We start from the raw sequence: 72,089 nt of genomic DNA on the forward strand, positions 1-72,089 counted from the left end.
AGCTCAGACCTAGTCCTAGCCCTAGTCCCATCCCCAGCCCTAGTCCCATCCCCAGCCCTAGTCCCATCCCCAGCCCTAGTCCCATCCCCAGCTCAGACCTAGTCCCAGCCCTAGTCCCATCCCCAGCCCTAGTCCCATCCCCAGCTCAGTCCTAGTCCCATCCCCATCCCTAGTCCCATCCCTAGTCCCATCCCCAGCTCAGCCCCTATTAATGTCATTAGTCTGAGTCATACGTAGGAATGTATTGATTAGATGCAGAGATGGGATGCAGGGATCCATTGAAGAGATTTACCAGGTGGAACAAAGTCATGTAATCAATCACCATTCTCCCAGGAGGCTACTGACCTGGGCAACCTGCTCTGCACGACATTCATAAGGTTTGAGTCCCAAATGGGACCATATTCCCTATATAATGCACTACGTTTGACCAGGGCCACATGGGCCATTAGGGACTCATAGAGGGAGTTATTGAGGGTAGGGATGAGAATAGACTACATTGTAGACTGTTTTGGTATCACCCACTGCACAGGGCCTTTCTCAAGGCTTTGGTCTTTTTAACTGTTAAACCGTGGCAGCTGCTGATAGCCCTTTCCAATGCCTTGTTTTATGTGTTATTTTTATCTTAACTCTGAGACAGTCACATTGGTCTTAAGACAATCCCTTCAGTCCCGGGGTGATTCTATTGTTAGAACTGTAGCACATTGGTCTTAAGACAATCCCTTCAGTCCCGGGGTGATTCTATTGTTAGAACTGTAGCACATTGGTTCCTTGTAAAGTATTGTAAGTCCTGAAAGTTTAGAATGTTTTTGTTACATGGGTTTCCATCATTGTAAGCGGTTGATTGTCATGTCTGTAATAGAGTATTCTACTTTATTCTCCATCCAGCCTTCCCTCCCTCCCATCCAGCCTTCCCTCCCTCCCATCCAGCCTTCCCTCTCTCCCATCCAGCCTTCCCTCCCTCCCATCCAGCCTTCCCTCCCTCCCATCCAGCCTTCCCTCTCTCCCATCCAGCCTTCCCTCTCTCCCATCCAGCCTTCCCTCCCTCCCTCCCATCCAGCCTTCCCTCCCTCCCATCCAGCTTTCCCTCCCTCCCATCCAGCCTTCCCTCTCTCCCATCCAGCCTTCCCTCTCTCCCATCCAGCCTCCCTCCCTCCCATCCAGCCTTCCCTCCCTCCCATCCAGCCTTCCCTCCCTCCCATCCAGCCTTCCCTCCCTCCCATCCAGCCTTCCCTCGCTCCCATCCAGCCTTCACTCTCTCCCATCCAGCCTTCCCTCCCATCCAGCCTTCCCTCCCTCCCATCCAGCCTTCCCTCCCTCCCATCCAGCCTTCCCTCGCTCCCATCCAGCCTTCCCTCTCTCCCATCCAGCCCTTCCCTCCCTCCCATCCAGCCTTCCCTCCCTCCCATCCAGCCTTCCCTCCCTCCCATCCAGCCTTCCCTCCCTCCCATCCAGCCTTCCCTCCCATCCAGCCTTCCCTCCCTCCCATCCAGCCTTCCCTCCCATCCAGCCTCCCTCCCTAGCCCCTCCCCCCCAGCCTTCCCTCCCTCCCATCCAGCCTTCCCTCCCATCCAGCCTTCCCTCCCTCCCATCCAGCCTTCCCTCCCTCCCACCCAGCCTTCCATCCCTCCCATCCAGCCTTCCCTCCCTCCCATCCAGCCTTCCCTCCCTCCCATCCAGCCTTCCCTCCCATCCAGCCTTCCCTCCCTCCCTCCCTCCCATCCAGCCTTCCCTCCCTCCCATCCAGCCTTCCCTCCCTCCCATCCAGCCTTCCCTCCCTCCCTCCCATCCAGCCTTCCCTCCCTCCCACCCATCCAGCCTTCCCTCCCTCCCTCCCATCCAGCCTTCCCTCCCTCCCATCCAGCCTTCCTCCCTCCCTCCCATACAGCCTTCCCTCCCTCCCATCCAGCCTTCCCTCCCTCCCATCCAGCCTTCCCTCCCTCCCAGCCTTAGTCAGTCCCATCCCCAGCCTTAGTCAGTCCCTGTCCCATCCCTAGCCTTAGTCAGTCCCTGTCCCATCACTAGCCTTAGTCAGTCCCTGTCCCATCCCTAGCCTTAGTCAGTCCCTGTCCCATCCCCAGCGTTAGTCAGTCCCATCCCCATCCTTAGTCAGTCCCATCCCCATCCCTAGCCTTAGTCAGTCCCTGTCCCATCCCCAGCCTTAGTCAGTCCCATCCCCAGCCTTAGTCAGTCCCATCCCCATCCTTAGTCAGTCCCTGTCCCTTCCCTAGCCTTAGTCAGTCCCTGTCCCATCCCCAGCCTTAGTCAGTCCCTGTCCCATCCCCAGCCTTAGTCAGTCCCTGTCCCATCACCAGCCTTAGTCAGTCCCATCCCCAGCCTTAGTCAGTCCCTGTCCCATCCCCAGCCTTAGTCAGTCCCTGTCCCATCCCCAGCCTTAGTCAGTCCCTGTCCCATCCCCAGCCTTAGTCAGTCCCAGTCCCATCCCCAGCCTTAGTCAGTCCCTGTCTCATCCCCAGCCTTAGTCAGTCCCTGTCTCATCCCCAGCCTTAGTCAGTCCCTGTCCCATCCCTTGCCAAGTACCTCAACTCCACCATGACTTCATCCACAGAGTTGAATGCAGAAACGGAACTCCTTCGAGTCACTATGCGTCAATACTTCAACAATTGAAATACCCTTACTTTGTACAGTGCCTTCATAAAGTCCCAGTCCCATTGTCCTGCTGATCTATATCACTAGATCTATACCACTAGTTTCCGTACAATACTGTATATCAGACTTGTTCTATGCCAATAAATCAGATATCTATATCATACAGTACCTACATCCACTTTTAATTACTTGCTGCTGCCTGGAACTAGCAAAGGGCCTTTATCAATGCTGAGCCTGGGTAATGGAGAAATTAAGTGGTTCTAGGTATGCCACACATGGAGACGTCCTAGGAAGATTCTAGGGGGTTTCTAGAAGTACCAAACGAAGACAAAGATGCTGAATCCAGGCTGAGATGCAATGGTTAGGTCCTGGAGAAGGAGAAGCTCTAAGAAGCAGAAGTTATCAGATGGAGAGGTGCTAGGAGTACCAGATGAAAATGAAGAGAGAAGCTGGATCCAGGCTATAGCCCTCTCTAGACAGGAGAGGAACCCAGCGGTACCCTGGAGAGATGGGAATACAAGCACATGCAACTAATAGATACGATGTCTCAATACAAAGGATGCTGCCTATCTGCCTCGAAAGGAAGCATCCTTGTGGATTGGAACACAGTCCATGTCACTGTTCAGGCCTGATTATGTCAATCACTAATGACTGTGTGTTCTCTCTCTTTACCCCTCTCCCTCGCTAACCCTCTTCCTCCCCATCCATCTCTTCATTCCCCTCCCTCGCTAACCCTCTTCCTCCCTCACTAACCCTCTTCTTCTCTCGCTAACGGTCTTCCTCCCCCTCCCTCGCTAACCCTCTTCCTCCCTCTAACCCTCCCCCTCCCTCGCTAACACTCTTCCTCCCCATCCATCTCTTCTTCCCCTCCCTCGCTAACCCTCCCCTTCCCTCTCTAATCCTCCCCCTCCCTCTCTAACCCCCTCCCTCACTAACCCTCTTCCCTCGCTAACTCTCTTCCTCCCTCGCTAACCCTCTTCCTCCCTCTAACCCTCTTCCTCCATCTAACCCTCCCCTCCCTAACCCCTCCCCCTCCCTCTAACCCTCTTCCTCCCCATCCATCTCTTCTTCCCCCTCCCTCGCTAACCCTCCCCTTCCTCCCTCTAACCCTCCCCTCCCTCGCTAACCCTCTTCCTCCCCATCCATCTCTTCTTCCCCCTCCCTCGCTAACCCTCCCCTTCCCTCTCTAACCCTCCCCTCCCTCGCTAACCCTCTTCCTCCCAATCGATCTCTTCCTCCCCCTCTTTCTCTTCCCCTCTTCCTCCCTCTCTTCCTGTATTCCTCCCCCTCCCTCTCTCTCCTCATCCTCCCCCTCTTTCTCTTCCCCTCTTCCTCCCTCTCTCTTCCTCTCCCTCCTCTTCCTCCACCTCTCACCTTTCTTCATGCTGATGAAGGGGATGGTGTACTGTCCTATAAACTCAGAGGTGAGCCCTGTCTGGTCTCTTACAGTGAAGCGGATGAGGCTGAGGTCAGGGACAGAGATGGTGAAGTTCATGGCCGAGTCCCAACGAGGGCTCAGAGCTGTGGGAGGGAGCCAGAACAGTTACTATTTCCACCCTCAAACCCCCCATCCACTTAAAGCCCCTATGAATAGGTGAACTCTCTATCTCTCCCTCTTGTCTCCACCTAGCAGTCCATGTCTGGGTGATGTGTCCTAAATAAGCTGAATCACTGTTCGTTTACATCGAGGAAGTGCTCGGGCTTTAGAATACGCTAGGTCCAAATGAAGGGTGATACGTGGCCAGGGGATGTAAACGCCTCCATAGAATAATGACTATCAAAACAACCTAGGGTACGATATGGCACCCTATTCCCTATATATAGTGAACTACTTTAGACCAGAGCCCTATAGAACCCTATTCCCTATATATAGTGAACTACTTTAGACCAGAGCCCTATAAAACCCTATTCCCTATATAGTGAACTACTTTAGACCAGGGCCCTATAGAACCCTATTCCCTATATATAGTGAACTACTTTAGACCAGAGCCCTATAGAACCATATTCCCCATATAGTGCACTACTTTAGACCAGGGCCCTATAGAACCCTATTCCCTATATAGTGCACTACTTTAGAGCAGAGGCCTATAGAACCCTATTCCCTATATAGTGCACTACTTTAGACCAGAGCCCTATAGAACCATATTCTCTATATATAGTGCACTACTTTAGACCAGAGCCCTATAGAACCCTATTCCCTATATAGTGTACTACTTTAGACCAGAGCCCTATAGAACCATATTCCCTATATATAGTGCACTACTTTAGACCAGAGCCCTATAGAACCATATTCCCTATATATAGTGAACTACTTTAGACCAGAGCCCTATAGAACCCTATTCCCTATATAGTGCACTACTTTAGACCAGAGCCCTATAAAACCCTATTCCCTATATAGTGAACTACTTTAAACCAGAGCCCTATAGAACCCTACTCCCTATATAGTGCACTACTTTAGACCAGAGCCCTATAGAACCCTATTCCCTATATAGTGCACTACTTTAGATCAGAGCCCTATAGAACCCTATTCCCTATATAGTGCACTACTTTAGACCAGAGCCCTATAAAACCCTATTCCCTATATAGTGAACTACTTTAAACCAGAGCCCTATAGAACCCTACTCCCTATATAGTGCACTACTTTAAACCAGAGCCCTATAGAACCCTACTCCCTATATAGTGCACTACTTTAGACCAGAGCCCTATGTGGGCCCAAATCAGGGCCCTGTGAACCGAGTAAGGTGCGACTATATCTGATGCTATCAAGAAACAATTAGACTCTTGAGTTGCGTCTTTAACACTCCGTTCATGAGTTCATTATCGCTGAGGGCAGATGAAAGCAGACAGAGGAGATTGAATGAGACAGAAACACATGTTATTGTTCACCCAGACTTCAAATGATGGAAATGCTTCACAAGCTGTTAATGAAATGGTCCACATTGACCTGTGTATAAGTGATATTCTTGAATATGTAAACTTTTTATATTAGTCTCCAGTAGCAAAAATCTAAGTCACAAATGACATTACTGCACTGTATTTATAGTGTATATGTCTAGTGTCCTCGCTTGGCTCTCTTTTCTTTCCCCTCTCTAGTGAGAGCAGCCTGTCCTCTCCTCTAGTGAGAGCTGCCTGTCCTCTCTCCTCTCTAGTGAGTGCAGCCTGTCCTCTCTCCTCTCTAGTGAGTGCAGCCTGTCCTCTCCTCTCTAGTGGACCCTGTCCTCTCCTCTCTAGTGGACCCTGTCCTCTCCTCTCTAGTGGACCCTGTCCTCACCTCTCTAGTGGACCATGTCCTCTGTCTGATATACAGAATTGTGTCTCTCTGTCCTTTGTGTTCTTTCTGAGGGCTCGTGTCTCTCTGTCCTCTGTGTTCTTTCTGAGGGCTCGTGTCTCTCTGTCCTCTGTGTTCTTTCTGAGGTCTTGTGTCTCTCTGTCTGTGTTCTTTCTGAGGTCTCGTGTCTCTCTGTCCTCTGTGTTCTTTCTGAGGGCTCGTGTCTCTCTGTCCTCTGTGTTCTTTCTGAGGTGCTCGTGTCTCTCTGTCCTCTGTGTTCTTTCTGAGGGCTCGTGTCTCTCTGTCCTCTGTGTTCTTTCTGAGGTCTCGTGTCTCTCTGTCCTCTGTGTTCTTTCTGAGGTCTCGTGTCTCTCTGTCCTCTGTGTTCTTTCTGAGGTGCTCGTGTCTCTCTGTCCTCTGTGTTCTTTCTGAGGTCTAGTGTAGCCTACTGTAGTTAAAGGATGAGCCCTCTACTTCTCTAAAGGCAAACCAGACAGTGTGCATCCCAAATCATAGCCTATAGCCTAAAGTGCACTACCTGGACCCTGGTCAAAAGCAGTGGACTACATAGGGAAAGAGTGCACTTTGGGACCCACACTGTGCCTTTTGAAGAGGCTAGCTCATCAGCACATTTCGCCCTCGGAAGCCCAAGAGCTGTCGGCCCGGGAATTGGATTCACGGGGAGAAGAATTAAAGTTTTATAAAGTGGTTTCCTAGGGCAGGAGACTGGTCTCTATGAGTATGGGTTCTGACTGTAGATTCAAACAGTACTTTGAGATCACAGCTAGTCTGCTCCTCTGTACACTGTATCACTCTGAGACTTTGTAGGTTGAGCCCGTTATTTCTTCCAGACATTGACTGTCTATTTCCAGGCATTGACTGTCTATTTCCAGGCATTGACTGTCTATTTCCAGACATTGGCTGTCTATTCCCATACATTGACTGTCTTTCCCAGACATTGACTGTCTCCCAGACATTGACTGTCTTTCCCAGACATCGACTGTCTATTCCCATACATTGACTGTCTTTCCCAGACATTGACTGTCTCCCAGACATTGACTGTCTATTGACTGTCTTTCCCAGACATTGACTGTCTTTCCCAGACATCGAGTGTCTATTCCCAGACATTGACTGTCTATTTCCAGGCATTGACTGTCTATTTCCAGACATTGACTGTCTTTCCCAGACATTGACTGTCTTTCCTGACATTGACTGTCTATTGACTGTCTATTTCCAGGCATTGACTGTCTATTTCCAGACATTGACTGTCTTTCCCAGACATTGACTGTCTATTCCCAGACATTGACTGTCTTTCCAAGACATTGACTGTCTCCCAGACATTGACTGTCTATTGACTGTCTTTCCCAGACATTGACTGTCTTTCCCAGACATCGACTGTCTATTCCCAGACATTGACTGTCTATTTCCAGACATTGACTGTCTATTGACTGTCTTTCCCAGACATTGACTGTCTTTCCCAGACATCGACTGTCTATTCCCAGACATTGACTGTCTTTCCCAGACATTGACTGTCTTTCCCAGACATCGACTGTCTATTTCCAGACATTGACTGTCTATTTCCAGACATTGACTGTCTTTCCCTGACATTGACTGTCTATTCCTGACATTGACTGTCTTTCCCAGACATTGACTGTCTATTTCCAGACATTGACTGTTTATTTCCAGACATTGACTGTCTTTCCCAGACATTGACTGTCTTTCCCAGACATTGACTGTCTTTTCCTGACATTGACTGTCTATTCCTGACATTGACTGTCTTTTCCTGACATTGACTGTCATAGGTTCCTTCACATACTCTAGTTTTGTTTGCTTCACCGTCGTGTTTGTTCATGCCTTTGTAACAGGACTCACGCACACTCCAATCTAACCACGTCTGAGACGCGGTGCCTCTCATGTGTACCCGTCTCTATCTATGCTTCAGAACACACAGTTGCTCGGTTACCATTAAGTAGATTCAATCCGGACCGCGGGAGATCCGTTGTCACAGCGCAATGGACATTTTAAAGGTAATTTCCGATTGATCTGACTTATGTTTTCCGTAAATGCGGTTTCTACGAACAAGGAAACATTGCCTTTAAAAGGGGCGACTGCCCCACTATTGAATCAGTGGGACAGTCGCTTGGAGAACTCACAGTTGTGTCTGACAGTGTCTGTGTGTCTCCTGCAGGAGTCTGAGTGGACACTGTGGATCTCCACGCGTACGAAGGGGTCCAGGGCCTTGCCGCTCCGCGGAACAGGCAGGTTGGAGCCACTGATAACCTTCACACAAGGGACAGGGACAGAGACATGAGCTGTTAGTGTTTTTCCCTCTGAACACCTTACATTAATTCTGTCTCTGTGAACCCAGAGATGGTTGAACCCAGCATGCCATGGCATAAGACATACATACAGACAGACACAGGTGGTAGACACAGACAGACAGACAGGTGGTAGACAGACAGACAGACAGGTGGTAGACAGACAGACAGACACAGGTGGTAGACACAGACAGACAGGTGGTAAACAGACAGACAGAGAGGTGGTAGACAGACAGACAGACAGGTGGTAGACAGGTGGTAGACAGACATTGGAATTTCAGTTTCCTTACTGAATTCCAAATTTAAAAAATTCTCATTGCTTTTCAATGAGGATGTAAATGTTCCAATCCGATGTGTTCTTCTGCCTCGGGGCCTGGTCCCAGGGATTCATCAGCACTAGGAGTGGGCATGGGGGAGAGAACCGAGTGAGCGAGGGAAGGAGGGAGGAAGGGAGGAGGGAAGTAGAAGTGTAATTACACCAGTCTGGCAGGCTTATCTGTAGTCCACTCTCCTCTTCTCTCGTCCCTATGCCCAACCCTGATCAAAGACAAACCTGCATGCAGTTATCTGGGTATGCCTGCCTGGCACCGATGGATCCGCCTCACTCAGGAAACGGGAAGTCAATGACCCCCCCAACTGCCTCATAGTGGTGCTATAGGTATTGTGAGGTTTGATCATCAGTCCAGTGATTACCAGGCTAGTGTTACATGTGTCTGACTGTACACATCAGTTAAATCACTGTGTGATGGACTGATCCATGACTCATTGATTTAGGGTAAGGGGGAACTATGCATGACTATGGGGTTTCTGGGGGGTTATGGTAATTACACACAATCCCAAAACTCACTCAGATTGGGTCAGTGAAGTCCATTCTTCTGCTCAAGGAAACCGATTGTTAGGAAATATATTGGTAAAACAGTATACCAAATAGATTGGTAAAACCGTATGCCAAATAGATTGGAAAAACAGTATACCAAATAGATTGGTAAAACCGTATGCCAAATAGATTGGTAAAACAGTATACCAAATAGATTGGTAAAACCGTATGCCAAATAGATTGGAAAAACAGTATGTGAAATAGATTGGTAAAACAGTATACCAAATAGATTGGTAAAACCGTATGCCAAATAGATTGGTAAAACCGTATGCCAAATAGATTGGAAAAACAGTATACCAAATAGATTGGTAAAACCGTATACCAAATAGATTGGTAAAACCGTATACCAAATAGATTGGAAAAACCGTATACCAAATAGATTGGAAAAACAGTATACCAAATAGATTGGAAAAACAGTATACCAAATAGATTGGTAAAACAGTATACCAAATAGATTGGTAAAACCGTATACCAAATAGATTGGTAAAACAGTATGTGAAATAGATTGGTAAAACAGTATACCAAATAGATTGGAAAAACAGTATACCAAGTATGTGAAATAGGTCCATAGAGTTGAAAAGGAAGCAGCGTTATTTTCTTACCTCTTCTAGTTGAATTATTCAATACAGCAGCATACCTATTTATAAGTGAACATTATTCTATTTATAAATCCGATTCCACTGGACTTGAAAGCTCTGCAGGGCTTTCTAGGAGGCTTTCCCTGGAGTGGAGTACCAGACCTGAAGCACAGGATGTTGATACATAAAGGTGCTTTTTCCCCCCCCTCTGATAAGAGAATACATGTATTTTTCATGCGCAGGGGGAGTCTAGTTTAGTCTACTGAAGCAATAAGGCCCGAGGGGGTATGGCATATGGCTAATATACCACGGTTAATGGGCTGTTCTTACTCACAACGCAATGCAGAGTGCCTGGATTTACAGTCCTTAGCTGTGATTAATTTGCCTTATACCACAAACCCCCAGAGGTGCCTTATTGCTATTATAAACTGGTTAACAACGTAATTACAACAGTAAACAGGTCATTCTACGTCATACCCGTGGTATATTGTCTGTTATAAACTGGGTGGTTTGAGCCCCGAATGCTGATTGGCTGACAGCCAATCAATAAGTGCATTGAGGACGTCGTCCCCACAGTGACTGTACGTACATACCCCAACCAGAAGCCATGGATTACAGGCAACATCCTCACTGAGCTAAAGGGTAGAGCTGCCGCTTTCAAGGTAGCTTATAAGAAATCCTGCTATGCCCTGCGACGAAACATCAAACAGGCAAAGCATCAATACAGGACTAAGATTGAATCGTACTACACCGGCTCTGACGCTCGTCTTATGTGGCAGGGCTTGCAAACTATTACAGACTACAAAGGGAAGCACAGCCGAGAGCTGCCCAGTGACACGAGCCTACCAGACGAGCTTAATTACTTCTATGCTCGCTTCGAGGCAAGCAACACTGAGGCATGCATGAGAGCATCAGCTGTTCTGGAGGACTGAGTGATCACGCTCTCCGTAACAGACGTGAGTAAGACCTTTAAACAGGTCAACATACACAAGGCTGCGGGGCCAGATGGATTACCAGGACGTGTGCTCCGGGGATGTGCTGACCAACTGACCGGTGTCTTCACTGAAATTTTCAACATGTCCCTGATTGAGTCTGTAATACCAACATGTTTCAAGTAGACCACCATAGTCCCTGTGCCCAAGAACACAAAGGCAACTTGCCTAAATGACTACAGACCCGAGGCACTCACGTCCGTAGCCATGAAGTGCTTTGAAAAGCTAATAATGGCTCACATCAACACCATTATCCCAGAAACCCTAGACCCACTCCAATTTGCATACCGCCCAAACAGATCCACAGATGACGCAATCTCTATTGCACTCCACACTGCCCTTTCCCACCTGGACAAAAGGAACACCTATGTGAGAATGTTATTCATTGACGACAGCTCAGCGTTCAACACCATAGTGCCCTCAAAGCTCATCACTAAGCTAAGGACCCTGGGACTAAACACCTCCTTCTGCAACTTGATCCTGGACTTCCTTACGGTCCGCCCCCAGGTGGTGAGGGTAGGTAACAACACATCTGCCACGCTGATCCTCAACATGGGGTCCCCATAGGGGTGCGTGCTTAGCCCCCTCCTGTACTCCCTGTTCACCCACGACTACTTGGCCAGACACGACTCCAACACCATCATTAAGTTTGCAGACAACACAACAGTGGTAGGCCTGATCACCGACAACGACGTGACAGCCTATAGGGAGGAGGTCAAAGACCTGGTCGTTTGGTGCCAGGACAACAACAACTCCCTCAACCAAGACTAAGGAGATGATTGTGGACTACAGGAAAACGTTAGCCTCTATATAGCCTCTCTACTGTGTATAGCCTCTCTACTGTATATAGCCTCTCTACTGTATATAGCCTCTCTAATATATATAGCCTCTCTACTGTATATAGCGTCTACTGTATATAGCCTCTCTACTGTATATAGTCTCTCTACTGTATATAACCTCTACTGTATATAGCCTCTCTACTGTCTATAGCCTCTCTACTGTATATAGCCTCTCTACTGTACATAGCCCCTCTACTGTATATAGCCTCTCTACTGTATGTAACCTCTCTACTGTATATAGCCTCTCTACTGTATATAGCCCCTCTACTGTATATAGCCTCTCTACTGTATGTAACCTCTCTACTGTATATAGCCTCTCTACTGTATATAGCCTCTACTGTATATAGCCTCTCTACTGTATATAGCCTCTCTACTGTATATAGCCTCTCTACTGTATGTAACCTCTCTACTGTATATAGCCTCTCTACTGTATATAGCCCCTCTACTGTATGTAACCTCTCTACTGTATGTAACCTCTCTACTGTATATAGCCTCTCTACTGTATATAGCCTCTCTACTGTATATAGCCTCTCTACATTTACATTTACATTTAAGTCATTTAGCATACCTCTACTGTATATAGCCTTCCTAATGTTATTTTCACTGTCTTTTTACTGTTGTTTTATTTCTTTACTTATCTATTGTTCACCTAATACCTTTTTCACACTATTGGTTAGAGCCTGTAAGTAAGCATGTCACTGTGAGGTCTACCTCCACCTGTTGTATTTGGCGCACGTGACAAATAAACTTTGAGTGTATTTGGAAGGCATTCCACTGCGCTTGGAATGGTACCGTGTCTTGTAAATAAAACCCACAAAGCATCTCTCTTTCTCGTGCACTAGAGCAGCTCGTTTACATATACAGTACAAATAAAAGGACAGCGTCTAATTGGAGTCTGTAGAGTATTCTCCTTGAGTCTGCTAATGTAGACCGGGCGGCCAGAGCGTGATGACTAACAAACTGAAACTGGTCTTTGACTTCCCAGAGATAATGTGTTTTTCGTCTATCTATGTTGCTGTGAATGTGGTAACGTAACCCCAAAAAGTTATAGAGGTAGAGACGCAGTAGGTTAGAGGTAGAGACGCAGTAGGTTAGAGGTAGAGACGCAGTAGGTTAGAGGTAGAGAAGCAGTAGGTTAGAGGTAGAGATGCAGTAGGTTAGAGGTAGAGACGCAGTAGGTTAGAGATAGAGAAGCAGTAAGTTAGAGGTAGAGACGCAGTAGGTTAGAGGTAGAGATGCAGTAGGTTAGAGGTAGAGAAGCAGTAAGTTAGAAGTAGAGGCGCAGTAAGTTAGATGTAGAGACGCAGTAAGTTAGAGGTAGAGACGCAGTAAGTAGAGAAGCTGTAAGTTAGAGGTAGAGATGCAGTAAGTAGAGACGCAGTAGGTTAGAGGTAGAGATGCAGTAAGTAGAGACGCAGTAGGTTAGAGGTAGAGACGCAGTAGGTTAGAGGTAGAGATGCAGTAAGTTAGAGATAGAGATGCAGTAGGTTAGAGGTAGAGATGCAGTAAGTAGAGACGCAGTAGGTTAGAGGTAGAGATGCAGTAGGTTAGAGGTAGAGACGCAGTAAGTAGAGAAGCAGTAAGTTAGAGGTAGAGATGCAGTAAGTAGAGACGCAGTAGGTTAGAGGTAGAGACGCAGTAGGTTAGAGGTAGAGACGCAGTAAGTTAGAAGTAGAGACGCAGTAAGTTAGAGGTAGAGACGCAGTAAGTAGAGAAGCAGTAAGTTAGAGATAGAGAAGCAGTAGGTTAGAGGTAGAGACCCAGTAAGTTAGAGGTAGAGACCCAGTAAGTTAGAGGTAGAGAAGCACCCCCTCCCCGCACAACAGCCCCTGCCTACACACCCCCTCCCACACAACACCCCCTCCCTAAACACCCCCTCCCACACAACACCCCTCCTCACACACAACACCCCCTCCCCACACACCCCTCCTACACAACACCCCTCCCCACACATCCCCTCCCACACAACACCCCTCCCCACACCCCCTCCCACACAACACCCCCTCCCCACACAACACTCCCTCCCCACACCCCCTCCCACACAACACTCTCTCCCCACACAACACTCCCTCCCCTCCCCCACATTCCTCCCCTCCCCACTCACACACCCACATCCTTGCATCACACAGTTCTAGTACCTTCAGCAGTAGGTGTGCTGGCTTCAGGTTGTGACGGTAACTGTTTGGATTAAAGCCCCACTGATTGGTTCTGAGGAAGAGGGGTTTGAGGACGTAACCACAGCCACCGTTGTCCTGGAAACGCCCGTTGTTCAGGTCCATGGGCAGGCCCAACGACTGGAAGTTCAGAGCCACTGTAAGAAGAGCCCAGATGACACAATGTCAGCATTGCCACACGGGCACAGACAAGACCAGACAGATTACATTCTCCAGCCCTCCGTCAACCTAGATTAGACCGGGATTGGACTACAAGACACAAATCTAAACATTCAATGTATTTCCTTACAGTTCAACATTACCAAGCACAGCCAGGGGTCTTTGAATATAGTTTGATTTGTTTATTGAAAAGTTGTGTTTTGTTTTATGTCAAATAGAATGACAAAGGTGATTCATCTCCTTCTGCCTTCACGCAATTAAAATGATGTTGTCATCAATCTCAGTCTTACCAAAGAAACAAAGTTGTCATGAAAGGAATACGAAGTGAATGTCTGTGCCATAAATACATTTTATTTTTTTGCAAAGTTTTTTTGTGTGACTATTCTCAAATGTAACGTCAAGTTTATTTTTCATAATGAATGAATTGAAGATCGTATTGACTCAAGCTCTCACATTTAAACCCAGCGAGAAAGAATGATCACACCAAGCGGTCCAAAGACCATTACGTTCTAATTTACATTCCAGAAAGTGTTGGTGTGAACATGGAGCTCATTCAAAAAAATAATTCTGTCCACCTACCCATCTGTGAGCCCACATTCCAAAACCCCTGAGGGTTGTAGTTAGAGGACAGGGTTCTAGAGGCTGCTGGGTAGATCCTGGTGATGAACACCATGTTGTGCTGGACGAAATCTGGAGCTGAGAGATGAGAACATGTGTTTTTTTTTTACATTTCTCTGGATACGATGGGACTGCTATATGAACTAAAATGATACGAGGAGACTAGGAAAGTACATGGTAACTTCATTAGCATCACATGACTAGAAGTTAGGGTCATCATTTGACCTTATCAGATTCGGTGAAGAAGAAGGATAAAGCATTTGTTACAAACTACTGATTAAATTGGTATTACTCGTTCAGGGACAGGGTGTCCTTGCAGCATTATACATAGACTTTGTGCTTTAAAAAAACGCCACATCAAGGAGCCATTATAGCAACAAGAGGCTGATAATGGCTGTTGAGTGAAATCCATCACAACTTATCTGTCACTGCGTCATTCCCCTCCACTCTATTTCCGTAGCACAATGACCTGTTTACTGATTGTGCTTTGAATTCGAAATCTCAACAGTCTCTTTTCATTCAAATCTCAATAGACTCGTTTCATTCCAATTCTCAACCGTCTTTTTCCCTTTTCACTAACAGTATGAATATGAGACACTCAAACTCCTGTTTTTACTGCTGCCTGTGTTCAACACTTGATACATTGCTAGATACTTGCACATGTGGTTCCCCCCCCTCTCCCCCATGTGCAGTTTGAAACACTAATTTGTTAAGTCTTCCAAGGTACAAAACCTGAGGTCTTGACCAGCTTGTGAGCCTTCTTCTCCCCCAGAGAGGTATTCTCATAGTACTGCTGGTGTTCTCTGGCATGGCTGAAGCTGTGGAACTTCACTGACTTGGTGTAGACCACCAGGTTAGATAGAGACTCAGCAACTACTGCTGCCTTCTTCCTCTTTGTGAGAGAGAGAGAGAAATTGCGAGAGAGAGAGAGACAGAACAATAAACACATTAAGGTTGTGACTAGGGTTAGGGTTGAGCTGGCGAGTGGAAATGAAACTCTAGGGTTCGGATTAAGGTTAGGGACAGGACAACCTCACTGACCCTGCTTTAGTGCTAGTGTTTATAGGGAGATGTACAGGTAAAGTTTCTCCGTGTCCTCTAATCTAATGTACCAGTGTATAATACCTGATATCATACCTCATTAAGAACCCTGACTTACTTTCTTCCGTTTCAATTTGGAATGGTACTTTGTTTTGAGATTAGGCTCCTCTTCCTCATCATCATCTTCATCCTCTTCCTCACTGTCTTCCCCCTCTGAGTCTCTCTCCCTCCTGTCCTCTGAGTCTCTCTCCCTCCTGTCCTCTGAGTCTCTCTCCCTCCTGTCCTCTGAATCTCTCTCTCCTGTCCTCTGAGTCTCTCTCCCTCCTGTCCTCTGTCTCTGACTCACTCTGAGGACTGAGCTTTTTGTTCTTAATCAGGATTTTATATTTCAGCTCCTGTCAACCCAGAGACATAATCCACATATCTGATCTGTCTCGGCGGGAAAGAGACAGTCAAGAAAAACGTTTCACAAAGAAAATGTTTAAGTTTCCGGGTCCAGTGGCAGGCGTTGATATGCGTTGCCTTATCGTGGCTTTCTTTTGCCGACTATCAATTAATGGACTTGTTTTCTACCAATTGTAAATAGTAAACACCATGTTAAGGTGTGGGACATTCATTGTATGACAAGAAAAAACAAGCAGGTCCATTTCACTTCAGCAGATGGCATAACCTGGCCATCCACAATTCACCTGAAGCTGGAGTCTTATATCTCCCTCACTAGCTTTAAGCATCAGCTGTCAGAGCAGCTTGCCGATCACTGCATCTGTACACAGCCCATCTGTAAGTAGCCCACCCAACTACCTCATCCCCATATTGTTATTTATTTATTGCTCCTTTGCACCCCAGTATCTCTACTTGCACATCATCTTCTGCACATCTATCACTCCAGTGTTTAATTTCAAATTGTAATTATTTTGCCTCTATGGCCTATTTATTGCCTTACCTCCCTAATCTTACTACATTTCAACACACTGTATATAGACTTTTCTATTGTGTTATGTACATAACCCATCTGTAATTTAGCCCAAACAACTACTTCTTCCCTTACTGTATTTATTTATTTTGCTCCTTTGCACCCCATTATTTTTATCTCTACTTTGCACATTCTTCCACTGCAAATCTACCATTCCAGTGTTTTACTTGCTATATTGTATTTACTTCGCCACCATGGCCTTTTTTTGCCTTTACCTCCCTTATCTCACCTCATTTGCTCACATCATGTATAGACTTATTTTTCTACTGTATTATTGACTGTATGTTTGTTTATCCCATGTGTAACTCTGTTGTTGTATGTGTCGAACTGATTTGCTTTGTCTTGGCCAAGTCGCAGTTGTAAATGAGAACTTGTTCTCAACTGATTGGTTCTCTGAACCACACCGCTACTTAAAAAAATAAAAGATATCTGTATTCCCAGTCATGTGACATCCATGTATTAGGGCCTAATTTATTTATTTAAATTGACGGAATTGTAACTCAGTAAAATCTTTGAAATTGTTGCATGTTGCGATTATATATCCCCAAAAAATGAGTTTGCTAGAGATATCTGTTTCTTTGACAATGAGACATCCAAAACATTGTTCTTCTCACAATGTCGTATGTAGCGTCTGAACCATTTAGCTTACAAAACTATTATTATCCCTCTACGGAAAGATGCCTCTCCCAAACACGATGTGCTCCGTTTTCTGGGTGTTTTTTTTTTTTTGGGGGGGATGTGTTCCGTTTTCTGGGTGTTTTTTGTGGGGGGTGTGAGGGGGCAGGTAGAGATGTGTTTCTAGTGGGGGGCAGGTAGAGATGTGTTTCTAGTGGGAGGGTGTGGGGGGCAGGTAGAGATGTGTTTCTAGTGGGGGGTGTGGGGGGCAGGTAGAGATGTGTTTCTAGTGGGAGGGTGTGGGGGGCAGGTAGAGATGTGTTTCTAGTGGGAGGGTGTGGGGGGCAGGTAGAGATGTGTATCTAGTGGGGGGCAGGTAGAGATGTGTTTCTAGTGGGGGGCAGGTAGAGATGTGTTTCTAGTGGGGGGTGTGGGGGGGGGGGGCAGGTAGAGATGTGTTTCTAGTGGAGGGTGTGGGGGGCAGGTAGAGATGTGTTTCTAGTGGGAGGGTGTGGGGGCAGGTAGAGATGTGTTTCTAGTGGAGGGTTTGGGGGGCAGGTAGAGATGTGTTTCTTGTGGGGGTGTGGGGGGCAGGTAGAGATGTGTTTCTAGTGGGAGGGTGGGGGGGTTAGAGATGTGTTTCGTTTTCTGGGTGGAGGGTGTGGGGGGGCAGGTAGAGATGTGTTTCTGGGGTGGAGGGTGTGGGGGGCAGGTAGAGATGTGTTTCTAGAGGGGGTGTGGGGGGCAGGTAGAGATGTGTTTCTAGTGGGAGGGTGTGGGGGGGCAGGTAGAGATGTGTTTCTAATGGGAGGGTGTGGGGGCAGGTAGAGATGTGTTTCTGGGGTGGAGGGTGTGGGGGGCAGGTAGAGATGTGTTTCTAGTGGGGGGTGTGGGGGGCAGGTAGAGATATGTTTCTAGTGGAGGGTGTGGGGGGCAGGTAGAGTTGTGTTTCTAGTGGGAGGTGTGGGGGGCAGGTAGAGATGTGTTTCTAGTGGGGGGCAGGTAGAGATGTGTTTCTAGTGGGAGGGTGTGGGGGGCAGGTAGAGATGTGTATCTAGTGGGAGGGTGTGGGGGGCAGGTAGAGATGTGTTTCTAGTGGGGGCAGGTAGAGATGTGTTTCTAGTGGGGGTGTGGGGGGCAGGTAGAGATGTGTTTCTAGTGGGGGGCAGGTAGAGATGTGTTTCTAGTGGGAGGGTGTGGGGGGCAGGTAGAGATGTGTATCTAGTGGGAGGGTGTGGGGGCAGGTAGAGATGTGTTTCTAGTGGGGGGCAGGTAGAGATGTGTTTCTAGTGGGAGGGTGTGGGGGGCAGGTAGAGATGTGTATCTAGTGGAGGGTGTGGGGGGCAGGTAGAGATGTGTTTCTAGTGGGAGGGTGTGGGGGCAGGTAGAGATGTGTTTCTAGTGGGGGGCAGGTAGAGATGTGTTTCTAGTGGGGGGCAGGTAGAGATGTGTTTCTAGTGGGAGGGTGTGGGGGGCAGGTAGAGATGTGTTTCTAGTGGAGGGTGTGGGGGGCAGGTAGAGATGTGTTTCTAGTGGGGGGCAGGTAGAGATGTGTTTCTGGGGTGGAGGGTGTGGGGGGGCAGGTAGAGATGTGTTTCTAGTGGGAGGGTGTGGGGGGCAGGTAGAGATGTGTTTCTAGTGGGGGGTGTGGGGGGCAGGTAGAGATGTGTTTCTAGTGGGGAGTGTGGGGGCAGGTAGAGATGTGTTTCTAGTGGGAGGGTGTGGGGGGCAGGTAGAGATGTGTTTCTAGTGGGAGGGTGTGGGGGCAGGTAGAGATGTGTTTCTAGTGGGGGGCAGGTAGAGATGTGTTTCTGGGGTGGAGGGTGTGGGGGGCAGGTAGAGATGTGTTTCTAGTGGGAGGGTGTGGGGGGCAGGTAGAGATGTGTTTCTAGTGGGGGGCAGGTAGAGATGTGTTTCTAGTGGGGGGCAGGTAGAGATGTGTTTCTAGTGGGAGGGTGTGGGGGCAGGTAGAGATGTGTTTCTGGGGTGGAGGTGTGGGGGGCAGGTAGAGATGTGTTTCTAGTGGGAGGGTGTGGGGGGCAGGTAGAGATGTGTTTCTTGTGGGGGGTGTGGGGGGTTAGAGATGTGTTTCGTTTTCTGGGTGGAGGGTGTGGGGGGCAGGTAGAGATGTGTTTCTAGTGGGAGGTGTGGGGGGCAGGTAGAGATGTGTTTCTAGTGGGGGGCAGGTAGAGATGTGTTTCTAGTGGAGGGTGTGGGGGGCAGGTAGAGATGTGTTTCTAGTGGAGGGTGTGGGGGGCAGGTAGAGATGTGTTTCTAGTGGGGGTGTGGGGGGCAGGTAGAGATGTGTTTCTAGTGGGAGGGTGTGGGGGGCAGGTAGAGATGTGTTTCTAGTGGGAGGGTGTGGGGGGCAGGTAGAGATGTGTTTCTAGTGGGGGGCAGGTAGAGATGTGTTTCTGGGGTGGAGGGTGTGGGGGGCAGGTAGAGATGTGTTTCTAGTGGGAGGGTTTGGGGGCAGGTAGAGATGTGTTTCTTGTGGGGGTGTGGGGGGCAGGTAGAGATGTGTTTCTAGTGGAGAGGTGTGGGGGGGGGACAGGTAGAGATGTGTTTCTAGTGGGAGGGTGTGGGGGGCAGGTAGAGATGTGTTTCTTGTGGGAGGGTGTGGGGGGCAGGTAGAGATGTGTTTGTTTTGGGGTGGAGGGTGTGGGGGGCAGGTAGAGATGTGTTTCTAGTGGGAGGGTGTGGGGGGCAGGTAGAGATGTGTTTCTTGTGGGGGGTGTGGGGGCAGGTAGAGATGTGTTTAGTGGGGGGGGCAGGTAGAGATGTGTTTCTGGGGTGGAGGGTGTGGGGGGCAGGTAGAGATGTGTTTCTAGTGGGAGGGTGTGGGGGGCAGGTAGAGATGTGTTTCTAGTGGGGGCAGGTAGAGATGTGTTTCTAGTGGGAGGGTGTGGGGGGGGCAGGTAGAGATGTGTTTTCTGGTGGGAGGGTGTGGGGGGCAGGTAGAGATGTGTTTTTCTAGTGGGGGGGTGTGGGGGGCAGGTAGAGATGTGTTTCTAGTGGGAGGGTGTGGGAGGGGGGCAGGTAGAGATGTGTTTTTTCTGGGTGTGGGGGTGTGGGGGGGGCAGGTAGAGATGTGTTTTCTGGGTGGGTGGGGGGCAGGTAGAGATGTGTTTCTAGTGGGGGGTGTGGGGGGCAGGTAGAGATGTGTTTCTAGTGGGAGGGTGTGGGGGGGCAGGTAGAGATGTGTTTCTAGTGGGGGGCAGGGAGGGTTTGTGGGGGGCAGGTAGAGATGTGTTTCCAGTGGGGGGGGGGCAGGTAGAGATGTGTTTCTAGTGGGAGGGTGTGGGGGGGAAGGTAGAGATGTGTTTCTAGTGGGAGTGGGGGCAGGTAGAGATGTGTTTCTTGTGGGAGGGTGTGGGGGAAGGTAGAGATGTGTTTCTAGTGGGAGGGTGTGGGGGCAGGTAGAGATGTGTTTCTAGTGGGAGGGTGTGGGGGGCAGGTAGAGATGTGTTTCTAGTGGGAGGGTGTGGGGGGCAGGTAGAGATGTGTTTCTAGTGGGAGGGTGTGGGGGAAGGTAGAGATGTGTTTCTAGTGGGAGGGTGTGGGGGGCAGGAAGAGATGTGTTTCTAGTGGAGGGTGTGGGGGCAGGTAGAGATGTGTTTCTGGGGTGGAGGGTGTGGGGGGGGGCAGTTAGAGATGTGTTTCTAGTGGGGGGTGTGGGGGGGCAGGTAGAGATGTGTTTCTGGGGTGGAGGGTGTGGGGGGCAGGTAGAGATGTGTTTCTAGTGGGAGGGTGTGGGGGGCAGGTAGAGATGTGTTTCTAGTGGGAGGGTGGGGGGGGCAGGTAGAGATGTGTTTCTAGTGGGAGGGTGTGGGGGGGGCAGGTAGAGATGTGTTTCTGGGGTGGAGGGTGTGGGGGGGGGTAGAGATGTGTTTCTAGTGGGAGGGTGTGGGGGGCAGGTAGAGATGTGTTTCTAGTGGGAGGGTGTGGGGGGCAGGTAGAGATGTGTTTCTAGTGGGGGGAGGTAGAGATGTGGTGGGGGGCAGGTAGAGATGTGTTTCTAGTGGGAGGGTGTGGGGGGCAGGTAGAGATGTGTTTCTGGGGTGGAGGGTGTGGGGGCAGGTAGAGATGTGTTTCTAGTGGGAGGGTGTGGGGGGCAGGTAGAGATGTGTTTCTAGGGTGGAGGGTGTGGGGGGGCAGGTAGAGATGTGTTTCTAGTGGGAGGGTGTGGGGGCAGGTAGAGATGTGTTTCTTGTGGGGGGGGTGGGGCAGGTTAGAGATGTGTTTCGTTTTCTGGGTGGAGGGTGTGGGGGCAGGTAGAGATGTGTTTCTAGTGGGAGGGTGTGGGGGGCAGGTAGAGATGTGGGGGGGGCAGGTAGAGATGTGTTTCTAGTGGGAGGGTGTGGGGGGCAGGTAGAGATGTGTTTCTAGGGGGAGGGTGTGGGGGGCAGGTAGAGATGTGTTTCTAGTGGGGGGTGTGGGGGGCAGGTAGAGATGTGTTTCTAGTGGGAGGGTGTGGGGGGGGCAGGTAGAGATGTGTTTCTAGTGGGGAGGGTGTGGGGGGGGGCAGGTAGAGATGTGTTTCTGGGGTGGAGGGTGTGGGGGGCAGGTAGAGATGTGTTTCTAGTGGGAGGGTGTGGGGGGCAGGTAGAGATGTGTTTCTTGTGGGGGGTGTGGGGGGCAGGTAGAGATGTGTTTCTAGTGGGGGGCAGGTAGAGATGTGTTTCTGTGGGAGGGTGTGGGGGGCAGGTAGAGATGTGTTTCTAGTGGGAGGGTGTGGGGGGCAGGTAGAGATGTGTTTCTAGTGGGAGGGTGTGGGGGGCAGGTAGAGATGTGTTTCTAGTGGGGGGAGGGTGTTTCTGGGGTGGAGGTAGAGATGTGTTTCTAGTGGGAGGGTGTGGGGGGGCAGGTAGAGATGTGTTTCTAGTGGGGGGGGCAGGTAGAGATGTGTTTCTAGTGGCAGGTAGGTGTGGGGGGGCAGGTAGAGATGTGTTTCTGGTGGGGGGTGTGGGGGGCAGGTAGAGATGTGTTTCTAGTGGGAGGGTGGGGGGCAGGTAGAGATGTGTTTCTGGTGGGGGTGTGGGGGGCAGGTAGAGATGTGTTTCTAGAGGGGGGCAGGTAGAGATGTGTTTCTAGTGGGAGGGTGTGGGGGCAGGTAGAGATGTGTTTCTGGGTGTGGGGGTGTGGGGGGCAGGTAGAGATGTGTTTGTTTTCTGGGGTGGGGGGGGCAGGTAGGATGTGTTTCTAGTGGGGGGTGTGGGGGCAGGTAGAGATGTGTTTCTGGGGTGGAGATGTGTGTGGGGGGCAGGTAGAGATGTGTTTCTGGGGTGGAGGGTGTGGGGGGGGCAGGTAGAGATGTGTTTCTAGGGGAGGGTGTGGGGGGAAGGTAGAGATGTGGTAGAGATGTGTTTCTAGTGGGAGGTGTGGGGGGGAAGGTAGAGATGTGTTTCTAGTGGGAGGGTGTGGGGGGAAGGTAGAGATGTGTTTCTAGTGGGAGGGTGTGGGGGGCAGGAAGAGATGTGTTTCTGGTGGGAGGGTGTGGGGGGGAAGGTAGAGATGTGTTTCTAGTGGGAGGGTGGGGGGGGAGGTAGAGATGTGTTTCTAGTGGGAGGGTGTGGGGGGCAGGAAGAGATGTGTTTCTAGTGGGAGGGTGTGGGGGGCAGGTAGAGATGTGTTTCTGGGGTGGAGGGTGTGGGAGGCAGGTAGAGATGTGTTTCTGGGGTGGGGTAGAGATTTGTTTCTAGTGGGAGGGTGTGGGGGGGCAGGTAGAGATGTGTTTCTAGTGGAGGGGGGGCAGGTAGAGATGTGTTTCTAGTGGGAGGGTGTGGGGGGCAGGTAGAGATGTGTTTCTGGTGGGGGGTGTGGGGGGCAGGTAGAGATGTGTTTCTGGGGGTGGAGGGTGGGGGGCAGGTAGAGATGTGTTTCTGGTGGGGGGTGTGGGGGGCAGGTAGAGATGTGTTTCTAGTGGGAGGGTGTGGGGGGGCAGGTAGAGATGTGTTTCTAGTGGGGGGTGTGGGGGGCAGGTAGAGATGTGTTTCTAGTGGGAGGGTGTGGGGGCAGGTAGAGATGTGTTTCTAGTGGGAGGGTGTGGGGGGCAGGTAGAGATGTGTTTCTGGGGCAGGAGAGGTGTTTCTGGGGTGGAGGCTGTGGGGGGCAGGTAGAGATGTGTTTCTAGTGGGAGGGTTTGGGGGGCAGGTAGAGATGTGTTTCTTGTGGGGGGTGGGGGGCAGGTAGAGATGTGTTTCTAGTGGGGGGCAGGTAGAGATGTGTTTCTGGTGTGGGGGGGACAGGTAGAGATGTGTTTCTAGTGGGAGGGTGTGGGGGGCAGGTAGAGATGTGTTTCTTGTGGGGGGGTTAGAGATGTGTGTGGAGGGGTGGGGGGCAGGTAGAGATGTGTTTCTAGTGGGGGAGGGGTAGAGGGGGCAGGTAGAGATGTGTTTCTAGTGGGGGGGAGATGGTTTCTAGTGGGAGGGTGGGGGGAGGCAGAGATGTGTTTCTGGGTGTGGAGGGTGTGGGGGGCAGGTAGAGATGTGTTTTCTGGGGTGGGGGGCAGGAGGGTGTGGGGGGCAGGTAGAGATGTGTTTCTAGTGGGAGGGTGTGTGGGGGGGGGCAGGTAGAGATGTGTTTCTAGTGGGGGGGAGGGAGATGGGGGGCAGGTAGAGATGTGTTTCCAGTGGGGGGCAGGTAGAGATGTGTTTCTAGTGGGAGGGTGTGGGGGGAAGGTAGATATGTGTTTCTAGTGGGGGGTGGGGGGCAGGTAGAGATGTGTTTCTGGGGTAGAGGGTGTGGGGGGGCAGGTAGAGATGTGTTTCTAGTGGGAGGGTGTGGGGGGCAGGTAGAGATGTGTTTCTAGTGGGAGGGTGTGGGGGGGGAGGTAGAGATGTGTCTGGGGTGGAGGTAGAGATGTGTTTGGGGGGGGTGTAGAGATGTGTTTCTAGTGGGGGCAGGTAGAGATGTGTTTCTAGTGGGAGGGTGTGGGGGGCAGGTAGAGATGTGTTTCTAGTGGGGGTGGGGGGCAGGTAGAGATGTGTTTCTAGTGGGAGGGGGGGGGCAGGTAGAGATGTGTTTCTGGTGGGGGGGTGGGGGCAGGTAGAGATGTGTTTCTAGTGGGGGGCAGGTAGAGATGTGTTTCTAGTGGGAGGGTGTGGGGGGGGCAGAGATGTGATGTGTTTTCTAGTGGGGGGGGTGGGGGGCAGGTAGAGATGTGTTTCTAGTGGGGGGTGTGGGGGGGCAGGTAGAGATGTGTTTCTAGTGGGGGGTGTGGGGGGCAGGTAGAGATGTGTTTCTAGGGTGGGAGGGTGTTTCAGGGGGGCAGGTAGAGATGTGTTTCCAGTGGGGGGCAGGGATGTGTTTCTAGTGGGAGGGTGTGGGGGAAGGGGAAGGTAGAGATGTGTTTCTAGTGGGAGGGTGTGGGGGGAAGGTAGAGATGTGTTTCTAGTGGGAGGGTGTGGGGGGCAGGTAGAGATGTGTTTCTAGTGGGAGGGTGTGGGGGGCAGGTAGAGATGTGTTTCTAGTGGGAGGGTGGGGGGAAGGTAGAGATGTGTTTCTAGTGGAGGGTGTGGGGGGCAGGTAGAGATGTGTTTCTAGTGGGAGGGTGGGGGGGCAGGAAGAGATGTGTTTCTAGTGGGAGGGTGTGGGGGGCAGGTAGAGATGTGTTTCTGGTGGGTGGAGGGTGTGGGGGGCAGGTAGAGATGTGTTTCTAGTGGGAGGGTGTGGGGGGCAGGTAGAGATGTGTTTCTGGTGGGGGGTGTGGGGGGCAGGTAGAGATGTGTTTCTAGTGGAGGGTGGGGGGAGGTAGAGATTTGTTTCTAGTGGGAGGGTGTGGGGGGGGCAGGTAGAGATGTGTTTCTGGGAGGGTGTGGGGGGCAGGTAGAGATGTGTTTCTAGTGGGAGGGTGTGGGGGGCAGGTAGAGATGTGTTTCTGGTGGGGGGTGGGGGGCAGGTAGAGATGTGTTTCTAGTGGGGGGCAGGTAGAGATGTGTTTCTGGTGGGGGGTGTGGGGGGCAGGTAGAGATGTGTTTCTAGTGGGGGGGTGTGGGGGGGGCAGGAAGAGATGTGTTTCTAGTGGGAGGGTGTGGGGGGAAGGTAGAGATGTGTTTCTAGTGGGAGGGTGTGGGGGGAAGGTAGAGATGTGTTTCTGGGGTGGGAGGTGTGGGGGGCAGGAAGAGATGTGTTTCTAGTGGGAGGGTGTGGGGGGCAGGTAGAGATGTGTTTCTGGGGTGGAGGGTGTGGGGGGCAGTTAGAGATGTGTTTCTAGTGGGAGGGTGTGGGGGGCAGGTAGAGATGTGTTTCTAGTGGGAGGGTGTGGGGGGCAGGTAGAGATGTGTTTCTAGTGGGGGTGGGGGCAGGTAGAGATGTGTTTCTAGTGGGAGGGTTTGGGGGGCAGGATGACATGTTTTCTGGGTGTGGGGGGTGTGGGGGGGGCAGGTAGAGATGTGTTTCTTTCTGGGTGTGGGGGGCAGGTAGAGATGTGTTTCTAGTGGGGGGTGTGGGGGCAGGTAGAGATGTGTTTCTAGTGGGAGGGTGTAGGGGGGCAGGTAGAGATGTGTTTCTAGTGGGAGGGTGTTGGGGGGCAGGAAGATGTGTTTCTAGTGGGAGGGTGTGGGGGGCAGGTAGAGATGTGTTTCTGGGGTGGGGGTGGGGGGCAGGTAGAGATGTTTCTAGTGGAGGGGGGGGGCAGGTAGAGATGTGTTTCTAGTGGGAGGGTGTGGGGGGCAGGTAGGGATGTATTTAGTGGGAGGGTGGGGGGCAGGTAGAGATGTGTTTCTAGTGGGAGGGTGTGGGGGGGGCAGGTAGAGATGTGTTTCTAGTGGGAGGGTGTGGGGGGGTTTAAAATGTTTTCTGGGGTGGAGGGTGTACAAGCAGGTAGAGATTATAATCTAGTAAACTTTGGGGGGTAGGTAGAGATGTGTTTTTTCTAGTGGGGGGTAGGTAGAGATGTGTTTCTAGTGGGAGGGTATGGGGGGGCAGGTAGAGATGTGTTTCTAGTGGGAGGGTGTGGGGGGGGCAGGTAGAGATGTGTTTATATGGGAGGGTATTATATAGATGTTTCTAATACTCTGGATAAAGGTATTTCTGTGTTTCTTGTTGAATGTCTTTGTCAATACAGGGTTTATAATGGTGTCCCATTTTCTTGGGAGGGTGTGGGGGGGGGTCAAATATTAGTATAGATGTGTTTCTAGTGGGGGGCAGGTCAAGAGATGTGTTTCTAGAGATGGGAATGGGGGGAAGTTAAAGATATATATATTTTAGTAGGAGGGTGTTAAGGGCAAATTCTTATTTTTTATATTTTATTCTTAGGTAGAGATTTTCTGGGGTGGAGGGTGTGGGGGGGAACAGTGGGTTAACTGCCTGTTCAGGGGCAGAACGACATATTTGTACCTTGTCAGCTCGGGGATTTGAACTTGCAACCTTTCGGTTACTAGTCCAATGCTCTAACCACTAGGCTATGCTGCCCCCAAATCACTTATATGTTTAAAAATCAAAGTCAATATCACAGAATTCTGGTTTCACTTGATGAGCAGCAATGTGTTGAGAGTTAAGAAACGGTGGTTTGGTATTTTTCAAAAGCCATCTTGGTTCCATAACCATATACAAACAACGCAGGGCGGAACTGAAAATAAATTATATCCTTAATAGCATCCAGAGCCGAAATCAATACAAATGGGATAGTGGAATCTTCTCCACCAGTAAATAGCCTCACATACCTTTCACTTAGAATTTGATACCTTCAAAATCCATGTGGTTACTTACGACAATCCTTCCTCAAACATTCTGCTCTCTAACATCTGAGTAACATGACAGTGCCTTTGAAAATAATTTTACTTTTTCCACATTTTGTTAGGTTACAGCCTTATTCAAAAATATATTAAACAGTCCCCCCCCCCTCATTAATCTACACACAATACCCCATAATGACATCACAATACCCCATAATGACATCACAATACCCCATCATGACAAAGCTAAAACAGGTTTTTAGAAATGTTTACATAAGTATTCAGACCCTTTACTCAGTACTTTGTTGAAGCCCGTTTGGCAGAGATTACAGGCTCAAGTATTTTTTGGGTAGGACGCTACAAGCTTGAAACGCGTGTATTTGGGGGGTTTCTCCCATTCTTCTCTGCAGATCCTCTCATGCTCTGTCAGGTTGGATGGGGAGCGTCGCTGCACAGATATTTTCAGGTCTGTCCTGAAGCCACTCCTGCATTGTCTTGGTTGTATGCTTAGGGTCATTGTCCTGTTGGAAGTTGAACCTTCGCCCCAGTCTGAGGTCCTGAGTGCTCTGGAGCAGGTTATCATCAAGGATCTCTCTGTACTTTGCTCTGTTCATCTTTGCCTCGATCCTGACTAGTCTCCCAGTCCCTGCCACTGAAAAACATCCCCACAGCATGATGCTGCCACCAACATGCTTCACCGTAGGGATGGTCCCAGGCTTCCTCCAGACCCTTGGCATTCAGGCCAAAGAGTTCAATCTTGGTTTCATCAGACCAGAGAATCTGGTTTCTCATGGTCTGAGAGTCTTTAGGTGCCTTTTGGCAAACTCCAAGCGGCCTGTCATGTGCCTTTTACTGAGGAGTGGCTTCCGTGTGGACACTCTACCATAAAGGCCTGATTGGTGGAGTGCTGCAGATATGGTTGTTCTTCTGGAAGGTTCTCCAGATTCTCCCATCATTTTTGGTAACCTTCCCCTGATCTGTGCCTCAACACTATCCTGTCTCGGAGCTCTACGGACAATTCCTTTGACCTCATGGCTTGGTTTTTACTCTGAAATGCACTGTCAACTGTGGGACCTTCTTTTGACAGGTGTGTGCCTTTCCAAATCATGTCCAATCAATTTCCTTTACCACAGGTGGACTCGAATCAAGTTGAAGAAACATCTCAAGGATGATCAATGGAAACAGGATGCACCTGAGCTCAATTTCGAGTCTCATAGTAAAGGGCCTGAATACTTATGTAAATAAGGCATTTCTGTTATTATTATTTTTTTATTCATTTGCTAAAATTTATTTAAAAAACATGTTTTTACTTTGTCATTATGCAGTATAGATTGCTGAGGATTTTTTTATTAATTTAATATGTTTTAGAATATGGCTCTAACGTGACAAAATGTGGAAAAAGTCAAGGGGTGTGAATACATTCTGAAGGCGCTGTTAATAAGATAATATCATATGGTCTCAGGGGAAGTCGGCCTTGACCCCACTCTCCGAGGGTGAAAAAAAAAAAAATTCCTGTTCACATATTTGTATACATGTGTGGAACAGGACAAAAATAAGCACCCACTAAATTACTATTAGTATTAGTATTAGTATTATTATTACTATTGGTATTATAATTACTATTAGTATTAGTATTATTATTACTATTAATATTAGTATTATTATTACTATTGGTATTATAATTACTATTAGTATTAGTATTATTATTACTATTGGTATTATAATTACTATTAGTATTAGTATTATTATTACTATTAATATTAGTATTATTATTGGTATTATAATTACTATTAGTATTAGTATTATTATTACTATTAGTATTAGTATTATTATTACTATTAGTATTAGTATTATTATTACTATTAGTATTAGTATTATTATTACTATTAGTATTAGTATTATTATTACTATTGGTATTATAATTACTATTATTATTACTATTAGTATTATTATTAGTAGTATTACTATTATTATTACTATTATTATTATTACTATTAGTGGTATTATTAGTATTATTACTATTAGTATTATTATTACTATTAGTATTATTATTACTATTATTACTATTACTATTAGTATTATTATTACTATTGGTATTATAATTACTATTATTATTACTATTAGTATTATTATTAGTAGTATTACTATTATTATTACTATTATTATTATTACTATTAGTGGTATTATTAGTATTATTACTATTAGTATTATTATTACTATTAGTATTATTATTACTATTATTACTATTAGTATTATTATTATTACTATTATTATTATTAGTATTATTATTACTATTATTACTATTATTACTATTATTATTATTACTATTAGTATTATTATTACTATTATTACTATTATTATTATTATTATTATTATTACTATTATTATTATTATTAGTATTATTATTATTATTATTATTATTACTATTAGTATTATTATTACTATTAGTATTATTATTACTATTATTACTATTAGTATTATTATTACTATTAGTATTATTATTACTATTATTACTATTAGTATTATTATTATTATTATTATTATTATTACTATTATTATTAGTGGTATTATTAGTATTATTACTATTATTACTATTATTATTATGACTATTATTATTATGACTATTAGTATTATTATTACTATTATTACTATTATTACTATTATTACTATTATTATTATTACTATTATTATTACTATTATTACTATTATTATTACTATTATTATTATTATTATGACTATTATTATTATGACTATTATTATTATGACTATTATTATTATGACTATTATTATTATTACTATTATTATTATTATTACTATTAGTATTATTATTACTATTAGTATTATTATTACTATTATTATTACTATTATTAGTAGTATTATTATTATTATTATTATTACTATTATTACTATTAGTATTATTATTACTATTATTAGTATTAGTATTATAATTACTATTATTATTACTATTATTATTAGTATCACTATTATTATTACTATTATTATTATTATTACTATTATTATTATTATTACTATTAGTATTATTATTACTATTATTAGTATTATTATTATTATTACTATTATTATTACTATTATTATTAGTATTATTATTACTATTATTAGTATTAGTATTATTATTACTATTATTATTACTATTATTATTACTATTAGTATTATTATTACTATTATTATTACTAGTATTATTATTATTATTACTATTAATATTACTATTAGTATTATAATTACTATTATTATTACTATTAATATTACTATTAGTATTACTAGTATTATTATTATTACTATTAATATTACTATTAGTATTACTAGTATTATTATTATTATTACTATTAGTATTAATACTATTATTACTATTATAATTACTATTATTATTACTATTAATATTACTATTAGTATTACTAGTATTATTATTATTATTACTATTAGTATTAATACTATTATTACTATTATAATTACTATTACTATTAATATTCTATTACCATTATTATTATTACTATTAGTACTATACCATAGAGCAGCTATCATGCAGGCTACATTTCACCTTTCAGTCATTCAGCAGACACTCTCATCCAGAGCTACTTACAGTTAGATGAGTTAGTTAGATGAGTTAGTCAGATGAGTTAGTTAGATGAGTTAGTTAGATGAGTTAGTCAGATGAGTTAGTTAGATGAGTTAGTCAGATGAGTTAGTTAGATGAGTTAGTTAGATGAGTTAGTCAGATGAGTTAGTTAGATGAGTTAGTTAGATGAGTTAGTCAGATGAGTTAGTTAGATGAGTTAGTCAGATGAGTTAGTTAGATGAGTTAGTTAGATGAGTTAGTTAGATGAGTTAGTCAGATGAGTTAGTTAGATGAGTTAGTTAGATGAGTTAGTCAGATGAGTTAGTTAGATGAGTTAGTCAGATGAGTTAGTTAGATGAGTTAGTTAGACTCGTTTTGACTACATTTCATGTGAGGCAGAGTGATTTAGTAACATGATCATTTGTGTGTAATAATAGTATATACAGTCGTGGCCAAAAGTTTTGAGAATGACACAAATGTTAATTTTCACAAAGTTTGCTGCCTCAGTTTGTATGATGGCAATTTGTATTTACTCCAGAATGTTATGAAGAGTGATCAGATGAATTGCAATTCATTGTAAAGTCCCTCTTTGCCATGCAAATGAACTGAATCCCCCCAAAAACATTTTCACTGCATTCTAGCCCTGCCACAACAGGACTAGCTGACATCATGTCAGTGATTCTCTCATTAACACATGTGGGGGGGTTGACGAGAACAAGGCTGGAGATCCCTCTGTCATGCTGATTGAGTTCGAATAACAGACTGGAAGCTTCAAAAGGAGGGTGGTGCTTGGAATCATTGTTCTTCCTCTGTCAGCCAGGGTTACCTGCAAGGAAACACGTGCCGTCATCGTTGCTTTGCACAAAAAGGGCTTCACAGGCAAGGATATTGCTGCCAGTAAGATTGCACCTAAATCAACCATTTATCGGATCATCAAGAACTTCAAGGAGAGCGGTTCAATTGTTGTGAAGAAGGCTTCAGGGCGCCCAAGAAAGTCCAGCAAGTGCCAGGACCATCTCCTAAAGTTGATTCAGCTGCGGGATCGGGGCACCACCAGTACAGAGCTTGCTCAGGAATGGCAGCAGGCAGGTGTGAGTGCATCTGCACGCACAGTGAGGCGAAGACTTTTGGAGGATAGCCTGGTGTCAAGAAGGGCAGCAAAGATGCCACTTCTCTCCAGGAAAAACATCAGGGACAGACTGATATTCTGCAAGAGGTACAGGGATAGGACTGCTGAGGACTGGGGTAAAGTAATTTTCTCTGATGAATCCCCTATCCGATTGTTTGGGGCATCCGTAAAGCTTGTCCGGAGAAGACAAGGTGAGCGCTACCATATCATGCCAACAGTAAAGCATCCTGAGACCATTCATGTGTGGGGTTGTTTCTTAGCCAAGGGAGTGGGCTCACAAACTATTTTTGCCTAAGAACACAGCCATGAATAAAGAACGGTACCAACACATCCTCCGAGAGCAACTTCTCCCAACCATCCAGGAACAGTTGGTGACAAACAATGCCTTTTCCAGCATGATGGAGCAGCTTGCCATAAGGCAAAAGTGATAACTAAGTGGCTCGGGGAACAAAACATAGATATTTTGGGTCCATGACCAGGAAACTCCCCAGACCTTAATCCCATTGAGAACTTGTGGTCAATCCTCAAGAGGCGGGTGGACAAACAAAAACCCGCAAATTCGGACAAACTCCAAGCATTGATTATACAAGAATGGGCTGCCATCAGTCAGGATGTGTGCCAGAAGTTAATTGATAGCATGCCAGGGTGGACTGCAGAGGTCTTGAAAAAGAAGGGTCAACACTGCAAATATTGACTCTTTGCATCAAGTTCATGTAATTGTCAATAAAAGCTTTTGACACTAATGAAATGCTTATAATTATACTTCAGTATTCCATAGTAACATTTGACAATAATATCTAAAGACACTGAAGCAGCAAACTTTGTGAAAATTCATATTTGTGTCATTCTCAAAAAATTTGGCCACGACTGTATGTTGTGACACCACATATGCTAGGACTGGCTTTCCGTACATGACTGTCTGTCACTAGAAGTACGGCTCATCTAAGATCACATGACTGTCTGTCACTAGAAGTACGGCTCATCTAAGATCACATGACTGTCTGTCACTAGAAGTACGGCTCATCTAAGATCACATGACTGTCTGTCACTAGAAGTACGGCTCATCTAAGATCACATGACTGTCTGTCACTAGAAGTACGGCTCATCTAAGATCACATGACGACTGAGTGACCGTGTATGAGTAGGGGCTGAGAACTCAATTCAAATCAAGGTCAAGCTCTACACCCATTCAAACTTGTGCATTCCACTTAATTATATTATTAAATATTCATCAAAAGACGTAAACATGTATGATTGATATGTACATCAAATCATATTCTCCCACAGTCATGTATAATAACCATCTATAACTTGTTTAAATAAATCTATATAACACACACACACACATATAAACACGCATAAACACGCACACACACACACAAACGTGCAAAACCTCTGTCCTCTAATCAGACAGTCATCACCAGCAGCAGCCTGTACCAGTCTCCTTCCTGCCCTATCAGACAGTCATCACCAGCAGCAGCCTGTACCAGTCTCCTTCCTGCCCTATCAGACAGTCATCACCAGCAGCAGCCTGTACCAGTCTCCTTCCTACCCTATCAGACAGTCATCACCAGCAGCAGCCTGTACCAGTCTCATTCCTGCCCTCACAGTCATCACCAGCAAGCAGCCTGTACCAGATCAGACAGTCATCACCAGCAGCAGCCTGTACCAGTCTCCTTCCTACCCTATCAGACAGTCATCACCAGCAGCAGCCTGTACCAGTCTCATTCCTGCCCTATCAGACAGTCATCACCAGCAGCAGCCTGTACCAGTCTCATTCCTACCCTATCAGACAGTCATCACCAGCAAGCAGCCTGTACCAGTCTCATTCCTACCCTATCAGACAGTCATCACCAGCAGCAGCCACCAGTTTCAAAACCTATCAGACAGTCATCACCAGCAGCAGCCACCAGTCTCATTCCTACCCTATCAGACAGTCATCACCAGCAAGCAGCCTGTGCCAGTCTCATTCCTACCCTATCAGACAGTCATCACCAGCAGCAGCCTGTCAGTCTCATTCCTGCCCTATCAGACAGTCATCACCAGCAGCAGCATTCCTGCCCTATCAGACAGTCATCACCAGCAGCAGCCTGTACCAGTCTCCTTCCTGCCCTATCAGACAGTCATCACCAGCAGCAGCCTGTACCAGTCTCCTTCCTGCCCTATCAGACAGTCATCACCAGCAAGCAGCCTGTGCCAGTCTCATTCCTACCCTATCAGACAGTCATCACCAGCAAGCAGCCTGTGCCAGTCTCATTCCTACCCTATCAGACAGTCATCACCAGCAGCAGCCTGTACCAGTCTCATTCCTGCCCTATCAGACAGTCATCACCAGCAGCAGCCTGTACCAGTCTCATTCCTGCCCTATCAGACAGTCATCACCAGCAGCAGCCTGTACCAGTCTCCTTCCTGCCCTATCAGACAGTCATCACCAGCAGCAGCCTGTACCAGTCTCCTTTCCTATCAGACAGTCATATCAGCACAGTCATCACCAGTCATCACCAGCAGCAGCCTGTACCAGTCTCATTCCTGCCCTATCAGACAGTCATCACCAGCAGCAGCCTGTACCAGTCTCATTCCTACCCTATCAGACAGTCATCACCAGCAAGCAGCCTGTACCAGTCTCATTCCTACCCTATCAGACAGTCATCACCAGCAAGCAGCCTGTGCCAGTCTCATTCCTACCCTATCAGACAGTCATCACCAGCAAGCAGCCTGTACCAGTCTCCTTCCTACCCTATCAGACAGTCATCACCAGCAAGCAGCCTGTACCAGTCTCCTTCCTGCCAGTCTCCTTCCTGCCCTATCAGACAGTCATCACCAGCAGCAGCCTGTACCAGTCTCATTCCTACCCTATCAGACAGTCATCACCAGCAGCAGCCTGTACCAGTCTCATTCCTACCCTATCAGACAGTCATCACCAGCACCAGCAGCCTGCCAGTCTCATTCCTACCCTATCAGTCCAGCAATTGCCCTCATTCCCCTATCAGACAGTCATCACCAGCAGCAGCCTGTACCAGTCTCATTCCTGCCCTATCAGACAGTCATCACCAGCAGCAGCCTGTACCAGTCTCATTCCTGCCCTATCAGTCATCACCAGCAGTCAGTCTCCTTCCTCACCAGTCATCACCAGCAGCAGCCACAGTCTCCTTCCTGCCCTATCAGACAGTCATCACCAGCAGCAGCCTGTACCAGTCTCCTTCCTGCCCTATCAGACAGTCATCACCAGCAGCAGCCTGTACCAGTCTCCTTCCTACCCTATCAGACAGTCATCACCAGCAGCAGCCTGTACCAGTCTCATTCCTACCCTATCAGACAGTCATCACCAGCAAGCAGCCTGTACCAGTCTCATTCCTACCCTATCAGACAGTCATCACCAGCAAGCAGCCACCAGTCTCATTCCTACCCTATCAGACAGTCATCACCAGCAAGCAGCCTGTACCAGTCTCCTTCCTGCCCTATCAGACAGTCATCACCAGCAAGCAGCCTGTACCAGTCTCCTTCCTGCCCTATCAGACAGTCATCACCAGCAGCAGCCTGTACCAGTCTCATTCCTACCCTATCAGACAGTCATCACCAGCAGCAGCCTGTACCAGTCTCATTCCTACCCTATCAGACAGTCATCACCAGCAGCAGCCTGTACCAGTCTCATTCCTACCCTATCAGACAGTCATCACCAGCAGCAGCCTGTACCAGTCTCATTCCTACCCATATCAGACAGTCATCACCAGCAGTCTCAGCAGCCTGTACCAGTCTCATTCCTACCCTATCAGACAGTCATCACCAGCAGCAGCCTGTACCAGTCTCATCAGACAGTTCCTACCCTATCAGACAGTCATCACCAGCACCAGTCTCCTTCCTGCCCTATCAGACAGTCATCACCAGCAGCAGCCTGTACCAGTCTCATTCCTGCCCTATCAGACAGTCATCACCAGCAAGCAGCCTGTGCCAGTCATTCCTACCCATCAGACAGTCATCACCCAAGCAGCCTGTGCCAGTCTCATTCCTACCCTATCAGACAGTCATCACCAGCAGCAGCCTGTACCAGTCTCATTCCTGCCCTCAGACAGTCATCACCAGCAGCAGCCTGTACCAGTCTCATTCCTGCCCTATCAGACAGTCATCACCAGCAGCAGCCTGTACCAGTCTCCTTCCTGCCCTATCAGACAGTCATCACCAGCAGCAGCCTGTACCAGTCTCCTTCCTGCCCTATCAGACAGTCATCACCAGCAGCAGCCTGACCAGTACCCATCAGACAGTCATCACCAGCAGCAGCCTGTACCAGTCTCATTCCTGCCCTATCAGACAGTCATCACCAGCAGCAGCCTGTACCAGTCTCATTCCTACCCTATCAGACAGTCATCACCAGCAAGCAGCCTGTACCAGTCTCATTCCTACCCTATCAGACAGTCATCACCAGCAAGCAGCCTGTGCCAGTCTCATTCCTACCCTATCAGACAGTCATCACCAGCAAGCAGCCTGTACCAGTCTCCTTCCTGCCCTATCAGACAGTCATCACCAGCAAGCAGCCTGTGCCAGTCTCCTTCCTGCCCTATCAGACAGTCATCACCAGCAGCAGCCTGTACCAGTCTCATTCCTACCCTATCAGACAGTCATCACCAGCAGCAGCCTGTACCAGTCTCATTCCTACCCTATCAGACAGTCATCACCAGCAGCAGCCTGTACCAGTCTCATTCCTACCCTATCAGACAGTCATCACCAGCAAGCAGCCTGTGCCAGTCTCATTCCTACCCTATCAGACAGTCATCACCAGCAGCAGCCTGTACCAGTCTCATTCCTGCCCTATCAGACAGTCATCACCAGCAGCAGCCTGTACCAGTCTCATTCCTGCCCTATCAGACAGTCATCACCAGCAGCAGCCTGTACCAGTCTCCTTCCTGCCCTATCAGACAGTCATCACCAGCAGCAGCCTGTACCAGTCTCCTTCCTGCCCTATCAGACAGTCATCACCAGCAGCAGCCTGTACCAGTCTCATTCCTACCCTATCAGACAGTCATCACCAGCAGCCTGTACCAGTCTCATTCCTACCCTATCAGACAGTCATCACCAGCAGCAGCCTGTACCAGTCTCATTCCTGCCCTATCAGACAGTCATCACCAGCAGCAGCCTGTACCAGTCTCATTTGCCCTATACAGTCATCACTACAAGCAGCCTGTACCAGTCTCCTTCCTGCCCTATCAGAAGTCATCACCAGCCCTGTACCAGTCTCATTCCTACTCAGACAGTCATCACCAGAGCCCTATAAAACCCTATTCCTATATCAGACAGCACTACCAGACCAGAGCCCTATAAAACAGTCTATTCCTATATAGTATTCCACTACTGCCCTATAAAGACCAGAGCCCTATAAAACCCTATTCCCTATATAGTGCACTACTTTAGACCAGAGCCCTATAGAACCCTATTCCCTATATAGTGCACTACTTTAGACCAGAGCCCTATAAAACCCTATTCCCTATATAGTGCACTACTTTAGACCAGAGCCCTATAGAACCCTATTCTCTATATAGTGCACTACTTTAGACCAGGGTTCCATTTGGGACAACTGAACTATTTAAACGCTGTTCATGCGGTAGACCTTTTCAGACGATCCCATCCATTGATTTCCCCGGATGGAGTGTGAGATTGGACAGCCCAGAGGATCTCATCTAAGGCATTAGATTCAATCAGATCAAACGTTAACCTGGCAAAAAACAGACACCGGGAATAGCTGATGTTTTTTGGTGGTGTCGGAGGTGGAACTGAGCTGGAGCCGTCAAATCGATCGCTGTCACAAAGCCATACCCGTCCCCACTCACGTTAGCCGTTCAGAAGGAGAAAGTGTAGTAATACAGAAATTATTATTAGGCTCATTATTATTAAATCATTAACCTAATTAATTAATGTTTCTATCATCTTAACAGAGGTGTAGATCACATCTCACATTTCACTGTTCCAACTTGTGAACATGGCTGTATGGGATTTTTGTTCACGCGACTCCGTATAATGCCAGGAGCCACTTGTGGATTTGACAGCTCCGACGCAGTTCCACCTCTGACATCACCAAAACAACCGCCATGTGGTTGTTGCTTAAAGCGGATCTGATTGAATCGAGCACTAAATTTATCTGTCTTCTGTCCTGCAATCTGTAATGAGCCGCGTCATATAAACTCTGTTTCTCTTTCCTCAGTGGAGAAAAAGTCCCTCAGTCAGACCAGGGGCATATATATCTTGTGAGCTCAGGCACAAGCTTACGACACCTTCTACTCTTACTGAACAAGTTTCAGTTCCGTCTGGCAGAGTTCAGCTTTGGCAGAGTTCACAAAGAGAAGGGACGTTATTGAACTCCTCTGTCGTAACGTCAACAGCCCAAACTGAGCATGGACATTATTGATCCAGTCCACATAACATCTCCTCTGTCGTAGCGTCAACAGCCCAAACTGAGCATGGACATTATTGATCCAGTCCACATAACATCTCCTCTGTCGTAGTGTCAACAGCCCAAACTGAGCATGGACATTATTGATCCAGTCCACATAACATCTCCTCTGTCGTAGCTTCAACCCAAACTGAGCATGGACATTATTGATCCAGTCCACATAACATCTCCTCTGTCGTAGCGTCAACAGCCCAAACTGAGCATGGACATTATTGATCCAGTCCACATAACATCTCCTCTGTCGTAGCGTCAACAGCCCAAACTGAGCATGGACATTATTGATCCAGTCCACATAACATCTCCTCTGTCGTAGCGTCAACAGCCCAAACTGAGCATGGACATTATTGATCCAGTCCACATAACATCTCCTCTGTCGTAGCGTCAACACAAACTGAGAGGCACAATAATGAATGTAATCCAAAAGCTATGTTCTACGTTTAAGTTGTGAAGATGACGTAGCTTGCGGTAGGGTCGGTTATGTTCTACGTTTAAGTTGTGAAGATGACGTAGCTTGCGGTATATTCTATGTTTAAGTTGATTTACTAATATTTGAAAACTGGGAATCTTATAACTTTCACTAAGCTTGTAAACAAATGGCAGCTGTTCTAGCTATACTGAGGTATACGGACACTGATGTGGGTGGCAGGTAACCTAGCGATTAAAAAACGTTGAGTCAGTAACTGAAAGGTCACTGGTTTAAATCCCAGAGTGAAATCCCTATGTGAAAAAGATGTAAAGGTATTTAAACCTAATTGCTCCTGTAAGTCGCTCTGGATAAGAGCGTCTGCTAAATGACTCTAATGTAAATGTACTGTTTACGTTGGGGCTGGGCAGTTGTCCAGGCTGATTGGTGAGGTCCAGGCTGGTGGCCAGCAGTTTTTCCCCCAGGATGGAGGTGAGGTACTGGGCCATGACATCCTGCTGAGTCGGGGTACAGTGGTTCTCCAGGGACAGGATCACTGGGTACGGAGACACCTGGCACAGAATAGTCTCTCTCAAGGGTCTGTCATGCCAGCAAGACACAAGACACAAGATAACCATACCAGCAATGGAGGTCCTGTGTGACTCGGGTTTGGGTTCAATTCCCAAAGGAGTCTCTCACACACGTTCTAAAAAGATAAACACGTTTCCCAGTGAATAGCCCGTTGCCAAGCAACCAGAATCAAAGAGGCCCATCTCCCCTTCAGTGAATAACACCCTCTATTAGTGATGGTAGCCAGTGAATTAGAATACGCAAACAACACACCAGGCAATACAGTAGAACCCCGAGGCAACGTTCTGATTCCATTACCCTCCTAGACAACACCATAACCCTGAGGCAACGTTCTGATTCCATTACCCTCCTAGACAACACCATAACCCTGAGGCAAGGTTCTGATTCCATTACCCTCCTAGACAACACCATAACCCTGAGGCAACGTTCTGATTCCATTACCCTCCTAGACAACACCATAACCCTGAGGCAACGTTCTGATTCCATTACCCTCCTAGACAACACCATAACCCTGAGGCAACGTTCTGATTCCATTACCCTCCTAGACAACACCATAACCCTGAGGCAACGTTCTGATTCCATTACCCTCCTAGACAACACCATAACCCTGAGGCAAGGTTCTGATTCCATTACCCTCCTAGACAACACCATAACCCTGAGGCAACGTTCTGATTCCATTACCCTCCTAGACAACACCATAACCCTGAGGCAACGTTCTGATTCCATTACCCTCCTAGACAACACCATAACTCTGAGGCAACGTTCTGATTCCATTACCCTCCTAGACAACACCATAACCCTGAGGCAACGTTCTGATTCCATTACCCTCCTAGACAACACCATAACCCTGAGGCAACGTTCTGATTCCATTACCCTCCTAGACAACACCATAACCCTGAGGCAACGTTCTGATTCCATTACCCTCCTAGACAACACCATAACCCTGAGGCAACGTTCTGATTCCATTACCCTCCTAGACAACACCATAACCCTGAGGCAACGTTCTGATTCCATTACCCTCCTAGACAACACCATAACCCTGAGGCAACGTTCTGATTCCATTACCCTCCTAGACAACACCATAACCCTGAGGCAACGTTCTGATTCCATTACCCTCCTAGACAACACCATAACCCTGAGGCAACGTTCTGATTCCATTACCCTCCTAGACAACACCATAACCCTGAGGCAACGTTCTGATTCCATTACCCTCCTAGACAACACCATAACCCTGAGGCAAGGTTCTGATTCCATTACCCTCCTAGACAACACCATAACCCTGAGGCAACGTTCTGATTCCATTACCCTCCTAGACAACACTATGGGACTTATATCAACGTAAGTGTCCTAAAAATGTACACAGTTCTTTATCTGTGGTGTGGTCCTACCTCAAAGGCATGCTGCTCCACGGTAGTGATGACATCCTTGAACAGGATCTTACTGGTCAGAGTGTGACCATGGTAGACTATAGGCTCTGCACTAGGACCATCCCAGCAGTCAATCTCCAGACAACGACAACCTCTCCTCAGCGCACTGAGGACACACCGAGAGAGAGATGGATGGACGCGTAAGGAACACAAGATGATTACTAGGAGGAGGACTGAGGACATCTGTAGTTTACCAGCGACATACAGAGAACAGATGATCAAGTCGAAAATAGACCCAAACCTTATTTCTTTTATAGTATATCACTCACACTGTTTTACAAGACATGAAAGTTAATTCTGCAGACCGGTCCAAAAAATTATGTTTTCGATTATAATTTGATTTCCATTTTGCGTTATTCAGTACCAAAACGTTGAATGATTAATGAGTTAATTACCATCATATCAAAATGTATGGCCATATAAAAGCACAGAAACAAAAGGGAGGATTTCCTTCTGACACACTAGCTCCCATCTGCACAGACTTGTCACACTGAACGTACAGCAATAGTGGTTTGATTCATTGTTGGTCTTTATGTTCTTTATGCTCCTGATTCAGTTCTCCCTTTCCATCCTTTGCTCACCTGGCGGCTAGACACAGAGTCCAGTCATCTCCCCTCCCCAGTCACCTCCCCTCCCCTGTTACCTCCCCTCCATAGTCACCTCCCCTCCCCTGTCACCTCCCCTCCATAGTCACCTCCCCTCCCCAGTCACCTCCCCTCCCTAGTCACCTCCCCTCCATAGTCACCTCCCCTCCCCTGTCACCTCCCCTCCATAGTCACCTCCCCTCCCCTGTCACCTCCCCTCCATAGTCACCTCCCCTCCCCAGTCACCTCCCCTCCCCAGTCATCTCCCCTCCATAGTCACCTCCCTCCCCTGTCACCTCCCCTCCATAGTCACCTCCCCTCCCCAGTCATCTCCCCTCCCCAGTCACTTCCCTCCCCAGTCATCTCCCCTCCCCAGTCATCTCCCCTCCCCAGTCATCTCCCCTCCCCAGTCACCTCCCCTCCCCAGTCATCTCCCCTCCCCAGTCACCTCCCTCCCCTGTCACCTCCCCTCCATAGTCACCTCCCTCCCCTGTCACCTCCCCTCCCCAGTCACCTCCCCTCCCCTGTCACCTCCCCTCCATAGTCACCTCCCTCCCCTGTCACCTCCCCTCCATAGTCACCTCCCCTCCCCAGTCACCTCCCTCCCCAGTCACCTCCCCTCCCTAGTCACCTCCCCTCCCCAATCACCTCCCCTCCCTAGTCACCTCCCTCCATAGTCATCTCCCCTCCCCAGTCACCTCCCCTCCCCAGTCACCTCCCTCCCCAGTCACCTCCCCTCCCAGTCACCTCCCTCCTAGTCACCTCCCCTCCATAGTCACCTCCCCTCCCCAGTCACCTCCCTCCCCAGTCACCTCCCTCCATAGTCACCTCCCTCCCCAGTCACCTCCCCTCCATAGTCACCTCCCCTCCTCTGTCATCTCCCAGTCCCTCCCCAGTCATCTCCCCTCCCCAGTCATCTCCTATTTCATTAGCTGTGTAAACCAGACCTCCCCACCAGACCTCCCCACCAGACCTCCCCTCCCCAGTCACCTCCCCTCCCCAGTCACCTCCCCTCCCCAGTCACCTCCCTTCCATAGTCACCTCCCCTCCCCAGTCACCTCCCCTCCCCAGTCACCTCCCTTCCATAGTCAACTCCCCTCCCCTGTCACCTCCCTCCATAGTCACCTCCCCTCCCCAGTCACCTCCCCTCCCCAGTCACCTCCCTCCCCAGTCACCTCCCTTCCATAGTCATCTCCCCTCCCCAGTCACCTCCCCTCCCCAGTCACCTCCCCTCCATAGTCACCTCCCCAGTCACCTCCCCTCCCCAGTCACCTCCCCTCCATAGTCACCTCCCCTCCATAGTCACCTCCCCTCCCCAGTCACCTCCCTCCATAGTCACCTCCCCAGTCACCTCCCTCCCCAGTCACCTCCCCTCCATAGTCACCTCCCCTCCATAGTCATCTCCCCTCCCCAGTCACCTCCCCTCCATAGTCAACTCCCCAGTCACCTCCCCTCCCCAGTCACCTCCCCTCCATAGTCACCTCCCCAGTCACCTCCCCAGTCACATCCCATCTCCTCTGTCACCTCCCCTCCATAGTCACCTCCCCTCCATAGTCACCTCCCCTCCCCAGTCACCTCCCTCCCCAGTCACCTCCCCTCCCCAGTCACCTCCCTCCATAGTCACCTCCCCTCCCCAGTCACCTCCCCTCCTCAGTCATCTCCCCAGTCACCTCCCCTCCCCAGTCACCTCCCCTCCCCAGTCATCTCCCCAGTCACCTCCCCTCCATAGTCACCTCCCTCCCCAGTCACCTCCCTCCCTAGTCACCTCCCCTCCCCAGTCATCTCCCTTCCATAGTCATCTCCCTTCCATAGTCATCTCCTATTTCATTAGCTGTGTAAACCAGATCTCCCCACCAGACCTCCCCTCCCAGTCACCTCCCCTTTAATTAGCTGAGTGAACCAGGCCCACCCATCAGGCCTCCCCACCAGACCTCCCCTCCCAGTCACCACCCCTTTTGTTAGCTGAGTGAACCAGGTCCCCCCCATCACGGCCCCCCATCAGGCCTCCCCACCAGACCTCCCCTCCCAGTCACCACCCCTTTTGTTAGCTGAGTGAACCAGGTCCCCCATCACGGCCCCCATCAGGCCTCCCCACCAGACCTCCCCTCCTAAGTCACCTCCCCTCCCCAGTCACCTCCTCATTCATTAGCTGAGTGAACCAGACCCCCCCATCAGGCCTCCCCACCAGACCTCCCCTCCTAAGTCACCTCCCCTCCCCAGTCACCTCCTCATTCATTAGCTGAGTGAACCAGGCCCCCCCATCAGGCCCTCCCACCAGACCTCCTCCCCAGTCACTCAATTAGAGGGCTTTACTACAGTCTATTACAGACGAGTGGGAGACACCCTTGCATCCCAAATGGCACCCTATTCCCTACATAGTGCACTACTTATGACCAGAACCTTCAAAAGTAGTGCACTATATAGGGAATAGGGTGCCATTTGGGATCATGACATTGTATTAGACAGGAGTGAGAGAGTACTCTATATTATACACAGGGGAAAGACAGTATATTACAGCAGAGAGAGAGAGAGAGAGAGAGAGTACTCTACTGGTCTCAGAGGACCAATAATGGCCTAGTTCTGCTGCCATCAGCCCCTTTCTCACTCAGTTCACCTCCTTTTTGTCCTTTAGTTAGCGGATGGAGAGGCTGCATTACTGAATATGAAGGAGAGACTAAGTGAGCAGACACTGCGGTTAGAGAGGGTTTAAACTGAGAGAGCAGACACTGCGGTTTGAGAGGAGAGGGTTTAAACTGAGAGCAGACACTGCGGTTTGAGAGGAGAGGGTTTAAACTGAGAGAGCAGAAACTATGGTTTGAGAGGAGAGGGTTTAAACTGAGAGAGCAGACACTGTGGTTTGAGAGGAGAGTGTTTAAACTGAGAGAGCAGACTATATGGTTTGAGAGGAGAGGGTTTAAACTGAGAGAGCAGACACTATGGTTTGAGAGGAGAGGGTTTAAACTTTAAAGAATGGCAGTGGGTATACAACCAGCAGAAGCCATTTCTTAACTAGTTGTATTACCTGACATAGGTAGAATTATTACCTGACATAGGTAGTGTTATTACCTGACATAGGTAGAATTATTACCTGACATAGGTAGTGTTATTACCTGACATAGGTAGAATTATTACCTGACATAGGTAGTGTTATTACCTGATATAGGTAGTGTAATTACCTGACATAGGCAGTGTAATTACCTGACATAGGTAGTGTTATTACCTGACATAGGTAGTGTTATTACCTGACATAGGTAGTGTTACTACCTGACACAGGCTGTTGTAATGACCTGACATAGGTAGAATTATTACATGACATAGGCTGTGGTAATTACCTGACATAGGCAGTGTTATTACCTGACATAGGCAGTGTTATTACCTGACATAGGTAGTGTTATTACCTGACATAGGTAGAATTATTACCTGACATAGGTAGTGTTATTACCTGACATAGGTAGAATTATTACCTGACATAGGTAGTGTTATTACCTGACATAGGAAGTGTTATTACCTGACATAGGTAGTGTTATTACCTGACATAGGTAGAATTATTACCTGACATAGGTAGTGTTATTACCTGACATAGGTAGTGTTATTACCTGACATAGGCAGTTGTAATGACCTGACATAGGTAGTGTTATTACCTGACATAGGCAGTTGTAAGGACCTGACATAGGTAGAATTATTACCTGACATAGGTAGTGTTATGACCTGACATAGGTAGTGTTATTACCCGACAAAGGTAGTGTTATTACCTGACACAGGCTGTTGTAATGACCTGACATAGGTAGAATTATTACATGACATAGGCTGTGGTAATTACCTGACATAGGTAGTGTTTTACCTGACATAGGTAGAATTATTACATGACATAGGCTGTTGTAATTACCTGACATAGGTAGTGTTTTACCTGACATAGGTAGTGTTATTACCTGACATAGGCAGTTGTAATGACCTGATATAGGTAGAATTATTACCTGACATATGTAGTGTTATTACCTGACATAGGTAGTGTTATTACCTGACATAGGTAGTGTTATTACCTGACATAGGGTAGAATTATTACCTGACATAGGTAGTGTTATTACCTGACATAGGTAGAATTATTACATGACATAGGCTGTGGTAATTACCTGACATAGGTAGTGTTTTACCTGACATAGGTAGAATTATTACATGGCATAGGCTGTTGTAATTACCTGACATAGGTAGAATTATTACATGGCATAGGTAGTGTTATTACCTGACATAGGTAGTGTTATTACCTGACATAGGCAGTTGTAATGACCTGACATAAGTAGTGTTACTACCTGACACAGGCTGTTGTAATGACCTGACATAGGTAGTGTTATTACCTGACATAGGCAGTGTTATTACCTGACATAGGTAGTGTTATTACCTGACATAGGCAGTGTTATTACCTGACATAGGTAGTGTTATTACCTGACATAGGCAGTGTTATTACCTGACATAGGCAGTGTTATTACCTGACATAGGTAGTGTTATTACCTGACAAAGGCAAGTTGTAATGACCTGACATAGGTAGTGTTATTACCTGACATAGGCAGTTGTAATTACCTCACATAGGTAGTGTTATTACCTGACATAGGCAGTGTTATTACCTGACATAGGTAGTGTTATTACCTGACATAGGCAGTTGTAATGACCTGACATAGGTAGTGTTATTACCTGACATAGGCAGTTGTAATTACCTGACATAGGCAGTGTTATTACCTGACATAGGCAGTGTTATTACCTGACATAGGCAGTGTTATTACCTGACATAGGTAGTGTTATTACCTGACATAGGCAGTTGTAATTACCTGACATAGGTAGTGTTATTACCTGACATAGGCAGTGTTATTACCTGACATAGGAAGTGTTATTACCTGACATAGGTAGTGTTATTACCTGACATAGGTAGTGTTATTACCTGACATAGGTAGTGTTATTACCTGACATAGGCAGTTGTAATGACCTGACATAGGTAGTGTTATTACCTGACACAGGCTGTTGTAATGACCTGACATAGGTAGAATTATTACATGACATAGGCAGTTGTAATTACCTGACATAGGTAGTGTTTTACCTGACATAGGTAGAATTATTACATGACATAGGTAGTGTTATTACCTGACATAGGTAGTGTTATTACCTGACATAGGTAGTGTAATTACCTGACATAGGTAGTGTTATTACCTGACATAAGTGTTATTACCTGACATAGGTAGTGTTATTACCTGACATAGGTAGTGTTATTACCTGACATAGGCAGTTGTAATTACCTGACATAGGTAGTGTTATGACCTGACATAGGTAGTGTTATTACCTGACATAGGTAGTGTTATTACCTGACATAGGTAGTGTTATTACCTGACATAGGCAGTTGTAATTACCTGACATAGGTAGTGTTATTACCTGACATAGGTAGTGTTATTACCTGACATAGGTAGTGTTATTACCTGACATAGGGTAGAATTATTACCTGACATAGGTAGTGTTATTACCTGACATAGGTAGTTGTAATGACCTGACATAAGTAGTGTTATTACCTGACATAGGTAGTGTTATTACCTGACATAGGTAGTGTTATTACCTGACATAGGTAGTGTTATTACCTGACATAGGTAGTGTTATTACCTGACATAGGCAGTTGTAATTACCTGACATAGGTAGTGTTATTACCTGACATAGGTAGTGTTATTACCTGACATAGGCAGTTGTAATGACCTGACATAGGTAGTGTTATTACCTGACATAGGTAGTGTTATTACCTGACATAGGCAGTGTTATTACCTGACATAGGTAGTGTTATTACCTGACATAGGTAGTGTTATTACCTGATATAGGTAGTTGTAATTACCTGACATAGGCAGTGTTATTACCTGACATAGGCAGTGTTATTACCTGACATAGGCAGTTGTAATGACCTGACATAGGCAGTGTTATTACCTGACATAGGCGTCCAGGGTGCTCTTGCCTACCAGCTGGTCCCCAGTGAGGTAGGTGTTGTGAGAAGACGAGATGAAGTAGTGACACAGAGGCTGGTCCATATCCTGGTACACAGACGTGTGTATCTGGTCAAACACACTACAGTCTTTAGACTCCATGTATCTGTAGAACCCCTCGAATGTCATGCTTCTGTTCTCTCTAGCTGCCAGGGATACGCAGAGGTTGGCTTAAAAAACACTCAACAAAAAAACAATCACTCAGTTGGATGTACTACTTTATCTTGCATATATGTACCTTGAGGACGTGAGGAGAGAAGGAAGTATTTGGATGGTAAAAATCTGTCCTTCTGCCCCTGAACAAGGCAGTTAACCCCTTGTTCCCCGGTAGGCTGTCATTGTAAATAATAATTTATTCTTAACTGACTTGTCTAGTTAAATAAAGGTTAAAAATACATTTAAAAAATGTGACAATTGAGAAAGTGTCTTATTGTGCTAGTCCACTGATGAGCTTGACTGTCTTCGTTTTACTTCCTGTTTTCGTCATGTCAGACTGATGCCTCTGTACCTGTAGCAGAGCATTTTGTCTGCTGAGCTTGACTGTCATGGTTTTATGTCCTGTCTCGTCAGGTCAGACGGATGCCTCTATGCCTGTCGCAGCGTGGCATTTCTATGGTGCTGTTTGTATAGCGGCAGGAGATGCTAAATAGACTTGTGTACGTTCTAATCTGAAACAAGTGGTCTCATCACATGTGACTCAGCTAAGGCTAACAAAATGCCTGGTAGGGGTACAGTCATACATACCTACTGTACAGTCGTGGCCAAAAGTTTTGAGAATGACACAAATATTAATTTTCACAAAGTTTGCTGCCTCAGTTTGTATGATGGCAATTTGCATATACTCCAGAATGTTATGAAGAGTGATCAGATGAATTGCAATTAATTGTAAAGTCCCTCTTTGCCATGCATTTTAGCCCTGCCACAAAAGGACCAACTGAAATCATGTCAGTGATTCTCTCGTTAACACAGGTGTGAGTGTTGATGAGGATAAGGCTGGAGATCACTCTGTCATGCTGATTGAGTTCGAATAACAGACTGGAAGCTTCAAAAGGAGGGTGGTGCTTGGAATCATTGTTCTTCCTCTGTCAATCATGGTTACCTAAAAGGAAACACTTGCCGTCATCATTGCTTTGCACAAAAAGGACTTCACAGGCAAGGAGATTGCTGCCAGTAAGATTGCACCTAAATTAACCATATATCGGATCGTCAAGAACTTCAAGGAGAAAGGTTCAATTGTTGTGAAGAAGGCTTCAGGGCGCCCAAGAAAGTCCAGCAAGCGCCAGGACCATCTCCTAAAGTTGATTCAGCTGCGGGATCGGGGCACCACCAGTACAGAGCTTGCTCAGGAATGGCAGCAGGCAGGTGTGAGTGCATCTGCACGCACAGTGAGGCGAAGACTTTTGGAGGATAGCCTGGTGTCAAGAAGGGCAGCAAAGAAGCCACTTCTCTCCAGGAAAAACATCAGGGACAGACTGATATTCTGCAAAAGGTACAGGGATTGGACTGCTGAGGACTGGGGTAAAGTTCAATGATGCGTCCCCTTTCCGATTGTTTGGGGCATGTGGAAAAAAGCTTGTCCGGAGAAGACAAGGTGAGCGCTACCATCAGTCCTGTCATGCCAACAGTAAAGCATCCTGATACCATTCATGTGTGGGGTTGCATCTCAGCCAAGGGAGTGGGCTCACAAACTATTTTGCCTAAGAACACAGCCATGAATAAAGAATGGTACCAACACATCCTCCGAGAGCAACTTCTCCCAACCATCCAGGAACAGTTTGGTGAGGAACAATGCCTTTTCCAGCATGATGGAGCAGCTTGCCATAAGGCAAAAGTGATAACTAAGTGGCTCGGGGAACAAAACATTGATATTTTGGGTCCATGGCCAGGAAACTCCCCAGACATTAATCCCATTGAGAACTTGTGGTCAATCCTCAAGAGGTGGGTGAACAAACAAAAACCCACAAATTCTGACAGACTCCAAGCATTGATTATGCAAGAGTGGGCTGCCATCAGTCAGAATGTGGCCCAGAAGTTAATTGACAGCATGCCAGGGCGGATTGCAGAGGTCTTGAAAAAGAAGGGTCAACACTGCAAATATTGACTCTTTGCATCAACTTCATGTAATTGTCAATAAAAGCCTTTGACACTTATGAAATGCTTGTAATTATACTTCAGTATTCCATAGTAACATCTGACAAAAATATCTAAAGACACTGAAGCAGCAGACTTTGTGAAAATTTATATTTGTGTCATTCTCAAAACTTTTGGCCACGACTGTACTGTAACAATAAAAATGAAAATAAGTGAACAAGGAAACCTAATTAATTGTGCATCATGATAGGACAGAACTGTACCAAGTCCCACCTCATCCCCTTTCACCCACCTGTCTCCTCAATCTCATATCTGTCAATCAAGCCCTCCGCTGTCTCCTGATTGGCTGCTGCCTCCATCTGCTCCATGTGTAGGAACCTGAGGAGAGCGGAGGCGGCCAGAGTATTCCTTCCGGAGGAGTAGCACTGGTAGATGTTCTGGATCTCTGACCTTCTGGAGGTGGAGGCCTTGTTCTTCTTCATTGTCCGCCAGCCAGCAGAGTCCTCAAGCCCCCTGACCCAGGTCTCACCCTGGCCCCTGTTGAAACAAACCTGTTTGACTTCATTGTGTTTTCATCCTCAATGGTTTTTCATTTGTGGTATTGTTGTATTCGCGTGGATGAGGTACGTTTTTTTTAAAATTGTCAAATAAAATGCAATCATCCTTTAAGACACAGTCCCCAGGAACCCACTGGGACATAGAAGAAGGGATCATGGTATACCGTTTATAATAGTTTACAGTTTATAATAGTTTACATAATAGTTTACAGTTTATAATAGTTTACAGTTTATAATAGTTTACACTTTATAATAATTTCCATTTATAATAATTTCCATTTTATAATAGTTTACAGTTTATAAGTCAAAGTTGCTAAGTCAAACGACACCGCTGGTTCTGCTCACACTGCCCTACCCTGTGCTCTGACCTCTTTCTCCCCTCTCTCTCCAGATGACATCTCACGTCTTGTGACGGCCGGCCGCCCAACAACCTGCCCGCTTGACCCTATCCCCTCCTCTCTTCTCCAGACCATCTCCGGTGACCTTCTCCCTTACCTCACCTCGCTCATCAACTCATCCCTGACCGCTGGCTACGTCCCTCCCGTCTTCAAGAGAGCGAGAGTTGCACCCCTTCTGAAAAAACCTACACTCGATCCCTCCGATGTCAACAACTACAGACCAGTATCCCTTCTTTCTTTTCTCTCCAAAACTCTTGAACGTGCCGTCCTTGGCCAGCTCTCCCGCTATCTCTCTCAGAATGACCTTCTTGATCCAAATCAGTCAGGTTTCAAGACTAGTCATTCAACTGAGACTGCTCTTCTCTGTATCACGGAGGCGCTCCGCACTGCTAAAGCTAACTCTCTCTCCTCTGCTCTCATCCTTCTAGACCTATCGGCTGCCTTCGATACTGTGAACCATCAGATCCTCCTCTCCACCCTCTCCGAGTTGGGCATCTCCGGCGCGGCCCACGCTTGGATTGCGTCCTACCTGACAGGTCGCTCCTACCAGGTGGCGTGGCGAGAATCCGTCTCCTCACCACGTGCTCTCACCACTGGTGTCCCCAGGCTCTGTTCTAGGCCCTCTCCTATTCTCGCTATACACCAAGTCACTTGGCTCTGTCATAACCTCACATGGTCTCTCCTATCATTGCTATGCAGACGACACACAATTAATCTTCTCCTTTCCCCCTTCTGACGACCAGGTGGCGAATCGCATCTCTGCATGTCTGGCAGACATATCAGTGTGGATGACGGATCATCACCTCAAGCTGAACCTCGGCAAGACGGAGCTGCTCTTCCTCCCGGGAAGGACTGCCCGTTCCATGATCTCGCCATCACGGTTGACAACTCCATTGTGTCCTCGTCCCAGAGCGCTAAGAACCTTGGCGTGATCCTGGACAACACCCTGTCGTTCTCAAATAACATCAAGGCGGTGGCCCGTTCCTGTAGGTTCATGCTCTACAACATCCGCAGAGTACGACCCTGCCTCACACAGGAAGCGGCGCAGGTCCTAATCCAGGCACTTGTCATCTCCCGTCTGGATTCGCTGTTGGCTGGGCTCCCTGCCTGTGCCATTAAACCCCTACAACTCATCCAGAACGCCGCAGCCCGTCTGGTGTTCAACCTTCCCAAGTTCTCTCACGTCACCCCGCTCCTCCGCTCTCTCCACTGGCTTCCAGTTAGCTCGCATACAAGACCATGGTGCTTGCCTACGGAGCTGTGAGGGGGAACGGCACCTCACTACCTCCAGGCTCTGATCAGGCCCTACACCCAAACAAGGGCACTGCGTTCATCCACCTCTGGCCTGCTCGCCTCCCTACCACTGAGGAAGTACAGTTCCCGCTCAGCCCAGTCAAAACTGTTCGCTGCTCTGGCCCCCCAATGGTGGAACAAACTCCCTCACGACGCCAGGACAGCGGAGTCAATCACCACCTTCCGGAGACACCTGAAACCCCACCTCTTTAAGGAATACCTAGGATAGGATAAAGTAATCCTTCTCCCCCCTTAAAAGACCTAGATGCACTATTGTAAAGTGGCTGTTCCACTGGATGTCATAAGGTGAAAGCACCAATTTGTAAGTCGCTCTGGATAAGAGCGTCTGCTAAATGACTTAAATGTAAATGTAAATAATAGTTTACAGTTTATAATAGTTTACAGTTTATAATAGTTTCCATTTAATAATAGTTTACAGTTTATAATAGTTTCCATTTAATAATAGTTTACAGTTTATAATAGTTTACAGTTTATAATACTCATACTGTAGTTGACATAATCCTAGACCCTAAGGCTTTATCAAAGTCTGATGACAACTAATGTACTGTGTCTCTGTTTTATGGAAACGTGTGAATGCTCACAGGGAATGGCATTGAGTGGAATGGCATTGAGTGGAATGGCATTGAGTGGAATGGCATTGAGTGGAATGGCATTGAGTGGAATGGCATTGAGGGGAATGGCATTGAGGGGAATGGCATTGAGTGGAATGGCATTGAGGGGAATGGCATTGAGGGGAATGGCATTGAGTGGAATGGCATTGAGGGGAATGGCATTGAGGGGAATGGCATTGAGTGGAATGGCATTGAGGGGAATGGCATTGAGTGGAATGGCATTGAGTGGAATGGCATTGAGGGGAATGGCATTGAGTGGAATGGCATTGAGTGGAATGGCATTGAGTGGAATGGCATTGAGTGGAATGGCATTGACTGGAATGACATTGAGTGGAATGGCATTGAGTGGAATGGCATTGACTGGAATGGCATTGAGTGGAATGGCATTGAGGGGAATGGCATTGAGTGGAATGGCATTGACTGGAATGGCATTGACTGGAATGGCATTGAGTGGAATGGCATTGACTGGAATGGCATTGACTGGAATGGCATTGACTGGAATGGCATTGACTGGAATGGCATTGACTGGAATGGCATTGAGTGGAATGGCATTGACTGGAATGGCATTGAGTGGAATGGCATTGACTGGAATGGCATTGAGGGGAATGGCATTGAGTGGAATGGCATTGAGTGGAATGGCATTGACTGGAATGGCATTGAGTGGAATGGCATTGAGTGGAATGGCATTGAGTGGAATGGCATTGGCTGGAATGGCATTGAGTGGAATGGCATTGACTGGAATGGCATTGTTCGCAGCACTGACTGTGACAAATAGACATCTATACTGCTTCAAAGGAACATGAAAACAGACAGGTGCCTCTATCAATCCCACTGACCGCAAAGTGGCACTCTTTTTCAATGATATGGACCTGAAAATGTAACGCTGTGTGCACCAATCGAATGTAGGCTGACTGTTAATAGTACACACGGATTGGCTGTAATGAAGTGTCACTCTTCCAGGTGCAGATGTAACATGCTACACCAGGGTGTTATTTTTCTCTCCTCCGCTGACTCAGAAGAGGGGGATGACAGGGTATCGGGGGTGCTCGTTCTCAGAGAGGAAGGCTCCCATCTCTTTCTCTTTCCTCAGACATGCAGGGGAGAACAGCCTGGGTGATTATTCCTATCTGCTTCTCTCTCTCTCTCTCTGTCTCTCTCTCTCTCTCTCTCTCTCTCTCTCCTCTGTTCAGCAACCCTTCAACATTTCAAACACATGCCTTACATACTGTTGTCTCAGCAAAGTGTGTGCTGTTCAGTGTGCTAGCATTGCCTCTGTAGTCTCCCACTGAGGATGTCATCGCCTCTGTGTGCTAAAGGTCTACAAACCCACCAGCACTGACAATCGTGTCGTTCACTTTTCACAACTGTGTATTTCACCACAGTTCCCCTCAGATTGTTTTATGTCTCTACATGACAAGTAGTATCTACTGTTGTGAAAGTATGGTTAGTAGTATCTACTGTTGTGAAAGTATGGTTAGTAGTATCTACTGTTGTGAAAGTATGGTTAGTAGTATCTACTGTTGTGAAAGTATGGTTAGGGATAACAGATGGTACAACCTACCTTATGCTGATTCCTGTGGTTCGGTAGCATGAATCACACCCAGAAAACGACTCAACTAAGAAAGCAATGGAACAGTAAGGGAATGGAATGTGTGGAACTGTTGCTGCCTGGTGCTTGAGACATGTGTTCCAATTCTACGCTCTTCATTGTGATGTAAAAGAACACCACGTTCCATTACAATAGTTGGCGATGTCACAATGGGGGCTGTCATCTCTCTTCTTTCACAGAGATCAGAGACACTTTTCCTTGATGGCTTCCAATAGTTTGGATTTCTTTGAACTTTCTGACAAACTCATTAAATCAACTTTCGTTTTTTGGTGCATGACACAAAACCACTCCCAACTTTTGTTTTCCCCTTCCCCATTGTGCATAAGTAATGTTTGGACAGAGCTTATTGAACACAATAGACTAACCCACACTAGACTAACCCACACTAGACTAGCCTTGTGGAGAGCCACACCCTTTTTGTGGAGGTTTGGATGGGTCACTGAACTGGTCTCATATGATAGACATCCCATTATACCATATCATGTAGATCACCCATCAAGCATATCAAACATATTGAAACCACATGTTTGACTACATTCCGTTTATCAAAATAACATTGAATGTTATTGGTCACATACACATGGTTAGCAGATGTTATTGGTCACATGGTTAGCAGATGTTATTGGTCACATGGTTAGCAGATGTTATTGGTCACATGGTTAGCAGATGTTATTGGTCACATGGTTAGCAGATGTTATTGGTCACATGGTTAACAGATGTTATTGGTCACATACACATGGTTAGCAGATGTTATTGGTCACATACACATGGTTAGCAGATGTTATTGATCACATACACATGGTTAGCAGATGTTATTGATCACATACACACGGTTAGCAGATGTTATTGATCACATACACATGGTTAGCAGATGTTATTGGTCACATACACATGGTACATCAGCTGATATCTCAAAGTACTGTACAGAAACCCAACCTAAAACCCCAAACAGCAAGCAATGCAGGTGTAGAAGCACGGTGGCTAGGAAAAACTCCCTAGAAAGGCCAAAACCTAGGAAGAAACCGAGAGAGGAACCAGGCTATGTGGGGTGGCCAGTCCTCTTCTGGCTGTGCCGGGTGGAGATTATAACAGAACATGGCCAAGATGTTCAAATGTTCATAAATGACCAGCATGGTCGAATAATAATAAGGCAGAACAGTTGAAACTGGAGCAGCAGCACAGTCAGGTGGAAGTTGAAACTGGAGCAGCAGCATGGCCAGGTGGACTGGGGACAGCAAGGAGTCATCATGTCAGGTAGTCCTGGGGCATGGTCCTAGGGCTCAGGTCAGTTGAAACTGGAACAGCAGCATGGCCAGGGGGACTGGGGACAGCAAGGAGTCATCATGTCAGGTAGTCCTGGGGCATGGTCCTAGGGCTCAGGTCCTCCGAGAGAGAGAAAGAAAGAGAGAAGGAGAGAATTAGAGAACGCACACTTAGATTCAGACAGGACACCGAATAGGACAGGAGAAGTACTCCAGATATAACAAACTGACCCCAGCCCCCCGACACATAAACTACTGCAGCATAAATACTGGAGGCTGAGACAGGAGGGGTCAGGAGACACTGTGGCCCCATCCGAGGACACCCCCGGACAAGGCCAAACAGGAAGGATATAACCCCACCCACTTTGCCAAAGCACAGCCCCCACACCACTAGAGGGATATCTTCAACCACCAACTTACCATCCTGAGACAAGGCTGAGTATGGTTAGCAGATGTTATTGGTCACATACACATGGTCAGCAGATGTTATTGGTCACATACACATGGTTAGCAGATGTTATTGGTCACATACACATGGTCAGCAGATGTTATTGATCACATACACACGGTTAGCAGATGTTATTGATCACATACACATGGTTAGCAGATGTTATTGGTCACATACACATGGTTAGCAGATGTTATTGATCACATACACATGGTTAGCAGATGTTATTGGTCACATACACATGGTACATCAGCTGATATCTCAAAGTACTGTACAGAAACCCAACCTAAAACCCCAAACAGCAAGCAATGCAGGTGTAGAAGCACGGTGGCTAGGAAAAACTCCCTAGAAAGGCCAAAACCTAGGAAGAAACCGAGAGAGGAACCAGGCTATGTGGGGTGGCCAGTCCTCTTCTGGCTGTGCCGGGTGGAGATTATAACAGAACATGGCCAAGATGTTCAAATGTTCATAAATGACCAGCATGGTCGAATAATAATAAGGCAGAACAGTTGAAACTGGAGCAGCAGCACAGTCAGGTGGAAGTTGAAACTGGAGCAGCAGCATGGCCAGGTGGACTGGGGACAGCAAGGAGTCATCATGTCAGGTAGTCCTGGGGCATGGTCCTAGGGCTCAGGTCAGTTGAAACTGGAACAGCAGCATGGCCAGGGGACTGGGGACAGCAAGGAGTCATCATGTCAGGTAGTCCTGGGGCATGGTCCTAGGGCTCAGGTCCTCCGAGAGAGAAAGAAAGAGAGAAGGAGAGAATTAGAGAACGCACACTTAGATTCACACAGGACACCGAATAGGACAGGAGAAGTACTCCAGATATAACAAACTGACCCCAGCCCCCCGACACATAAACTACTGCAGCATAAATACTGGAGGCTGAGACAGGAGGGGTCAGGAGACACTGTGGCCCCATCCGAGGACACCCCCGGACAAGGCCAAACAGGAAGGATATAACCCCACCCACTTTGCCAAAGCACAGCCCCCACACCACTAGAGGGATATCTTCAACCACCAACTTACCATCCTGAGACAAGGCTGAGTATGGTTAGCAGATGTTATTGGTCACATACACATGGTCAGCAGATGTTATTGGTCACATACACATGGATAGCAGATGTTATTGGTCACATACACATGGTCAGCAGATGTTATTGGTCACATACACATGGTCAGCAGATGCTATTGGTCACATACACATGGTCAGCAGATGTTATTGGTCACATACACATGGTTAGCAGATGTTATTGGTCACATACACATGGTTAGCAGATGTTATTGGTCACATACACATGGTTAGCAGATGTTATTGATCACATACACATGGTTAGCAGATGTTATTGGTCACATACACATGGTTAGCAGATGTTATTGATCACATACACATGGTTAGCATATGTTATTGGTCACATGGTTAGCAGATGTTATTGGTCACATACACATGGTTAGCAGATGTTATTGGTCACATACACATGGTTAGCAGATGTTATTGGTCACATACACATGGTTAGCAGATGTTATTGGTCACATACACATGGTTAGCAGATGTTATTGGTCACATACACATGGTTAGCAGATGTTATTGGTCACATACACAAGGTTAGCAGATGTTATTGATCACATACACATGGTTAGCAGATGTTATTGGTCACATACATATGGTTAGCAGATGTTATTGATCACATACACATGGTTAGCAGATGTTATTGGTCACATACACATGGTTAGCAGATGTTATTGGTCACATACACATGGTTAGCAGATGTTATTGATCACATACACATGGTTAGCAGATGTTATTGATCACATACACATGGTTAGCAGATGTTATTGGTCACATACACATGGTTAGCAGATGTTATTGGTCACATACACATGGTTAGCAGATGTTATTGATCACATACACATGGTTAGCAGATGTTATTGGTCACATACACATGGTTAGCAGATGTTATTGGTCACATACACATGGTTAGCAGATGTTATTGGTCACATACACATGGTTAGCAGATGTTATTGGTCACATACACATTGTTAGCAGATGTTATTGGTCACATACACATGGTTAGCAGATGTTAATGCGAGTGTAGCGAAATGCTTCTGGCTTCTAGTTCCGACAATGCAGTAATATCTAACAAGCAATCTAACAAATTCACAACAACTACCTTATATATTATTCCATTCTAGCCATTGCAATGAGCCCATCCTCCCATAGCTGCTCCCACCAGCCGTCTCTGGTGCACATTCACAGCATGTTGATGAATAGTGAGAGAAAGGGAAGGCACATTTCTGGTTGTTTCAGCTCCAGCATTTCTTCATAGAGCTCAGACATGGATTCCCCTGCTCCTGTGATTCAACTAGCAGTGCACAACACTGGTCATAGCCTAGTCCCAGTCCTAGTCACAGTCCTACTCCCAGTCCCAGTCCTAGTCCCAGTCCTACTCCCAGTCCTAGTTCCAGTCCCAGTCCTAGTCCCAGTCCTACTCCCAGTCCTAGTCCCATTCCCAGTCCCAGTCCCAGTCCTACTCCCAGTCCCAGTCCTAGTCCCAGTCCTAGTCCCAGTCCTAGTTCCAGTCCCAGTCCTACTCCTAGTCCCAGTCCCATTCCAAGTCCCAGTCCCAGTCCTAGTCCTACTCCCAGTCCCAGTCCTACTCCCAGTCCTATTTCCAGTCCCAGTGTGGCACAGTTAGTGTGAGTCCCAAATGGCACGCAATTCCCTAATAGTGTCCCACTGCAGACCAGAGCCCTATTCCCTATTTAGTGCCCCACTGCAGACCAGAGCCCTATTTCCTAATAGTGTCCCACTGCAGACCAGAGCCCTATTTCCTAATAGTGTCCCACTGCAGACCAGAGCCCTATTCCCTATATAGTGTCCCACTGCAGACCAGAGCCCTATTCCCTATTTAGTGCCCCACTGCAGACCAGAGCCCTATTCCCTATTTAGTGCCCCACTGCAGACCAGAGCCCTATTCCCTATTTAGTGCCCCACTGCAGACCAGAGCCCTATTCCCTATATAGTGCATTACTTTTGAGGTCAATGTGGGGAATCGTTTAAATATAATATTTTAAAGAGCAGGTTGGCATTTATTGTCTTGAATCTTGCCCTGGAGGCATCTCTGCAGAGTGGTCACTAGCTGGCACAGTCACAAAGTCATAAAATCAGATTTTAAACCTGTTACAGGTCTGAGGCATAAAACCAAGGAAACAGATCACGTGTTTCTGTAAAACAGGAGAAATAATGAGACAAATTTGGCTTGTGTTATGAAATCTTCTCTCAGTCAAATTTAATTTTAAAAAATATATATATATATATATATATATATATATATATATATATATGAGGTGCAACAGGGTCAATTATATTACTTCACATTATCATGAATTCATCAATATCCGTACAAAAATAACTATCGTAAAAAATAAAAAGTACATTCCTACCTTTTGCTATTCCATATTCAGTCTCTTAAACCAATACAACTAATGCTATTGCTATCCAATAAGAACAGTGCAAATTACATACCTAGTATGTTAAACCACCAGTGACAACCCGTCATTCAGGGCAGGTGGGGTAGTTTTTGTTTTTGGGGGGGGTTTGCTTCTTTTGCATGTTATTTTGGCATTAATATGTGTCACATATCAGTTTGCAAACAATGTAAGAAAGGAAATACATATCATTGAGTTAATAAAGCCTCCATACAAACATGGTCTGTCTTTTGTTTTCTTGAGTAAGGCAGCTCCAAAATGCAGGTGTTTCAGCCCAGCTCAGTGCTTTCTGTGGTGGCGGGGCAAGCCAGCAGAAAATACGGAGTGTTGCGCCGTGATTGGCTCAGTGTTCTGTCAATCATGTGGACACTACGTCACCGCCAAGTCTAAGGGTAGTGCTAGAAATTTCAAGCCCCTTCGGTGCTGCCATATAGTTTACATTAGAAGTGCCCATCCAAGAAGGCTCATGGTCATTGGCCACAGATAAAATGACGTCAAATCACGTTATATGTAGAGAAGCTTTGATTGGACCGATCATGTCAACCTCATACTTTCAAAATCTTAAGTTATATTGACTACGTCTGTCCTAGCGTGCTCATTAATGTCTTCAATCAAAATTACGGATTGCCTCTTATCCACTTGTCGTCCCCTTATGCCATAGTTTGTACATCTCAATTACCAGTAGAAACCACATTTGTTTAAGTAAGTCTTTTAAAGGCAGTAAATGAGGCTGAAAAAACTGTTGCCAGACAAGGCTCCGCTGATAGCCAGGTGTAGCAGTGGTAAGGTGTTGGGACTCTGCTGTTGGGACAGCTTTATGTAGGCACTAACAGTTTGTGGGCACCATTTGTCACCTTTATAGTGCAATTCATGTATTGTTTAGTGTTGCGTTGATTCGTGACTTTGCTGGCATGAATCCCACATGTTTTTTTTTCCCCCCACCAAGATTTACATGCTAAAATCACCAATGAAAACCACCAATCTGTATCTTTGTCCAACACATCCCAAAAGATTACCCGCTATAGAAGTGTAATTAAACATGCTACTCAAAGCTCGGGGGTTTGTGGTATATTGGTCATTATAAACTGGGTGGTTCGAGCCCTGAATGCTGATTGGTTGATAGCCGTGATATATCAGGCCGTATACCACAGGTATGACAAAACATGTATTTGTACATGCTCTGATTACATTGGTAACCAGTTTATAATAGCAATAATGCACCTCGGGGGTTTGTGGTATATGGCCAATGTACCACGTCTAAGGGCTGTATCCAGGCACTCCGCGTTGAATCGTGCTTAAGAACAGCCCTTAGCCGTCGTATAAACTACACTCCCTCAGGCCTTATTGATTAAATATATCTCGGCTAAGGGTTGTTCTTTCGCGTCATGCCTCAAATTTGGTTTGCATCGGTGAGGTCACGATCATTGTGAAAAGGTCACCAACCATCCGATCTACTGGCGCCATCTAGTGGTAGCAACACATTTCAGTGCATGTCAATGCAGAACGCTTGGAGGACTGGCGCCATCTAGTGGTAGCAACACATTTCAGTGCATGTCAATGCAGAACACTTGGAGGACTGGCGCCATCTAGTGGTACCAACACATTTCAGTGCATGTCAATGCAGAACGCTTGGAGGACTGGCGCCATCTAGTGGTAGCAACACATTCAGTGCATGTCAATGCAGAACGCTTGGAGGACTGGCGCCATCTAGTGGTAGCAACACATTTCAGTGCATGTCAATGCAGAACGCTTGTAGGACTGGCTCCATCTAGTGGTAGCAACACATTTCAGTGCATGTCAATGCAGAACGCTTGGAAGACTGGCGCCATCTAGTGGTAGCAACACATTTCAGTGCATGTCAATGCAGAACGCTTGTAGGACTGGCGCCATCTAGTGGTAGCAACACATTTCAGTGCATGTCAATGCAGAACGCTTGGAGGACTGGCGCCATCTAGTGGTAGCAACACATTTCAGTGCATGTCAATGCAGAACGCTTGGAGGACTGGCGCCATCTAGTGGTAGCAACACATTTCAGTGCATGTCAATGCAGAACGCATGTCAATGCAGAGGGCTGGCGCCATCTAGTGGTACCAACACATTTCAGTGCATGTCAATGCAGAACGCTTGGAGGGCTGGCGCCATCTAGTGGTAGCAACACATTTCAGTGCATGTCAATGCAGAACGCTTGGAGGGCTGGCGCCATCTAGTGGTACCAACACATTTCAGTGCATGTCAATGCAGAACGCTTGGAGGGCTGGCGCCATCTAGTGGTACCAACACATTGCAGTGCATGTCAATGCAGAACGCTTGGAGGACTGTCAAATAAAGAAGAGTCATAGTTATGACTCAAAATAATAAAATCATTCTTTCAAATCAAAATCAATAATCACAAAATTGTGACCATACATTTTGTGTGCGTCACATAACCCTAACTTTTAACCCTAACCTTAACTACACTGCCTACCATCATGCCAAACCCTAACGTTTAAATTAAGACCCCAAAAATATTATTTTCGTTTTCATTAATTATTACAATAGAGCCAATTTTGACTTTGCAGCTGGCGCATCTAGCGGGTATCGAGATACAAGATTCATGACGATAAACGTCAACCTGCTTTTAAAGATGAGGGAAATTGCCCTCATTCATCAAATAAAATCAAATATGAAGTCATTCATTTCTTCAGGCTTATGAAGGTTCCCTATAAAAACTGAATAAGTAAATTACTAAACATGTACAGTGGCCCACTTTACTATACTACACACCACATTATACTACACTGTACTATAGTATATTATACTATATTATACAATACTTTGATATGCTATACTATACTTCACTATACTACACTGTACTATATTATACCATACTATATTATACTATACTTTACGATAGTATACTTTGTTATACCACACAATACTTTACTATACTATATTATGCTATGCTATTCTATATTATACTATTCTATACAATACTATATTATACTATGCTATAGGATACTTTACGATACTATACTATGCTTTATTAAATTAAATAAAATCAAATCAAATCAAATTTTATTTGTCACATACACATGGTTAGCAGATGTTAATGCGAGTGTAGCGAAATGCTTGTGCTTCTAGTTCCGACAATGCAGTAATAACCAACAAGTAATCTAACTAACAATTCCAAAACTACTGTCTTATACACAGTGTAAGGGGATAAAGAATATGTACATAAGGATATATGAATGAGTGATGGTACAGAGCAGCATAGGCAAGATACAGTAGATGGTATCGAGTACAGTATATACATATGAGATGAGTATGTAAACAAAGTGGCATAGTTAAAGTGGCTAGTGATACATGTATTACATAAGGATGCAGTCGATGATATAGAGTACAGTATATACGTATGCATATGAGATGAATAATGTAGGGTAAGTAACATTATATAAGGTAGCATTGTTTAAAGTGGCTAGTGATATATTTACATAATTTCCCATCAATTCCCATTATTAAAGTGGCTGGAGTTGAGTCAGTGTCAGTGTCAGTGTGTTGGCAGCAGCCACTCAATGTTAGTGGTGGCTGTTTAACAGTCTGATGGCCTTGAGATAGAAGCTGTGTTTCAGTCTCTCGGTCCCAGCTTTGATGCACCTGTACTGACCTCGCCTTCTGGATGATAGCGGGGTGAACAGGCAGTGGCTCGGGTGGTTGATGTCCTTGATGATCTTTATGGCCTTCCTGTAACATCGGGTGGTGTAGGTGTCCTGGAGGGCAGGTAGTTTGCCCCTGGTGATGCGTTGTGCAGACCTCACTACCCTCTGGAGAGCCTTATGGTTGAGGGCGGAGCAGTTGCCGTACCAGGCGGTGATACAGCCCGCCAGGATGCTCTCGATTGTGCATTATACCATCCAATACTTTACTATGCTATACTGTATTCTACTATATTATATTATACTATATTATACTATTCTATACTACGATATACCACATTATAATATACCCTACTACACTATACTATATTATACTTCACTATACTTTGTTATGCCATACTTTACTATACTATAGGATTGACCTGTGCAAGCTTTATCACCAGACTAGAGACTGAGATGTCTGGAAGCACAAAAGTTAGACAGTCCTATACTATACTATACCCTACTACACTATATCATATTTTATTATACTATACTGTATTATATTATACTATGTTATACTATACTTTATTATACTATACCATATACTGTACTATATTATACTATGCTATACTTTACTAGATTATATTATACCATATTATACCATACTATACTATACCCTACTACACTATATAATATTTTAATATACTATACTGTATTATATTATACTATGTTATACTATACTATACTGTACTTTATTATACTATACTATATTTTGCTATACTATACATATATATATATTCCACCTTTATTTAACCAGGTAGGCTAGTTGAGAACAAGTTCTCATTTGCAACTGCGACCTGGCGACATATTATACTATACTGTACTATAATTTAAACTATACTATACAATATTATACAATTTTATACTATACTATATTATACTAAACTATACTTTGCTATACTTTACTGTACTATATTATACATTATTACACTATACTATATTATACTATTCTATACTATGCTTTATTATACCATACTATACGTTACTATGCTATACTATGCTATACTATGCTATACTGTACTGTACTATACTATACTTTACTATACTATGTTATACTATATTATACTATGCTACACTATGCTATACTATGCTATACTGTACTATACTTTACTATATTATACTATATTATACTATGCTACACTATGCTCTACTATAACTATGCTATTCTAAACTTTAGTTTACTTTACTATACTGTACTACAATATATTATATTACATTATACTATACGACACTATACTTTGTTATACTATACTTTACTATACTATACTATAGGATTGACCTGTGCTTTATCACATGACTAGAGACTGAGCTGTCTAGAAGCGCAAAAGGATCAAAGCTACTATGCTGTAGAAACACTTCATAAACGTGTGCTTCATAAACGTGTTCTTCATAAACGTGTGCTTCATAAACGTGTTCTTAATAAACGTGTGCTTCATAAACGTGTTCTTAATAAACGTGTGCTTCATAAACGTGTGCTTCATAAACGTGTGCTTCATAAACGTGTTCTTCATAAACGTGTTCTTAATAAACGTGTGCTTCATAAACGTGTTCTTCATAAACGTGTGCTTCATAAACGTGTCCACTGCGCTAGGAGAGCTGTGCTGTTATAAACTATAAATCACACGCACGAACACACACAAACACGCACACACACATACATTCTGTAATCCATAGATCAAAGACTTCATTTAACAGGAGACCATTTTACGGTGGGGTTGAGGAAAGAGAGAGAGAGTGTGTGGGTGTGTGTGTGTGGGGGGGGGGTGCATAGCATTGCTGGATATAAGGTCTTCATGAATATAGAGCATGTTTAGATACATGTATATGACTTGTCTCTCCTCTCCTGCTCTCAGATTTACAATCAGGAGACACCAAAAACGCTCAGACATAGCAAGGATATTGTCTAGTTGTTGAGAAGGTGTGTGTGTGTGTGTGTGTGTGTGTGTGTGTGTGTGTGTGTGTGTGTGTGTGTGTGTGTGTGTGTTGGGCTACACAACACTGGATGGGGAATGCCAGCATGTCAACACCTCACTGTCCTGTTGGGAATCAGAGGCTATGTACAACAGAAGGGCACATAAGGATACAGACAAAGCCTAATGATGACAAAGTGCTAGAACGCAGAGTTAATGTGCCAGATTAAAGAGGGGAGCCATATAAATGACGCAATTAAGTGAAAATTAATTTGAGCAAGTTAAAGCCATAAGACGTGCAATACTTTTCTTATCTGTTTTAATGGATGATGCCTGACGGTGAAAATATTGGAGAGAGAGATGAGACTGTAGAATATATATTAAATAGTGGTACTGATGACTATCAATGATTTTGATGTAAAAGTGGATGCTGAAATGTAACTAATATACTCACATGTGAATCCTATGCATCAGTTCCAATGCATCAGTTTCTATGCATCAGACACCTCCCTCTGCAACTGGATCCTGGACTTCCTGACGGGCCGCCCCCAGGTGGTGAGGGTAGGTAACAGCACGTCCGCCACGCTGATCCTCAACACGGGGGCCCTTCAGGGGTGCGTGCTTAGTCCCCTCCTGTACTCCTTGTTCACTCATGACTGCACGGCCAGGCACGACTCCAACACCATCATTACGCTGTGGACGACACAACAGTGGTAGGCTTGATCACCGACAACGACGCGACAGCCTATAGGGAGGAGGTCAGAGACCTGGCCGTGTGGTGCCAGGATAACAACCTCTCCTTCAGCATGATCAAAACAAAGGACATGATTGTTGACTACAGGAAAAGGAGGACCGAACACGCCCCCATTCTCATTGACGGGGCTGCAGTGGAGCAGGTTGAGAGCTTCAAGTTCCTTGGTGTCCACATCACCAACAAACTGACATGGTCAAAGCACACCAAGACAGTCGTGAAGAAGGCACGACAAAACCTATTCACCCTCAGACTGAAAGGATTTGCCATGGGTCCTCAGATCCTCAAAGGATTCTACAGCTGCACCATTGAGAGCATCCTGACTTGTTGCATCACTGCCTGGAATGGCAACTCCGACCGCAAGGCAATACAGAGGGTAGTGCGAACAGCCCAGTGCATCACCTGGGCCAAGCTTCCTGCCATCCAGGACCTCTATACCAGGCGGTGTCAGAAGAAAACCCTAAAAACTGTCAAAGACTCCAGCCACCCTAGTCATAGTGTTCTCTCTGCTACCGCACGGCAAGCGGTACCGGAATGCCAAGTCTAGGTCCAAGAGGCTTCTAAACAGCTTCTACCCCCAAGCGATAAGACTCCTGAACATCTAGTCAAATGGCTACCCAGACTATTTTCAGTGCCCCCCCTTTTATACCACTGCTACTCTCTGTTGTCATCTATGCATAGTCACTTTAAAATAACTCTACCTACATGTACATACTACCTCAAATAACCAGTGGCCCACACATGGACTCTGTATTGGTACATCCCTGTATATAGTTTCGCTATTGTTATTTCACTGCTGCTCTTTAATTACTTGTTACTTTTATCTCTTATTATTACTATGTGTATTTTTTTAAACTGAATTGTTGGTTAGGGGCTTCGTAAGTCAGCATTTCACAGTAAGGTTGTATTCGGTGCATGTGACTAATAACATTTGATTGGATTTTATCAGATTCTATGCATCAGATTCTATGCATCAGATTCAATTCAAATCAATTCAAGGGGCTTTATTGGCACGGGAAACATATGTGAATATTGACAAAGCAAGTGAGGTAGATTATATACAAAAGTGAAATAAACAATAAAAATGAACAGTAAACATTTAACATACAGAAGTTAAAAGAATAAAAGACATTACAAATGTCATATTATGTATATATACAGCGTTGTAATGATGTACACATGGTTAATGTACAAAGGGGAAAATAAATAGCATAAATATGGGTTGTATTTACAATGGTGTTTGTTCTTCACTGGTTGACCTTTTCTTGTGGCAACAAGTTACATATCTTGCTGCTGTGATGTCACACTGTGGAATTTCACCCAGTAGATATGGGAGTTTATCAAAATCTGGTTTGTTTTCGAATTCTTTGTGGATCTGTGTAATCTGAGGGAAATATGTGTCTCTAATATGGTCATACATTGGTCAGGAGGTTAGGAAGTGCAGCTCAGTTTCCACCTCATTTTGTGGGCAGTGAGCACATAGCCTGTCTTCTCTTGAGAGTCAGGTCTGCCTACGGCGGCCTTTCTCAATAGCAAGACTATGCTCACTGAGTCTGTACATAGTCAAAGCTTTGCATCAGATTCTATGTATCAGTTTCTATGCATCAGATTCTATGCATCCGATTCTATGTATCAGTTTCTAAGTGTAAGGGTTTTCTTCTGGTGAAAGAGAGGCGGACCAAAATGCAGCGTGGTGGTTATTCATGTTTTTAATAAAGACGACTATACATGAACAGACTATACAAAACAAGAAAAGTGAAAACCTAAACAGTCCTATCTGGTGCAAACACAGAGACAGGAACAATCACCCACAAAACCCAACACAAAACAGGCTACCTAAATATGGTTCCCAATCAAAGACAATGACTAACACCTGCCTCTGATTGAGAACCATATCAGGCCAAACATAGAAATAGACAAACCAGACACACAACATAGAATGCCCACCCAGCTCACGTCCTGACCAACACTAAAACAAGGAAAACACATACGAACGATGGTCAGACCGTGACACTAAGCATCAGATTCTATGCATCAGATTCTATGTATCAGTTTCTAAGCATCATATTCTAAGCATCAGATTCTATGCATCAGTTTCTAAGCATCATATTCTATGCATCAGATTCTATGTATCAGTTTCTAAGCATCAGATTCTTTGCATCAGATTCTATGTATCAGTTTCTAAGCATCAGATTCTATGCATCAGATTCTATGCATCAGATTCTATGTATCAGTTTCTAAGCATCAGATTCTATGCATCAGATTCTATGCATCAGATCCAATGCATCAGATTCTATGTATCAGTTTCTAAGCATCAGATTCTTTGCATCAGATTCTATGTATCAGTTTCTAAGCATCAGATTCTATGCATCAGATTCTATGCATCAGATTCTATGTATCAGTTTCTAAGCATCAGATTCTATGATTCTATGCATCAGATTCTATGCATCAGATTCTATGCATCAGATTCTATGTATCAGTTTCTATGTATCAGTTTCTATGCATCAGATCCAATGCATTATTTCTTAGCCTTGTGTTTTGACGCTAACCTGACTGAATAGCTCTGTTCTAAATTAGAGTTTGAAACAGTTTTGTTCATTAGAAGTTGAAAAAGTGATGCAATTATACACTATAGTGTATGTCTGGCATAGTGAGCTCCTTGAATCATTTTTCTAATTTGCAGATCGGGACCGCTGTGAAAGTCAATTAATGAATCCATGATTTAATTAGTCTGTATGGTGCTTAACCATCTCCTTTAAAGGGGAACCTCGACTGAACCTTTCCCGTCAGTGAGCAGTAGTACACACAGCGATACACTTTGTAACGTTTAATAAACACTATATTACATGTTCAATAGACTTTAGTCTTTATTTCAAATGAGTCTCTGGTGATTATCTAGCTAGTTCCTCAACTGAACCAGTCTGTCTGCTCTTGGTTTAAAACCTCAACCGTCACTGAGACGAGTTTTAAAACTGTATCACACTTCTGCTTTGTTCTTTTTAAAATATTACATTTTAATCAAAGGTAAGTATTTCAAATATCCTGAATCCAAACAATATTGTTCAGCTGGGGGGGGGGGGGGGGGGCGGGGGTCTGTGTGATTTGGGATCATCATGTCACTCCCAGGGCATTTACCACTCTCTTTCTGTCTGAGGTGACATAGATGTCAAACCCACGTGAAGTAGTGAGGAGCCTCTTGTTGTTGATGAGTCAGTCACAGAGCAGAGGACAGAACTTGTCTTGGAAACAGTCCTGAAGCTGCCATGTTCCTGTAGAAGTGTTAGAAAATGAACATGGGACCAGTGCCGCTGCTGGATTCTACAGGATTAGCAGTGAAAACATGACCCGCGGTCGGGAGACACGGTAATAAAGTGGCTGTAGATTATTTTAAAAACATCCAAATGAATAGAATGACAGTAAAGCAGGTACACTATACAGTATATACAGAAGTATGCGGACAACCCTTCAAATTAGTGGATTCGGCTATTTCAGCCTCACCCGTTGCGGACAGGTGTATACCAATCGAGCACACCGCCATGCAATCTCCATAGACAAACAATGGCAGTAGAATGGCCTTACTAAAGAGCTCAGTGACTTTCAACGTGACACAGTCATAGGATAGCAACTTTCCAACAAGTCCGTTTGTCAATTTCTGCCCTGCTAGAGCTGCCCCAGTCAACTGTAAATGGTTTTATTGTGTAGTGGAAATGTCTATGAGCAACAACGGCTCAGCCACAAAGTGGTAGGCCACACAAGCTCACAGAACAGGTCCACCGAGTGCTGAAGCACGTAAGCGCTTATAAATTGTCTGTCCTCGGTTGCAACACTCACTACCAACTGCCACTGGAAGCAACGTCAGCACAAGAACTGTTCGTCGGAAGCTTCATGAAATGTGTTTCCATGGCTGAGCAGCCGCACAAAAGCCTAAGATTACCATGCACAATGCAAAGGTTCGTTTGGTGTGGTGTAAAGCTCAGATTACCATGCACAATGCAAAGGTTTGTTTGGTGTGGTGTAAAGCTCGGATTACCATGCACAATGCAAAGGTTCGTTTGGTGTGGTGTAAAGCTCAGATTACCATGCACAATGCAAAGGTTTGTTTGGTGTGGTGTAAAACTAGCCACCATTGGACTCTGGAGCAGTGGAAACGTGTTCTCTGGAGTGATGAATAAGGGTGACAGGTAGCCTAGCAGTTAACAGCGTTTGGGCCAGTAACTGAAAGGTCGCTGGTTCAAATCCCTGAGCCGAGTAGGTGAAAAATCTGTTGATGAGCCCTTGAGCAAGGCACTTGATCTGGAAAAGACTGTCTGCTCAGTGACTGAAATGTAAATTTAATTAGTCACGTTTCACCACCTGGCAGTCCGACGGACAAATCTGGGTTTGGCAGATGACAGGAGGACGTCACCAATGCATAGTGCCAACTGTAACGTTTGGTGGAGGAGGAATAATGGTCTGGGGCTGTTTTTCATGGTTCGGGAGAACGTCACCAATGCATAGTGCCAACTCTAAAGTCATGAACAATGTAAAAAAGACACCCTTCTGTTTCCTAAATGTTGTAATTTTAAGATGAAAAATATGATATGCATGATTGTAAGTCCCGTTGGATAAAAGTGTACGCTAAATAGTATATATTTGATTATCAGAGTAGTGACAGAAGAGACCTTGTTAGGTCCATAGAGATTTGGTTTATCTGAAGTAAACTGTAACTCTCTCTGCCCCTTGCATGTACAGTTGATGTCGGGAAGTTTACATACACCTTAGCCAAATACATTTAAACTCAGTTTTTTACCATTCCTGACATTTAATCCTAGTAAAAATTCTCTGTCTTAGGTCAGTTAGGATCAGCACTTTATTTTAAGAATGGGAAATTGGCCTCCCGGGTGGCGCAGTGGTTAAGGGCGCTGTACTGCAGCGCCAGCTGTGCCATCAGAGTCCCTGAGTTCGCGCCCAGGCTCTGTTGTAACCGGCCGCGACTGAGAGGTCCGTGGGGCGACGCACAATTGGCCTAGCGTCGCCCGGGTTAGGGAGGGCTTGGTCGGTAGGGGTGTCCTTGTCTCATCGCGCACCAGTGACTCCTGTGGCGGGCTGGGCGCAGTGTGCGCTAGCCAAGGTGGCCGGGTGCACGGTGTTTCCTCCGGCGGCATTGGTGCGGCTGGCTTCCGGGTTGGATGCGCGCTGTGTTAAGAAGCAGTGGTCGGGTTGTGTATCGCACGACTTTCAACCTTCGTCTCTCCTTTTTATTTATTTTAAAGAATGGGAAATTATTATTATTCTTTTCAGCTTTGATTTCTTTCATCACATTCCCTGTGGGTCAGAAGTTTACATACTCTCAATTAGTATTTGTAGCATTGCCTTAAAATTGTTTAACTTGGGTCAAATGTTTCAGGTAGCCTTCCACAAGCTTCCCACAATAAGTTGGGTGAATTTTGGCCCATTCCTCCTGACAGAGCTGGTGTAACTGAGTCAGGTTTTTAGGCCTCCTTGCTAGCACACACTTTTTCAGTTCTGCCCACAAATGTTCTATAGGATTGAGGTCAGGGCTTTGTGATGGCCACTCCAAGACCTTGTCCTTAAGCCATTTTGCCACACTTTGGAAGCATGCTTGGGGACATTGTCCATTTGGAAGACCCATTTGTGACCAAGCTTTAACTTCATGGCTGATGTCTTGAGATGTTGCTTCAATATATCCACATCATTTTCCAACCTCATGATGCCATCTATTTTGTGAAGTGCACCAGACCCTCCTGCAGCAAAGCACCTCCACAACATGGTGCTGTCACCCCCATGCTTCATGTTTGGGATGGTGTTCTTCGGCTTGCAAGCCTCCCCGTTTTTCCTACAAACATAACAATGGGCCTTATGGCCAAACAGTTATATTTTTGTTTCATCAGACCAGAGGACATTTCTACAAAAGTATGATCTTTGTCCCCATGTGCAGTTGCAAACCATAGTCTGGCTTTATGGCGGTTTTGGAGCAGTGGCCTTTCAGGCTATGTTGATATAGGACTAATTCTACTGTGGATATAGATACTTTTGTACCTGTTTCCTCCAGCATCTTCACAAGGTCCTTTGCTGTTGTTCTGGGATTGAGTTGCACTTTTCGCACCAAAGTACGTTAATCTCTAGGCGACAGAACGCGTCTCCTTCCTGAGCGGTATGATGGCTGCGTGGTCCCATGGTGTTTATACATGGTACCTTCGGGCATTTGTAAAATTGCTCCCAAGGATGAACCAGACTTGTGAAGGTCTACAATTTTTTTTATTAGGTCTTTTTATTTTCCCATGACGTCAAGCAAAGAGGCACTGAGTTTGAAGGTAGGCCTTGAAATGTACCCACAGTTACACCTCCAATTGACTCAACTAGCCTATCAGAAGCTTCTAAAGCCATGACATAATTTTCTGGAATTTTCCAAGCTGTTTAAAGGCACAATCAACTTAGTGTATGTAAAATTCTGACCCAGTGGAATTGTGATACAGTGAATTATAAGTGAAATAATCTGTCTGTAAACAGTTGTTGGAAAAATGACTTGTGTCATGCACAAAGTAGATCTCATAACCGACTTGCCAAACCTATAGTTTGTTAACAAGAAATTTGTGGAGTGGTTGAAAAACAAGTTTTAATGACTCCAACCTAAGTGTATGTAAACTTCCTACTTTTTTATTTATTTTTTTATTTCACCTTTATTTAACCAGGTAGGCAAGTTAAGAACAAGTTCTCATTTACAATTGCGACCTGGCCAAGATAAAGCAAAGCAGTTCGACACATACAACGACACAGAGTTACACATGGAGTAAAACAAACATACAGTCAATAATACAGTAGAAACAAGTCTATATATACGATGTGAGCAAATGAGGTGAGATAAGGGAGGTAAAGGCAAAAAAGGCCATGGTGGCAAAGTAAATACAATATAGCAAGTAAAACACTGGAATGGTAGATTTGCAATGGAAGAATGTGCAAAGTAGAAATAAAAATAATGGGGTGCAAAGGAGCAAAATAAATAAATTAATTAAATACAGTAGGGAAAGAGGTAGTCGTTTGGGCTAAATTATAGGTGGGCTATGTACAGGTGCAGTAATCTGTGAGC

At 45.8% G+C, this 72,089-nt stretch overlaps 1 protein-coding gene across 1 annotated transcript; it reads right to left on the reverse strand.

Annotated features, from left to right (window-relative positions):
- Nucleotides 1-3,024: 3,024 nt before the first annotated feature.
- On the reverse strand, nucleotides 3,025-49,461 carry LOC115118155 (1-phosphatidylinositol 4,5-bisphosphate phosphodiesterase zeta-1-like). Its single transcript, XM_065022293.1, has 12 exons — nucleotides 49,272-49,461; nucleotides 46,833-47,034; nucleotides 40,261-40,405; nucleotides 38,698-38,853; nucleotides 15,818-15,866; nucleotides 15,586-15,708; nucleotides 15,163-15,303; nucleotides 14,392-14,508; nucleotides 13,618-13,790; nucleotides 8,029-8,155; nucleotides 3,982-4,128; nucleotides 3,025-3,107 (listed from the first exon to the last, which is right to left on the reverse strand). Exons 1-12 carry the CDS (start codon nucleotides 49,459-49,461, stop codon nucleotides 3,025-3,027), a joined length of 1,653 nt encoding a protein of 550 aa, XP_064878365.1.
- Between the last annotated feature and the right edge of the window lie 22,628 nt (nucleotides 49,462-72,089).

The sequence above is a fragment of the Oncorhynchus nerka genome, linkage group LG9a, assembly GCF_034236695.1.
Source record: "Oncorhynchus nerka isolate Pitt River linkage group LG9a, Oner_Uvic_2.0, whole genome shotgun sequence".
NCBI classification, from domain to species: domain Eukaryota; kingdom Metazoa; phylum Chordata; class Actinopteri; order Salmoniformes; family Salmonidae; genus Oncorhynchus; species Oncorhynchus nerka.

Bases quoted from the DNA above. Each gene is read 5' to 3' on its own strand.
- LOC115118155 (XM_065022293.1), bottom strand. From the start codon at position 49,461: ATGAAGAAGAACAAGGCCTCCACCTCCAGAAGGTCAGAGATCCAGAAC. The intron at 47,035-49,271 runs GTGGGTGAAAGG...TATCCCTGGCAG, and splicing joins ATATGAGATTGAGGAGACAG to CTAGAGAGAACAGAAGCATG. The intron at 40,406-46,832 runs GTAATAACACTG...GTGTGTCCTCAG, and splicing joins ACCCTGGACGCCTATGTCAG to TGCGCTGAGGAGAGGTTGTC.